A 65,550-nucleotide genomic window follows, 5' to 3' on the forward strand; every position below is an offset into this window, starting at 1 on the left:
GATCTTTAAATCACAATAAGATTATAACAATGGTTAAATGAGATAGTATATTGGTATCGTGAAACATACAATATGCTCTATATAAGTCTGAGAGTGCAATTCTAAGTTCTAAGAGTGGATTCAACGAAGAATTAATAAGTAGGAATTTACTTGGTAAATTTGGTTCACTTATTGGAAGCTCAGCATATAGATCCATGGTCCCCATTCTAGTTGAGAACATTCTGCTTGTAAGACTCATTAATTGATTCGTGATTGGTCAATTATAATTCTAAAGTTAGACTATGTCTAATTTTATGAATTTTCACTAAACAGGGGTGAAATTGTAAGGAAAAGAGTTTTCTGGGTTTATTTATCTATTAATAGACTTTATATGTCTAATTAATAATTAAATTAAATGACAATATTATTTAATAATCTATTTTAGTTATTAAATAATTAGTTTTGGCATTTAAAAGGTTAGAATTGGAAAATTGGCATTTTTGAGAAAATAGAGATAAAATTTGATAAAATTGCAAAATTAAGTGAGGCCCATTACAACACCTAGGCCGGCCACTTAATTAGCTTTTTCAAATTAATATTTTCATTATTTTAATGCCAAATAATTCTAAACCTAGACCTAGTAGTTGCCTATAAATAGAAAGTGATGGCTCAGTCAAAACACAAGTTTTCAACAAGCCTTTCTGACAGAAATTTCTCTCTTCAGAAAACTGAGCCTTCCTCACTCTCTACCTTGGCCGAAATACCTCTCTCTCTTTTCCCTTCATCTTTTTTGTGACCCTAGTGAAAGAGTAAGTGCCCACACACAGCAAGCAGTAACTCAATCATAGATTGGAAGACTGTGAAAGATCAAATTTGAAGAAGAAGGACATTCAGGCTCAGATCTTGATTATACTCTGCTACAGAAAGGATTCAAGGGTTAGAGATCTGAGTGGAAGGAGACATTAATTCCGCTGCATCAATGTAAGGTTTTCTTAACTTTATATGTGATTATTTATCGTTTTAGAAAGTTCATATTTAGGATGTTAATAAACATACTTGTGAGTAGATCTAAGATCCTGGTAAAATAATTCCCAACAATTATAAGTGTATAACCATAGATATAAAGAATATCTTTGTTGAAGAGAAGAACTCAAATAGCAGAAGCGTACTTTAATCCATAGATAGTGATGATCTTAATCTATCTTGTAGAGATAATTTTTGTGGTGATTTTAGGTAATGATCTTCCAAGAAAACAAGATTTAGGGTTTTCTAATTTTCTCTCTTGATGGGGGAAGATGAGAATAGAAATTGGCACTTTGTTTCTTGGGGACCACTACCAATTTATAATCTCATAGCTAGGTTATTAATTTTAAGTATTTCTAATTTAGTCTCTCAATAAATTAGAAATATCGCTTAGGGTATCTACACATTTAGCCGATGATACTTTAATACCCAATGACCCAAATGATCACTTCATTTGGGTCAAACTTTATATAGCAATACACACAAATACATATGAGCCCACATTAGAGATTTTAATCCAACAAAAGCTTGTTATGAGACAACCAATAATGTAATATGGCTGTGAAATTTTGTCACTTGGTTGCAGGTTGTGTAAGGAATTAAAAGACCGCTAAAGATATATTATGACAATCTATTAGAAATTCTATACTCAGATGACAATAGAAGCTTATCAAAGTCTAAACACATAGACATTAAGTTTCTAGACGTTGTTAAAAGAGAGATTTCATAGTAAGATAGTGTCTATTGAGTAAAGGAACAAACTTATTGTTAGCAGATCCACTAACTAAAGTTTTGACACCCAAGGTCTTTTCATGAGCACATTGCTTACAGGGGTTATTTTATTTGATGATGTGTATTTTTTAGTGGGAGTTTATTTTCTATATTAAGTACTTTGTTGATTGACAATAAAGTTGATAGTTTTATTATCTTTATTGCTTTGAATGTGTTATCTTTCAATTGTGGCTTGACATAAATTTTGAAAGACTACGGATTGATCTCACCAAGGAATAAAAGACCAATTAGAAATAGGCTTGATTAAGATCACACTGCATGTAATTTCTAGTTACACATCCATTATTGATCTATGTCATTAAACATATTTGATATGGTGATTATTGATGAGTCTAGTTACGATAAATGTAACGAAGGCCACTTTGGTCTCATATTGGTATAGGAGATGGACCAGATTGTCTAAAGGAGATGTTTTGAGAATAATTAGCAAGTTTATGCGCACATAAAATTACCAAATGTACGTAATTGTCATTGGAATTTTTTAACAAGTGAGAGATTGTTGGGTTATTTTGAATAATCTAATGTGGTTACAAATTAAGATAATTTATTTGAGTTAATATTTTAAATTGAGTGAAATAAGTGGTCTAATTAAATGAGCCCAATAAACATCTTATTTGGTATGAACTTTGTAATGTGTAATACTCAATAGTAAACTTAATTAGAGTTTATGGAGCTCTAATTAGTTTCCTATATAAAGAACATTAGGGTTTGATCTCCAATATTAATCTCAACCACTCTTCTTCCTCATTTCCATCAATTGAGTGAAAACCCATAGAGAGAATATTAGTTTGTAGAAGAGCATATACCCATCGTCTTATCTTATATCTAATATCATGGAATCAGTTATGTTTTCCATCTTATTGATTCATATAGAGTAACTTTGATAATCTGACATGAGTCTAAAATTTACGTGTATTTTAGATTTATTTTCTAACAAGTAAAAGCAAGAACCAAAGATGATAGTACAAACTCTCTATACGAAAACAACCTTGAGTGTAAAATAATGAGGAGATTACCAAAATATGAACAAAATCTTATACTTTTGTACAAAAATTTATTTTTTCTCATCAGTAATAACTAAGAGAAGAAATAATCGAAATATAGTTTTGGGGAATCGCAATCAAATAGAATTTTCTAGCAAGTAATATAGAAAATGGTGTCTTTAAATGAACTTCTAGGTTAGCCACTCACAGTGTTTTGCGATCACCATTTTGAAATTCAAATAATCTACACCCCATGACTAATGTAAGAGGTCTTTAATGGGTGTAATAAATTGGATTATTGGAGAGGACTTGAGTTGAGAGTTACCAAAACCATCTTCCAACAACTAAAACTTCCCTAATTTTGAATTTCAAAATTCATTATAGTAATAATCTCTCTTTATTACACAACATTGAATACTTACTCCATATATTACAATTTTTAGCTTCAATGTACACATTTATTTGTCAAACCCTCAATAATTTTTTATTTAAATCCTCATTATATTTGTAAATGCTTCATCAAAGTACTTGCCAAATATTCAGAATTAAATATAGCAAATTAATATATTATGTTTTTTTTCCATAATCAAATATATTCCATCAGTGCATATATTGATCTCGATCGATCTTTGTTCATAATAGCTATATATATTAAGAATATAAACTAATACAAAAACTAATGATTAATTGTTATCATACTTAAAAAAATGCAAATTAATAAACTCAATAACATCATACTAATTAATCCCTAATAGAAAATAAATAAATAAATAAATAAATGGCCTTTCCATTATTAGAGAACAGCTCGCCGGGCTGCATTTCCCAACCGGCCTCTTCTCACGTTAGCACGGCGTTTCTTGTAGACCAAGCCACCAAACACACCCACTCCAGCTGCCGCCAACACTCCTATCGCTATCCCCGCCTTCTGTCCACCGCTTAACCCTCCTGCCCCTGATACTGGAGACGGCGGCGGTGGAGGAGGAGCCGATGACGGAACTCCTCTTGCTGGTGGCCCGGGCGGTGCAGAAGGTGGTGGAGTAGATGGTGGCGGAGATGGTGGTGGAGTAGATGGTGGTGGAGTAGATGGTGGCGACGATGGTGGTGGGGTAGGTGGCGATGATGGTGGTGGTGGCGACGATGGTGGTGGCGTAGGTGGCGATGATGGTGGCGACGATGGTGGTGGAGTAGATGGTGGTGACGATGGTGGTGGCGTAGGTGGCGATGATGGTGGCGACGATGGTGGTGGCGTAGATGGTGGCGGCGATGGTGGCGTAGATGGTGGTGGCGTAAATGGTGGTGGTGGCGGCGGAGATGGTGGAGGTGCTGTATGAACTGGTAAGGTTAGTAGTACTGAAAAGTTAACAAAGAGAAACAAGGTTAGTAGTAAGGGCCTCATGACTTATTGTATATGACAGTTGAGACAATGCCTATGTACACAAAATATTATTATGATTTCAAGGCTCACTAATGAGGCTCACTCAATAAAATTAAAAGTCTATATATATTGTTTCAAAAAAAAGTCTATATATATTATGTGTATCGATATATGTTTATAGAAATATTAGACGGAGATATCTATAGTTGGTAAAATAAAAGTATTAGATGAATAATCAAGAAAGTACATAGTATTAAACGCTATGGATATGGACATTTATTACCTATATATGATGTGAATATTTAAATGAATTATTAAGTACTTGAAAATTTCACAATAGAAAAGAAACTAATGATTATTGCAGATTGGAATGATAATAAAACATTAAGAAGCCGGCACCGGCTTCATACTAATTATCTTATTCTTATGGTTATTATATAATTTTTATACATGTCATTGTATAAAAAATGTTCCTTTATACTCTACATAAGAGAAAATTCTCTTCTATTGCTCACTATTTTTTTCCAATATTAATTATACTCTTGGAAACAATAGATTAGTAAGTACACTAATTTTTCTACTCTGATTTATATTATATTATAATTAATTCATTAATTATTACAAATTATATATTTACAATGTATTTTTTGATATGCATGTGTCATATTTATTCATATAATATGGTGGTGCAGAACACATTTGTTTAATGGTGCTCACTGCTCTATGCTTTTTTCTTCTTTCTTTTATGCTTTTCATATTTCCTGTCCAAGAATGTGAAGAGAAATTATTTATTCAATTTCAAAGGCATACAATGTTTATTATGTAATTAATGAATCTAATTGTCTCATTTCATAAATAAATGAATCTAGTTAATTGTCTTATTTTGAATTGCACAAGGTATATGCTTCCCCTCTTTGCTCAAAGTCTATTTTTGACATGTCAAAGGTTTTTATATGGGGCTCCAAAATGATTATTGAGAATATAAGATATCAAAATCTTTCTTTTTTAGAAACTGAGTATAATTGCATGAGTTACTATATTCTATTTTTTAAAAAAAATACTTTACCAATTTTTTTTTTTAATTTTACCTTAAATTTTTACATAACATCATACATCATCAATTACTTAATTTTTTCTCTATTAATAAAAATATTTAGCTAAGAGGTAAAGCTTAGCTTAATATGGAGATGCACTATTCATGAGCTAAAATATTGAAGTATTATAGCTCATCTATTCATCTATTATTGGAAGGGTGTTTTCAAAAGTTTTGAGTATATTTTAATTTTGTAGCTATTATACATATTTATTGGAAGTGCTGAGTATATTCCCCTAATAAAAAGATGAAAACAAACATCTACATTTATATCTATAATCTAGATATATATCAATTAATTATTGATTAAGGATTGTAAAATGATAAGGGGTAGTTTAAGTTGTTAAACACTACAAAAGGTAGTATGACGTAGTCGTTATTAGTATATTTTAATATTGGATTCTACTTATTTTAATTTAATAAATAATATAAAAAAAACAATAGTTAATCATAAGATACTATATTTGTGTGGTGTTGGAAAACTTAGAGCATCTCCCATAAAAGATGTAAAAGTTGTACTATGTTTGGCACAAAAAATGACATTATAGTATATTTGCATCAATTTTTAACATTATACTCAAATGCAAAAGAAAAATTTACAAAATAGACCAAAATTTTGAAAAAAAAAAATAAAATAAAATACAAAAACACTTCAACACCAAAAAAAAAAAAAAATCATTTTACTCTTTCAACTTTTTATTTATAAAAATACATCTTTAGTAAAAATAATAAACTGTTTTTTTAGTTGTTTTATAATTTATTTATAGTAGCATTAAAGTTATCATGAGGTTATTTTTCTAGTTGTTTCATAGTTTATTTAAAGTTGATTTATAATTGTCATGAGGTTAATTTTTGATTATTTTAGTTGTTTTTTACTTTTTGTTAAGTAAAATATATTTTTATAAATTAAAATTTTTATGTGGTAAAATTATAAATAAAAAACAGTATTTTTTAGAATTTTAATATTGTTAATAAAATATAAAAGAAAATAACTTTTTTATTAATTTTATTGTATAAAGTAATAAAAAAAATAATATACCTAGAGTATTTATGGTTTGTATGATAACAAATATTGTTATAATAAATTTACATTACCTTTTAACACGTTATTGGAATACAATTTTTTGATAAATCAGCTGTAGTTTAATTTTGCATGACTAATTTACTTTTCTATTGAAGATGCTCTTAAGGTTGCAAAATAAAAATGCTCCATAGAATTATTCTTGAATTGGAATCCAAAAAAAGTGAATATTTTTTAAAAACATATTCTACAAAATTATTTTCATTTTATAACTTTGTAATTGAGACTCAAAATTTAAAAAAAATAATTTCCAAAAATTTTTTAAACAATATTTTTTCTTAATCAATATTTTATACACCCCAACCCAAACCTTAGACCTGAACTCCGACCCCCACCCCACTTAAATAAAATGAAAAAACTTAAAATAAAAATGAAAATTATAAAACACACTTTTGTTTTTTATTTTTAAAATTAAAAAACAAAAATATTTATAAAACACATATTTATTTTTTAAAAACACAAATTTTACTTTTATTTATATGATTAAAAAAATAAAAAATAAAAAAATTACCAAACGCGACATAAATTAATTTGTTTTTCAAAAAATCAATTGTTATATCTGCTACAAATCATTCCATATGGCTTCAACTTTCAGTACTTCTTCAATCCCATAGAAGAAAGTCCCTATAAAGATATATATTATTGCTTGATAATTTATAAATTAAGCTTTCATTTTTTTAACAACAAAACTAATAATAATAATAAAAAAACACTTCATGCTCGCAATCATATAAAATTAGAGTGAGGGATCCTAAAGATCCACTTTTGTGTGTTTGACTTCCCATAGGCAAAAATACAAAGACTAACCACAAGAATCAAAGATCTGCTCTTCCGGGATATCTAGGGAACGGAATAACATCTCTAATGTTGTCAATGCCTGTCGCAAACAGAATCATCCTCTCAAAGCCGAGACCGAAACCACTGTGTTTCACTGTGCCAAAGCGACGCAAGTCAAGGTACCATTCATATGGCTCAGTAGGGAGCCCCATCTCTTGGATCCTGCAACAATTCATGGAATGTGTCACCATCAAACTTGATCTACTTGGTTTAAGACGAAAAAGATCCACATACTGTTCCTCTTTCCATCAGAGAGATAATCCCAACACGAAAAGGTTGCAATAATTTTGAAACTAAAAATGTGAAAGACAACTTCTCGTACCTGCTTTGAATAACATCATAACGCTCCTCTCTCTGGCTGCCGCCTATCAATTCTCCCACCTGAAAATTTAAAGACACGAATTAACTGATATACAGGACAGACACTAACTTAACAAAATGCCTAAACAATGTTCTTGCGGAGCTTTATATAGAGCAAGGAAAAAAACAGCCTACCTTTGGCACAAGAACATCCATAGCAGCAACTGTTTTACAATCATCATTCAACCTCATGTAAAATGCTTTTATTCCTTTTGGGTAATTATAAACAATAACAGGCTTCTTGAACATAACTTCTGTCAAGTATCTGCAAAATCAGGTACCAGGAAATCAACTACCTCAACAAATAATTAATGAAACAAAAGGAAAATAGTTGTAATAAAATTTGCATACCTTTCATGTTCAGATGCCAAATCAATTCCCCACTCTACCTTGTTCTCAAACTGCTTACCATTCTTCACAGCCTCTTCTAAAAGCTCTACTGCTTTTGTATATGTTATCCGTTCAAATGGGGTTGAAGCAACCATTTTTAATCGAGTGATGCAACCTTTATCAAATTTGTCAGCCATAAACTCCATATCATCACAGCAATTGTCAAGTAACCACTGGCAAAGAAATCTCACATATGCCTCTGCGCAGTTCATATCATCCTACACATACATATATGGAAACTTTTAAGTCTTACTTAGCAGTGTGCTATGTTTCACATAGACAAAACTGCATAGACAGCATAGATCATCTTATACACACATCATATGAAATTATCCATAGCCACTAATATACAAAACAGTTTTGAACACAAGCTAAAGGAATACGAAAGAAAGAATAAGCAATGTCAAAGAGCTAGGACAAATAACCTAAGTAAAAGAAGCTATTGCTAAGAAGAGGCAAAGCATGCTCAAAAAAAACTACAAGGCAGATACAATATGTCCATTGCTTTGTACAAGAAGTTGTTAGATGCGGATGTATGTGATGGTTCTGAAAAAGCAACAAGAATTAATAATACCGTGTTTCTATAATCAAGACAACCAAATCAACATTTTCCCACAATTCAACCCATGTATAACTCAATTTCTAAAGAGGTAGCTACATGAAAATATTACAAGGTAATGAGAGAAAACTGACCACGAAATAATATATTAGCTCTAACTGAAAATTGCATTCCAGACAGGAAAAAAAATTGCATACTAAGTTTCACATACCTGAAGATCAGAAAATGCTAATTCAGGCTCCACCATCCAAAACTCTGCCAAATGCCTCGTGGTGTGAGAATGCTCAGCCCGAAAAGTAGGTCCAAACGTATAAACGCTACTGAGAGCACATGCAAATGACTCAACTTGTAATTGACCAGATACAGTCAGAAAAGCTTGACGGGCAAAGAAATCTTGTGTATAATCAATCTTTCCATCTTTTTTGGGAATACCCGGCTTAAGCTTAGATCTCTCCTCCAATTTCGCATAATCTTCCTTGGCTTTCTTCAGTAGAACCACAGAAGCACCAATCTCCTGCTTACTTGCTTTAGCAGCTTTCAGCTGGGAGACAGCATCTCCTTTCTCCTTGACAACAAGCCTGGCGGCTTCTAAGTCGGACTCCGATGGGGGAGGATTCTTAATAAGCTCCTTCTCCAATCTTTCAGCTTCATTAATCAAAGTAGTAACTTGAAACATCTCACCAGCACCCTCACAGTCACTGGTGGTTATAATTGGTGTGTGCACATAAAGAAAACTATGCTTTTGAAAAAATGTATGGGTGGCAAATGCAAGGGCATTTCTTATACGGGCAATTGCAGAAATCTGGAAATATGTACCAAAGATTAAAATTCCAGTCGAAACACAATGCAAAATAATTACTTTAATTGAATTCAACAACAGAATTAGTCCATTTTTCTTTCTATCATAAACCAATGAGAATTTTTGTTTAAATCATTTCACATAAACAAGAATTGATTTACCATAATTTAAGTAAGTAGGAAAATGTACATACCGTATTGGTCCTGGGACGAAGATGAACAAAGTCCCTCAAAAACTCAAGCGTGAGTCTTGTCTTAGGTAATGGGTACTTGGCCGGGTCGACTGGACCCACGTGAACTACCTTCTCGACCCGGAGCTCCACTTTCTGCTTAGTCCCAGCCGGAGGAAGTTTCAAAACGCCATCCACAGACACGCAAGTTCCAGTTGACACGAGCTGGCCAAGGTCAGCCTTGTCCGCCTCCACAATAACCTGGAGATTCCCTGGGCAAGACCCATCGTTTAGCTCCAAGAAGGCAAATGCGTCCTTGTCCGCCTTTCGACCGGTCTTGACCCACCCACCTATTCGTACACGTTGCCCAGCAAGTCCGGATCCGCCATCGGATCGGGAAATAATGGAACGAATTAAAACTCGGTCAGAGAACTCAGCTTTCAAATCTTCGTAGCTGGGGACTCCGTCGTTCATGGTTGACTGAGCGAGCTGTGACGATAGCGTCGTTGTATCGTCTGCCATTGTTGAGCTGAGCTCTGTATTGCTCTCACGCAGACAATGAAGAAGAAAAGGTTTAGCTTTAGTTTTAGTTTTAGATGATAAAAAGATTGAGAGTAAAAAGCCCTAGGGAAAACTTGGGGGAAAAGAAAAATAAAGCCCTAGGAATAGTTTAGCCTTTGGTCCCTAAATTTTGTTTTGCTTTTGCAAATTTGTCCCCAATCTTAATTTTTTTGATAGCCCTTAAGAGCATCTCAGAATATAATATTTTATTTTTGCTGTCATCAACATCATTTTTAGTCATTTGTTACTAAAAAGTGCTTCAATGCTTAATAACTCTAAAATTGGTATCGTCCCACACACTATAATTTAATATATCATTTATTTTAATGATAAAAAGGAATATTTACGGCGAAACCTTTTTAATATTTGCAATTGTTACACATATGATCCTAATAAAAAGTAGTGGCAAAAATACATTATCTTACGATTTTGTTGCAATCGTACCCTTTTTAGTTGTTAAGTGCCAATTAAGTCTATTAAGAGCTCAGAAATACATGACGACATATTTATTTAGCTTATTTAATACGTGGTCTAATAATATGTCACCACATGTTTTTGAGTTGATACTTAATGGCTAAAAAAGGGTACGACTGCAACAAAATTATAAGATAAGGTACTTTTGCTGTCACTTTTTTTATTAAGGTCGTATGTGTAACAATTGTAAATGTTAAGGAACCTATTTTTGGAGTATAGTCAGGAAGTCAAAAATAGGTTCATGACATACTTCAACCATTGGAGTATTGGTGGAGCCTTCATCTTAATTAAAATCAAATAACTCATATGTCTCTCTTTCATCCTCGATAGTCATGTTGTGCAATATGATACATGAATACATAATATTTTTAAGAGCATCTCTTTGCTAGAATCGAGTCGGACCTCGTATAATGGCATAACGAGATTGAACTGCTCTAAATGCCCGCTCAACATCTTTGCGTACATCTTCTTGACATTGGACAAATAATGTTCTCTTCTCTCCTTGAGATAATGGCATAGTTTTAAGAAACGTACCCCATTCTGGGTAGATATTAATATTATCTGCTAGATTATACCCCTTATTGTACTGTGTGCCATTTATCATAAACTCAGCTCTTAGACATTGCTCCTGTAAGATGTTAGTGAATAATGGTGATTGATTTAAAATATTGAGATCATTATTGGATCCCAGAACACCAAAAAATGCATGTCAAATCCAAAGATCTTGTGACGTGACTGCTTCAAGCATAATTGTCGGTGAACCGTGATCACCTCGTGTGAATTGCCCTTTCCATGCAACTGGGCAACTTTTCCATTTCTAGTGCATACAATCAATGCTTCCCAAGATGCCTGAAAAACCACGCCTTTCTCCCATTTGAAGTAAGCGGCGAATGTCACCGGCATTGGGTCGTCTCAAATATTCTACCCCAAAAATTTCATTCACTCCACGAATGAAATGGAGTAGACATTCAATAGTAGTGCTTTCACCAATTCAAACATATCATTAATGTAATCGGTTGGTGCTCTGTATGCCAACATTCACATAGCAGCGATACACTTCTGTAGTGGTGAAAGCCCTTTTCTATCGATTGTCATATGCTGTCATATGATGATGACAAAAGCCCTTTTCTACCGATTGTCATATGTTGTCATATGATGATGACAACATATGACAATCACTTAGTACAGGCAAATGTGCAACAACCTTATAACAACACAACAACAACAACAACAAACAAGCAACAACTATTTGCACCAAGAATGGGATCAGTTCAAGATGATGCTATTTTGGTCAACATTATGGCTTTAACATCATAGTCAACCATACAGCAACAAGAAAATAACAAAAAAAAACTCTTGAAGAAGATGAATATATGTAAATTAGCTGTTAAAATATAGCTGTTAAAATATAATCGTTAAAATATAACCGTTAAAATATAGCTGTTCAAATAGAGCCATTAAAATACAGTCGTTAAAATATAGCTATTAAAATGGAGTCATTAAAATATAACCGTTAAAATATAGCCGTTAAAATATAGTTGTTAAATATAGCTGTTAAAATAAAGCCGTGAAAATATAGTTGTTCAAATAGAGTCGTTAAAATATAGCCGTTAAAATATAGCCAAGTTAAAATATAGCCGTTAACAGTCAAAATATGATTGTTGAAATGGAATAGTTTAAATAAAGGATAATTCATTTAATAAAAATATAGTTGTTACAATTAGATAAGAACAATACATAAGAATTACAAATTTAAAATAATTCATAACAATTAGATAAAAATACACAGGAGTTGTAACTTTAAAATATTAGTCTTAATATGAGCTACCAAATTTTTATGATCTTTCTTTTGCTCGAGAGTCATATTTGATGTGTCAAAGAATAAATAATTAATGTTTTTTTCCATTACTTTTTTTTTCTTGTACCACCACAAATTTCTCCAATGCATTTACTTTCTGTTGATAAAATCATAAAATGTAGCAAGTTCCTCATCTTGCTTTCCCTTTCCCTTTCTCTTTGCTGCTTTTTGACTAATAGGGCACTCTTCATGAATTTCGTAATCACTTATGTCTACATTGAATGATGAAGTATATGTCGAAAATATTTTACCAGGATCTAGATTTACTACCATGTATGTTTCATTAACAACCTAATATGAATTCTAAAACAATGAAATAAACACATATAAAGTTTAGAAAACCTTACATTGGGTGCAGTGGAATATAATGACTACTTCCGTTCAGATCTCTAGCCCTTGATTCCTTTCTGTAGCAGAGCATCACCAAGATCTGAACCTGGATCTCTTTCTCTCCTTCCTTTGATGCTGAATCTCCTTCTTGTTGTTTGGAATCTCCTATAGTCTTACACACTATGATTGAGATACCACTTGATGTGTGTGGGCACTACTCTATCACTCAAGGATTTCGAAATTGAAGAAGAAAAGAAGAGGGAAGGTGGTTCAGCTATAGAGAAAAGAATCGGAGGCTCAAATTTCATCTGACAAAGTTAACAAAAGTTAAGTGTGAATGAGAGTCATCACTATCTATTTATAGGTAACCACTTAGGTTTAAGTTAGAATTATTTGGCATTAAAATAATGAAAAAATAAATGATAAAAACCTATAAGAGTGGCCGGCCATGGGCTTTGGATAATGGGCCTCACTTATGCAATTTTGCTGTTTTATCATTTCTGCATCTCATTTTCTCAAAAACGCCAATTTTCGAATTCAACCATTTAAATGCCAATTCTAATTATTTAATAACTAAAAATTAATTATTAAATAATATTGTCATTTAATATATTTATTAATTAGACATATAAAGTCTCTTAATTAATAAATAAACTTAGAATCTCTTTTCTTTACAATTTCGCCCTTGCGTAGCGAAAATTCACAAAGTAGACATAGTCTAACTTTAGAATTATAATTCATTAATTAAAATCAATTAACTGAGTCTTACAAGCAGTATGGTCTCAACTAGTATGGGGACCATGGGCTTATATTTCCGAGCTTCCATTAAGTCGAACCGAATTTACCAAGTAAATTCCCTAACTTATTAATTCCTTATTGAATCCACACTTAGCACTTGGAATTGCACTCTCAGTCATATAGAACGCTCTATATGTTCCACGATATAGATACGTCATTAGTTATCCATTGTTATAATCCTAATTTGATCAATGACCCTCTAATAGATGATCTACATTGAATAGGCACTAAGTTACCGTTACACCTTCAATATATTTTATCCTTAAAACACTTAGCTCCGTATAAATGATATTTCAGCGAAGTGAAATGAGATCTCCACCATTTATCTTTGTTTAGCCAAGCTCGAAGGATATCATCGTTTCACTTCTAAATTCCTATAGAAGTTATAGACTCCATATTTATGTTAGCGCTCCCACTCAATTATACTATCATGTTCCCAAAATGTACGTATCACCCTGACCCAAAAGTAGGCTTAACTAACAAATCAAAGAACATGTATAATACTCTTGAGATCGAACCTAACCATATCAGGATTAAGATTATTTGATCTAGCATCAACGGGTGATACTGAATTGAATAGATATTACGGTAAATTTTAATATATCTAATCAAAGTTCAATATCGGTCCCTTCCGATGTATACTCCATACATCCGATACTGGTAAACTTTGCCAATGTCCTGGAAAGGACATAACACTTACCCAAGGTGTAAGAATACATATCGCTGATTATCATGCCAGTCTAAATCCAGTGTTCTGACAAATCAGAGAATAAACTTTTTGAACATATAATCAAGATTATATTCCACTGTGCTGACAACACTATAATCATTAACAAATTCATATGTTCTGGACTTAAATAGAATTCATACATTATATATAATCATGAAATAAATCATGTGAACCATGCAACATAAAATGTTATTTATGATCTTTATTAATAAGTAAATCTGATTATATTGAAATGTGTTTTATTTAGGACACAAAACCCAACAGTATATGCCCTTAATCTTGACACATTTGCTCTCTTAACACCTTCTGATTTGTACATTGTATTCCATTTCAACTCATCTTCTAACAATCTCCAACACTCTACAAGTTAAAATTTTGAATTGTTATTTTCAGATTTGTACATCTGATGTGCATTTTTTTCCCACTAAACTGAAGTAATACATTTTGTGAAGATTAAGTGAACTTCAGCCATAAGTAAGAAAAAAAAATGACTAGTAAAGGTGTCGTTTGATAACACTTTTGTTTTTTAATTTTTTAATCATAAAATGAAAGTAAAATTTTGTTTTTAAAAAAATTATTTTTAAAAAACAAAAAATGCGTTCTATAACTACTTTTGTTTTTCAATTTTAAAAACAGAAAACAAAAGTGTGTTCTGTAAAATTTATTTTCATTTTTATTTTTTGATTTTATTTAAGTCGGTCAAGATCCGGGATTGGATTCAGGTTCGGGTCAGAAGTCGGGTTCAGCGCCAAGGCCGTGAGGAGGGGATTTGGGTCTGGGTCTGGTTGTAATCCAAAGGATTGATTAAGAAAAAAAACTGTATAAAAAAATTTTGAAAGTGATTTTTTTTTAAAAAAAAAAAAATTTGATTTCTAATTATAAAATTGAAAAGTAAAAACAGTTTTATAGAACATGTTTTTTAAAAATATTTTCACTTTTTCACTTTTAAAAACAGAAAACTGATTAAAAAAGTGTTACCAAAATGTAAGTCTTTTTGAAATATTCTTTCTACAATCTCAGTCACATCTTCTTACAACTGATTCCTCTTTCCAAAGCTCATTCATTTTTCATACAAGTTTCGAATCAGCTACCATGAGTTCTTGCATAAAGACAAATGTATGTAGCATCTTAATACATTAATTAATAATCCAATATAATTTAATACATCATATTATGACATATTTTTGTCAATATTTAGGTGCATCAATAACTCCATATATTTCCTTCCTTATCATCTGCATGAGCTCCAAAACCTGCAAGAAAATTTATGATCAAAGAAGAAAAAGATGTTGCAAAACTAAATTCAAAATGAATATAAAAAAAATTTAATTTTCTATTTAATGTTTGAATGTTATATAAGACTATGAAAAGATCAAACTGAACATTCCCTAAAAATTAATAATTATTAAGCTGAACACTTCATATTGATGTGTAAAACCAAAGAAGAACAAGGTTGAAAATTTCTTACCTCGGGATAGCACTGCAAAACAGATGAATAATGATTCAATGTCTTGTATGTCTTTTGAAGTAGACCTAAAAGCATGTCTACTTGATCTCCTAAAAGATCTACCTATAAAAATAGCAAGATATGTTAAATTGAATTCATGTGGAGACTGCAGTAATAAATATAACTAAAGCCAAATAAAATTGAAGATTTTCATCTATAAAAGAGTTAGTAACCTCAATTTCAGCCTTATGGAGATTTTGACATCTTGTAGTGAAAGCCTTCTTGTAAAGTGATTCTTTCTCTCTTAGGGATGAAACTGTATCAACAAGTGGATCCAGATGATGATTAATCTGTTCCAATCTGTGTAGAGTTCTTAATCAATAAACTATTCTTATTTGTTCATAGTTAGTAAATCTTATATTATTTAACTGAAGTTTGATAGCAAAGCATTAGAAAACATATACAAGTACCCACCTTAAAATGTTTACCTCAAACTTTTTCCTTATTCTGTTTTGAAACTCCTCCATCATGTCTTGGAAGAATCCAAGGATAGGTAAGACTGCAAATTTCTCAAATGGGTCTTCTTCTTCTTGATCAATAGAGGATTCATCGTCTCGTAGATGATTAGAGCCTTCTAAACTAACAGAAAGTAAGCTTAAACTAGAAACCATCTTACCTAGTGTTTCCTTATTTTTGGCTAACTGATGTAAACTCTTCACTAGCTTTCTATTCACTGAACTGAACTTGTTTTTTCTTCCAAAATTTTCACTCTCCAAACCAATGTCTGGGTTGTTTTTCTTTATTTCAGAATGTATACTTCGCGTCAAATTCTCTTCCTCTTCAAGACAATGTAATAACAAATCCACCTTACTAGATATATTTTCATGTGAAGTAAGTTGTTTACACTTTCTTAACTTGTCCTCACAGAATATGCATTTGGAGAGTTTGTCCTCATTACAAGAATCAACTTGTTTTGAAAGAGAAAAAGCATCTTTCATTGCTTCTATAATGACAAACTGATGTATTTCTTCCCTAAGGAGACTTTGTGTGTTGTGTGAGTCTAATTCCATCTTCCATTGCTTGATTGTTTCTCTAATAAAATCCATACAAACATCTTCCTGTATAGAACTTTCAACAAGTTTTACCTGTTCAAATTTATGTAAAGCTGAATGGACACTATGAAAAATACTTTTGGTGGTCTCATCAGAGACAATATCATATATCTCTTCTCTAACAAGGATTTCAGAGTCATAGCATTCTATGGTTTTGTTCATTTCCTTTAACATTTCTCTGAAGATGAGTGTCTGTATATCACGATCCAACTTTTCAATAAATGCTGATTCTTTCAAACAGATGTTTTCAGACCTCACATTGTTTAATTCAACTAACTTTAAGTTGAAGGAAGAAATACAATCCTCAATCACTTTGTTAAAGATGATGAAATGCATTTCTTCTCTGATTTGAGAATCGACGTTGTTGGTTTCGATTTTCACATTCCAATAATTTGTCATTTCTGCAACAAGATCTTTAGATAAATCCTCCCATATCAGGCTCTGAAAGTCATAGATATATAACTTTGTGTTGAACTCCTTCAACAAGCCTTTAAGAAGAATAATATATGTCTCTTCAATTATGTTGGTTTTCAAGCTCAATTCCTCTAGTTGTAACTCTCTTCTCCCCATCTGATTTGGTAGTTTATCAATATCATTTGTATTAAAGTTTAAAAACCTCTTTCTTGAAAGACTCTTTTCCCCATTTATGTCTCTATGATCATTGAAATATTTTCCCATGTCAGCACTCCAATCTATAAAATTTTCTAGCTTCTCAATGATTTCTTGGACTCTTTTGTTGAGGGTAACTGGTTCGGTGCCCTTCTTGCAAGATGAATATGCTTTTTCTCTCATAAGTTCTCTCTTCAATAGATTCAATTCTTCTGCCTCTGCACTCTTTTTTCGTATGATGGACTCGTGATTCTTTATCATCTTAGCAACATAGTGATTTCCATCCTCCTCAATAGCCTCTCGAAAATTCTCGCTCTCCACTGTGTCAAAATTTTCAAAAATGGAGGACTTGGAAGGCTTTCCATGTTGAACCAAGAAAGACTCAAGTTCATTTCTCAAACGTGTAACTTCAATCAACATAACAGACCAATGTTCACCTCCGAAATTGAATTTATTGGGGAGCTGATTCTCTTGACTCAACAATGCCAAATCAGAGGTCTCCTGAAAATCCTGCATGATACCTTTAAGTAAGATAAAAACAGTGTCTTTTTCAATACCCCATCTCCATTGTTGCTCTATTGGAACCTCAGATAAGGTAATAGCATTCCTCATCTTTCCGAAAGCCAAATCTAAAGTCTCCTTCAACATGTCTATGTCAGAACCCATCTGCTCAACCTTCTCATTGTCAATAGATTCATCAAGCTCGTTGCATTGGTCAGGCTCAAGCTTTTGTCTGATATTCCAAACCTGCTGATCAACAGAATTCTTTAACTCACAAAACTCGCCTTCTCTATCTTCAACTCCCTCTGACTTAGTCTTTTCAAGCTTGAGTTTCGCACGCAAAGAGACCAACTCCTTTTCTTTTACCTCCAAGGCCTGCCTTAGCTTCAACTCACTATCTAATCTCTCAGTGAGCTCTCTATCTTTCTCCCGAATCGCCATCTCTGATTCGCTTAGACGACCTCTGAGTCGGTCCCTAATCTCAGCCAAACCAGCAAGCACATCTTCTTCACTATTGCTCTCGAGGATAAAAATGTCTGGCTCTTCTTGCACAAACTTGATGCACCCTTCTAATTGCATCACAGCCAATTCATAGAACTTGGATATCTCATTCAACCGTTCTATCACACCTTCTTTCGACTTAACTCTCTTGTGAGCTTTGTTCATTGCGCGGTGAACAATTCTCATCATGGTTGAATCTGTTATGGAGACTCTGAATCTACCCGCCATTCCACCAAAAAACTCATCCATTTGTTCAGTAAAAGGAATCATAATGGGCTTAGTTCAATCCAAAGGATCATGTAAAGGAAAAGGAAAAAAGTAATGAAATTTGATGCTATTGTCTATATGGGCATTTGTGAGAGGAATACATCAAAGATTAGAAAAGAAAATGTATTGGCGTTTGGGGTGCACGTGCATGCAAAAAAATGTTGGAATAAGATCAGTTCTATAAACAAGGTATACTGACCATTTCTTACAAGATTGTTGATTAATTATATGGTCCTCCTTAACTTTAAGGAATAGATGTACCATTTTCCTATTAATTTGGTTGATATAGTCAATGTAGACTTGGACATGAAATTAGTTGCTCTAATTATATTTCATTTTCATATAATTTACACAAATTAAATAGTACTAAATTATACTGGAAGATTATAAGATAAGCGTAAAGTCTTATTTAATGATTTTTTTATTTTTAATTTTTTAAAAAAACTAACACTACTTTATAATGAGTGGAATATTCATTGTATTAAATTATTACACCAAATCCCAGATTTCTTCAAAATTAGAGAGTCAATTGAGATGTGGTGTTTAACCTTCAAGACCACACCCAGCGGCGGCGCGTGCGTGGCAACCACGTCAACTCACACGTGCGAGTTGGGCACGGGTTCGTAGCCAGTCAACCATTTCACCGAACACCATATCAACACTCTCCTTGGGCTCCCCAACAAGCTGGTGCCACATCCCTGGGTGAATCCGAATCGTCTTATCCTTGCTGGCGGCGCGTCGATACAGTTCCTCCACGCACGCCGGATCGCAAACCACGTCTTCTCCGCCGTGGACGATCAGCAACGGCACCTCCACCTCCTCGAACCTCCCCTGTAGCTCCCTGCAAACCCTAAGAAGCTCCAGCGCCGTCGCTGCCCTCGGCCTCGCCGTAGGTCGCCGCGGACTCGCAAGAGCCAGCCGCCGCTTCCACTCCTCCTTGAAAGACACGTCCGGAATCGACCCGCGCGTGGGAACAATACGCCACGTTGGGATGACGGCGGCGACGAGGAAGAGCAGGTGCTCTAACGGCCACGGCGGTTTGAACTTGGCGCTTATACCGCACATGGCGCCGTTAAGTATGACCCCGTCCCAGGATCCTGGACGACGGAGAGAAATGAGAAGAGCGATGGCGCCGCCGAGTGACTCGGCGTAGAGGAAAGCCGGAAGTGAAGGGGAGTGGCGGGATCGGAACTCGTCGAAGAAGTCGATGCAATCGTCGACTACGGGGTTGATGTCTGGAATGTGAGCGATGAGACCATCAGAGAATCCGTGGCCCTGGTGATCGATGGCACAAACGGCAAAGCCAGCCTTGGCGAAGAATATGGAAGTGAGCTGAACGAACCAGCTGGACTCGCCGGTGAAGCCATGGACGACAGCGAGAACTCCAGTGATGGGTGTAGGGGGGAGTGGGGTCCACCACTGTGTGAAGAGCTTGAGGCCACGAGAGTTGGTAATGTAGTGTGAATCGTGGGCCACGGAGTGGTGAGCGTAGAAGTCTTCAGGCGTGGATGAGCCAAAAGGGCTGGTGTCGTTGGCCTCTGATATGGGGTGCGACATCTTCGATGATTTCTAGGGGATTGTGATTGTTTATTTCGGATGAAAGTGAAGAGCTTAGTAAAGAGGGCCGTTGGGGTGAATTAAATGCGTGTCGTTGTCGTTAATTATGAGCCACGTCGCATTTTCAATCTGTGCAATCCCTGCATGCATTGATTGAATTCGGTAGAGTTGGTTGGCACAGGCAGACCAACCCTCTAATTGAAACTTCTATTATCCAAAAACAAAAAGGGAAATGCTAAAATACTTATTAATGGAATTAAGTATCTAAGTATCGAGTTTCATATCGCTAGCCAATTAAAAGACAACAAGAAATTGCTAGGCGGCATAGGTGACTAATAATAATGGTCAACAAAACATTGCTCTCTTTGTCTTAACGAAAACATTGTTAATTTGCATAATTTGACGAGTAAAACTGGAAAATAAAACAAAAATGTTGTTGTTTAAGAAAGAAAAATGAACATAAGCAAAATGGATATATCACAGTGCATGGATACTATAATATTATTGTACAGTTGGGGCAGTTTGAGCAGCACGTCTCTGTTTTACTACAAATGATGGATAAGAAAAAACAAAACGTCGTATGATACATACAGAAACTAGAATCCAGAGCTTTCAAGAATTACAAGTCATTATCTGATTATCTGACTCAATTCTCCTAACTTCTATTCTTATTTTCCTAGTGTGTATACATAGAGGCTACATCACACTTGAAATGTTCCCCGTTTTCAATCTTTCTTTTTAACAGTCCACAAATTGCATACTGAATTAGCAGCAACCGAATTCCTCGCAACAAGCTGAAACAGGGAAACTTTCATAACAGATTAAAAAGAAGAAAAAAACACAATATAATGTGAAATCTTTGACCTTAATACAAATGATATCATATAAAACTATACCCCCCTTAAAGATGTTTAACATATAGAATAAGAGAATCTGGGTTGGTAATGTTGGTCATCAAGACACTTGGAGTGATTTCTGTAGATTGTTGTATGGCAATAATGGTCTTGGATCATGGAGTTTGTTAGTGAACATGTTTGAAAAATGTACATAAGAATGGACTATGCAGAGGGAGGAGTTCATGGAGATTTTGCATTGACTTCTGCATTGGCCAAGAAAAAAAAACCAAAAAAGAGTGGAGCATTTGCTGTTTAGAGAGTTGGTGATCTCTCAAATACCAACCACTTTTTATGGTAATGTTCTTGTTGTTTCTTTAATAAACACAGAGAGATTTCATGAACTTCATTATCTTTCTTGCTGGTTTGTTGACTTGTTCTAATATTTTCCGTATAGGCTAGTGGTTCCTATCAATCTAAAAGACAACTTCCGCATCACAGAGATGATCAAGAATGATACATGCTTCCAAAAAATTTAGTATATTACACATCACCATGTAATCATAGAAAAGAAACATGACAGTAACACAATTGATTCAGAAAACTGCACATTCCTTCAACAAAAATCACCAGTCATAGGTGTAAGTGTAACACAAATTAACTGTTTTGATACATAAAATTGACCTAAAAATCATTATAACAAAACAAACTCAAACCTCATGTTATTTTTTATTAAGCAAAAATAAAAATAAAATAACTGAAGTTATTTGGTACTGTAAGATGAAAATGCAGCTTCTACATTTCTAGCCAATGAATAAAGAGACAGAAACCATGGTACCATGAAATTAGAACTTTACCAAAGTGTCAAACTGATACAATTAGAAAGTAGAAACAACAAGAAAGAATACATGAAAGTCACAATTTGGCATGTTCACACAGCAGAAATGAAAGTTAAAATGGATGTTATCAAGTACAGATTGCCGTAAAGATGATTCAATTCAAAAAATTAGAACTACTTCGTTGTAATGTTTTGCATGCACACAAAATTTTACAGTTAGATCATCAAGAGGGCATCAGTTGCTTGAGAATTCCTGCTCCATGATTCCTACAATCCAGATTCTACCAAAACTAGATTACTAGCTCCCTACCACATATACCATAGCATCATTGATGTCGGATAAATAACTAGTAGTAAGGAATACTCAAGTCCCTCACTCAATTCATTTCTTATTTTAGGCTTATAGCCTTAATAAACCTAACAAAATGACCAAGTAGACAATTGCAAATTATTTTCCTAAACTCGTACTTTATCTATTCTATCTCTACACCAATCTACTCTGTCAACAGAACAAAATCTTCAAAGAAGACTGAATGCTACTCCAAGCAATCTTTAGCACGTCCACAAACTTTATAACCACGTAGACAACCTCTTACCATCAAGCAATTTCATTAATGTGTTGATTTGCTAGGCCTTATAGTTTTAGCTAAACAAAAGCTCCATAAACATTCTCCTCCAAAATATATCTTTTTAATCCAACAAAAGAATCCTATATCTTTGGGTTATAGTGATCTTTGTTCCATGACCCAAATTGAACGAGGAAATCAGTTCTAAATCTTAAATGGTAATTTATCCAATTCATGGCTTGTTTACAGCTAACAGTTTCCAATCACCTGTTTAATTCTTTCTCCCAGAATATCTCAACTCAACACAGGAAAACAGTTGACTTAAAAGCCTTTAGAATTGTCATTTCTCATTGGCAGTGTCAGCTTAATCCATGGAGTAAAATTCAACATAACTCCACATCTCAAGCCACAAATAATGTAAAACCCATATTAATCCAAGTAAAGAATTGCAGCGAAACTGCTAAAACAAAAGATTTAAGAGACAAAACGAAAAACTTAATTTTGGTCAACGAAACGATCACTCGGCATATAAATCAACAATATAAATTCACAATCTAAATCACACATAAACAAAACCCAAATGCAAAAGACCAATTTGAACGTCAGAAAAATAGAGATAGAACAAGTTGTATATACCTCCACAGCAGCAGCAACCGCACGTTAAAGAAAGCAGAACCATTTTACAAATATGAATAAACCGACTTTGACTTTGACCCTCCGAATTTTGACAGTTATCGGCCATTTTTCCATTAACGGAAGCTCCGGCTTCAGCATCCAACAGGTTCTGTTGTAGGGCAGCGGAAGCTCTCTTTTCAGCTCTCATTTGACTGGTTTTCCTGTCGAGATTTCTGACATAAGGGAACTTGAATGAGTCCCTCAGCTTTGTTGAAGGCCATAGATGCATCTCCGCTTTAGCTGAGTTTGAATTTCAAGATGGCACTCGAGGAAAAAGGCAGTAGAAACGTTTAGTATAAATCAAAAATTACTTGCAAAAATAAATTGTTATAGAAAAAGAAAACCAATTCAGTTCAATTTCTATTGAGGAGACCTTCGGTCGAAACTACCTGTAGCGGTAAGTACGTGCGTGTGGGACCGGTGTACAGGGGTGTTTCAATTGGGAGGAGCATTACTAATAATTTACTATTGGACATGTTCCCGTTCGCAGTTTGAGTAGTGCGGGTTGTAATTTTTTTTTCAAACCTAATGGTATATGCGGTTTTTATAATTTCTAAAAGTGTGAGATTTTAAAATTGTAAAAACTGCACTGCAAAAATACAGTATGATTTAAATAATTTACACTATTATTATTATCAAATTATAATGAAAATTTAAAAATTAATCTACTAAAATTTTAATAAAACAAAAAAAATATTTTATTAAAATTTTAATGTCTTAATATATATATATTAATCATTAAGTTATTATATTGATTTATTTTTAAAAAATAATATATATTATATATATATATTTATTTTTCTAATGAAAAAGAATAAAAATCATACTGTAAAAATTTGTAACTTTATAATATATAATATGGTACGGTTTGAACCGCAATTATTAAATTCGAAATTGCAAATAACACTATACCGGGTAAATCACAGCCGCACTGCAAAAGATTTCAAACAGCATTTTTATATGATGTGATGCGGTGCGCGGGCAATTTGTACAGTGTAGGCGGTTGGATGAGCACCCTTAATTTGTACCACCACCTAGGGGTGTTCGCGGTGCGGGTTGTGCGGTTTTTAACCATTTTTTCAAACCAACCCGCACATGCGGTTTTTCTAATTTTCCAAACCGCACCCGCACCGCGATATTAAAAAACCGCAAAAACCGCACCGCAAAAAATGATGCGGTGCGGTGCGGTTTTTGCGGTTTATGCGGTTTGAACTATCACAATTTTTTTTTTGAAATAATCATAAAATAATTAAACTATCATTAATATAATTATTCTAAAACACTTAAGAAAATACAACAAACTTGAGACTAATAAAAGTTATAACAACAACAATAAATCAATAATCTTTTTAAAGTTTCAACAACACACTTAAATCAAAATAACAAACTTGAAACTAATTAAGTTCTAACAACAATATAAATGTACAACTAACATACTTACATCAATAGATTAAAAATAAAACAAACACAAACTTCCAACTCCAAATTTTAATACACATGTATGGACTTGGGTTTGTTGCTAAGAAGAGAGGTTTGTGAAGAGTTATGAATTTTGCCCTAAGATTTATAGGCTTGGGTTGGGCTCATATGTATGGGCTTAATAAAATAAATATAAAAATTGAAATTTTAAAAGATGCGGTGCGGTGCGGTTTGAATCGCGGTTTAATAATTCAAAACCGCAAACCGCACCGCACCGCGCGGTTTGGGAAAAATTCAAACCGCAACCGCACCGCGAAGAATTTCAAACCGCATTTTTTTTGCGGTGTGGTGCGGTGCGGGCGGTTTGAGCGGTTTGAGCGGTTTGATGTACACCCCTACCACCACCTATACTTAATTACATTAGAGCATCTCCAACGGAGGTTGCCCATGTAGTGCTCTTTGACACATGTGTATTTTGGTCAACATTTTAAATTAATTTTGTGATCATTATTGTCCAAAGAGAAATGTTACCAGTGCCTAACACGCTCCTTGGTGTCATGTAATTAAGTATCAGGTCTCATAAAATAACTTTTAGGAAATATCACAAATTAATTGTAGTTGTAGGGCATAACATCTAAAAAGTGATGGGCGCCACCAATATCCAATTACAATGCTCTTGTCTAAAATGAGCAATGGTCATGTGGTATTATTTAATTTTTTTAAAAAAATTACTTTATTACTAATCAATTTTTTAAAAGAATATACATAATTATAAAATTTAAATAAAAAGTAGTACGTGGGACTAGGGTTGTCCAGAAATGATCCAATCTAATGACAAACCGACCGATCCAATGTCAACCGATGGCCAAAATTGAATATCCAATCATGATTGGATTGGATCGGATGATATTTTTGAAAATCCAATATTGGATCGGTCAGTTCTTGGATGACATGTAAATCCAATGAATCCAACCGACCGATCCAATCCAATATTCATCCAATATCATCTAATATTAAAATAAAAAAAATATATATTATAAATTTATAATATTAAATATATTATATTTTGAAAACCAAAATAAAACATCACATTCACGGGATTCAGACCCCTCTCTCCATATATCATATAATTTATATTTATTTTTACATATATAAAAAAATATTTAAAAAAAAAAACAAAACCCTAGATACCCCTCTCTCTGTCGTATTCTCTCTCACAGCTCACCCATCTTTGAAGCCGCCTGCAGCCCATTTTCCAGAGAGTGGACGACGACGACAGTGATTCTCTGCCCAGCCATTTGACGACAACGCAAACGACAACACCTTCTCCCCTACTCGCTGACGACGACAGTCATCTCCTCTCTAAGTCGCCGATGGCATCTTCACCAACGACGGAAGCGACACAGCTCCTCCCTCTCCAACGAAGCCACATCATCTTCTTCCTCGCAAATGGCAGCAAGCAACTCAGGTCTTTTAAGTTTCTCTTCTTTTTTTTTTTGAAAAAATTCATCATCTTTAATAATTGTAATCCATAGCGATTACATGATTAAAATCTAGAGTAACATCAGTACTCTTGATAACACGATCAGCAACTAAATAGGATGCTTGAGCTAAGAAATGAGCAACACTATTTGCAGAACGTCTAATAAAATTGACATAAACATCTCGCAATTCATTTAACAACATCTTATAATCAGAAATAATACTCCCAAAGTATGAAACCACAGGAATAGAGCTACGTAACGCTTGCACCACAGTAAGACTATCAGTTTCAATGACAACCTTCCTTCAATATTTTCGTTTAACCCAACTCAGTGCCTCCTTAACACCCAAAGCTTCCACTATTTCGGGTTGCAACACCCCTGACCGACAGTAGGTAAAAGCTTCCACCAATGCGCTAGTTTCATCCCTAATCACCCCTGCAAAGCTATAAGTTACAGTTCCTGAAAAAATGGCAGCATCTACATTAATCTTCAAGGTGTTTTCAGCTGGTTTGGCCCAAGTTTCAGCACCATCGACATCAGTAAGGAATGCAGCCGTAGGATTAAGTGTGGAATCTTGAGCCCGAGTTCAATCTGCGAATAAAGCTTGAGCTAAGTGAGCAACACTCAAAACATTAGGGGACTTATCAGACCACACTAGCTCATTTCGATGTTTCCAAATTGCCCAACATGTCATTGCGATCAACCTTCTTTTCTCCCCATCCGCCTGCTGTAGAACCGTAGCAAACCAGTTGGCAAAAGAACCAACTGCCGTCAAATTAACACCAGCAACCAACTGTTGCCAACACGCTTTGGCAAAAGAGCAATCCACCAAGCAATGGTAGATGGTTTCATCAGTTACTTTGCACACAGGGCAGATGGTATCAATAGGCACATGTCTAGAACAAAGTCTGGACTTCGTAGGCAGACAAGTCTTTCACTTTCGGAGGAACATTTAGCTTCCAAAGAGTATTCCAAAAGACGGAATTATCATCCTGTGCACCCAACTCTTTGCTCAATTGTAAGAACTTATAAACCGATTTTACTGAGAAATGGCCCGAGCTCTCCCAACTCCAATACCAAACATCACATAAACGACTTAAAGACAAGGAAATACTAAGAATTAAGTTAGCATCCCTTTCATTAAATATATCATGCACCAAGTCAACATCCCAAGCCAACATATCAGTTTCCATAAGTGCTTTAACATTTTGATCAATAAGAGCAGGATTATTCGAAGTTACTCTTGGATTATCTTCATTCGGTAGCCACAGATCGAACACTATATTAATTCGAGAACCATCACTAACTCTGCATCTCGCCCCTTTTCGAATGATCTCTTGAGTTTCATAAATACTTCGCCACACGAAACTTGGATTGCTCCCTAACTCAGCATTTAAGAAGGTACCATTACGGTAGTACCTAGCTTTAAAAATCTTGCTGACAAGTGACTCCAGACGACTAAACAATCTCTATCCTTGTTTACAAAGCAAACTCAAGTTAAAGTCATGCAAGTTGCGAAATCCCATACCACCTTTAGACTTATTGTTGGGTTTTATGCCCTAAATAAAACTCATTTCAATATAATCAGATTTACTTATTAATAAAGATCAGAAATAACATTTTATGCTGCATGGTTCACATGATTTATTTCATGATTATATGTATATAATGTATGAATTCTTTTTAAGTCCAGGACATATGAATTTGTTAAGATTATAGTGTTGTCAACACAGTGGAATTTAATCTTAATTATATGTTCAAAAGTTTATTCCCTGATTTGTCAGAACACTGGATTTAGACTGACATGGTATAATCAGCGATAGGTATTCTTACACCTTGGAAAAGTGTTATGTCCTTTCCAGGACATTGGCAAAGTTTACCAGCATCGGATGTATGGAGTATACATCGGAAGGGACCGATATTGAACTTTGATTAGATATATATTAAAACTTACAGTAATATCTATTCAATTCAATATCACCTGTTGATCCTAGATCAAATGATCTTAATCCTGATATGATTAGGTTCAATCTCAAGAGTGTTATCCGTGTTCTTTGATTTGTTAGTTAAGCCTACTTTTGGGTCAGGGTGATACGTACATTTTGGGAACACAGTAGTGCAATTGAGTGGGAGCGCTAACATAAATATGGAATCTATAGCTTCTATTTGGCAAATAGAAGTAAAGGATGATTTCCTTCGAGCTTAACCAAACGAAGATAAATGGTGGAGATCTCATTTCACTTAGCTGAAATATCATTTATACAGGGTTAAGTGTTTTAAGGATAAAATACATTGTAGGGTGTTACGGTAATTTAATCCCTTTACAGTGTAAATCATCTATATAGAGGATCATTGATCACATTAGGGTTATAAACAATGGATAACTAATGACGTGTCTATATCATGGAACATATAGAGCGTTCTATATGACTGAGAGTGCAATTCCAAGTTCTAAGTGTGGATTCAATGAGGAATTAATAAGTTAGGGAATTTACTTGGTAAATTCGGTTCAACTTATTGGAAGCTCGGTTATATAGACCCATGGTCCCCATACTAGTTGAGACCATATTGCTTGTAAGACTCAGTTAATTGATTTTAATTAATCAATTATAATTCTAAAAGTTAAACTATGTCTACTTTATGAATTCTCACTAAGTAAGGATGAAATCGTAAATAAAAAGGTTTCTAGGTTTAATTATTAATTAAGAGACTTTGTATGTCTAATTAATAATTATTTTAAATGACAATATTATTTAATAATCTATTTTAGTTATTAAATAATTAGTTTTGGCATTTAAATGATTAGAATTGGACAAATGGCATTTTTGGAGAAATAGAAATAAAATTGAGGAAACTGCAAAATCCAAGTGAGGCCCATTTCACCCTATGGCCCCAATTATTATTTTCAATTTTAATTGCCATGTAATTGCTAATCAAAGCCTAGCAATAATAGGAAAGTGGTGGAACACACTAAATAAGGTAGTTAATCAATTACACAGTAAAAGAGGAAACTGCTTATTTAGAAAGTTGTTCTCTCCCTTTTCCCTATATAAAGCAACCCTTGTTCTCTTCTCTTGCATGTCTTTGAATGCTTGAAAAGCCACGAAAATAAGAGAGAAAAATAGAGAGAAAATTCGAAATCCTTGTGAGATGAGTAGTGCCCACACATATCAAGTGGTACCTCAATCATAGTATGTAAGACTATGGAAATTCTGCATCAAAGAAGGAGAAAAGAAGATCCAGGTTCAGATCTTGGTGATGCTCTGCTACAGAAAGGAATCAAGGGCTAGAGATCTGAACGGAAGGAGTCATATTATTCCGCTGCACCCACTGTAAGGTTTTCTAACTTTATATGTGTTTATTTTCATTGTTTTAGAATTCATATTAGGTTGTTAATCTAACATACATGATAGTAAATAGATCCTGGTAAAATAATTTCCAACACTTATGTACTGTCAATCTATCCCACTTTTTCCAATGGATTCCTTTGTTGTTCTTCGACGATCGCCACCAAAACTTACACATCAATTGCTCCATCTCATTGCAAGTTTCCACAGGTAGCAAAAACACATTCATTGCATAACTAGGAAGAGATTGAGCCACAGTTTTTATTAGCAACTCCTTCCTTGCTCTAGAAAGCAATCTTCCTTCCCAACCTTGAATCCTTTTACGCATTTTATCCTTCAAGAAACCCAAGTAAGGATGTTTTATTACGACCCACAATATTTGGCAAACCCAGATATGTGTTATCATCACCTGCCTCATTCACTCCCAACATAGAACATAGATGTTGCCTCACCTCATTGACAATATTAGCGCTGAAAAATATAGAGGACTTCTGTAGATTGACTTGTTGTCCTGAGGCCTTTTGAAAGATATTTAACATTTCTATCATGTTAATAGCACTATCCGCAGAGGCTTTACAGAACATATAACAGTCATCAGCAAAGAACATGTGAGATAACACAGGAGCCCCTCGAGCAACCTTACACCCCAAATCTTCCCTAATCGTTCATAGTCTCTTATCAAAGCCGAGAATCCTTTTGTACACAGAAGGAAAAGATAGGGTGAAAGGGGATCACCTTGTCGAAGACCTCTTGTAGGAATTATAGGCCCAATTTTATGAACTCTCGATGTGATTGTGTAGGAGACAGAACTAACACATTGCGTTAACAACTTCACCACATGCTCATCAAATCCCAATCTCCTCAACATAGCCTGTAAAAAGCCCTACTCCACTCGATCATAAGCCTTGCTCATGTCCAACTTAAGTGCCATAAACCCCTCCCTCCCCATTTGCTTCCTTTTCAAATAATGCATCACCTCGAAAGAGATTAAGATATTATCAGTTATCAGTCTTCCGGGTAAGAAGGCGCTTTGAGTTTCAGAAATAACACTAGGAAGAACAACTTTCAACCGATTGGCCAGCACCTTAGAAACAAACTTATAAGCCACATTACACAAAGCAATTGGTCTTAGATCACTCATGCTTTCGGGTTTAGACTTCTTCGGGATATGCACAATATTCGTTTCTTTTAAATGATTAAAAAATTTACCAAAAGTAAAGAAGTGTTGAACTAACCGAATGATATCCTTACTAATGATATCCTAGAACTTCTGATAAAACCCAGGATTAAAGCCATTAGGACCAGGAGATTTATCAGGATGCATTTGAAAGAGTGCTTTCCGAACCTTCTCAGCGTCAACCGGAATAGTAAGAGACTCATTCATAGCAGTTAACACCCGATTATGCACACAAGCCGTGAACCTACCCCAATCAATCTCCGAAGCTGTGAACAACTCTCTAAAATAATCTTCAACGACACCCGGTAAGGCATTTTCCTAATCCACCCAAATCCCACTTCTATTTTTAAGAGACAAAATCTGATTGTTGATCCGCCTAGTACTCGCACAAGCATGAAAGTACTTAGTGTTTTGGTGACTAGATTGCAGCCATAATTCTTTGGATCTCTGCTTCCAGAAGACCTCCTTCTGGGCGAGGACTTCGAACAAACGATTTTGAGCCTCCTTGTACCTGTTTACCGATTCAACATCTCTTTTATTTTTCAAAAGCTTTAGGATTTTATGACAACTATTTTTTCGCTACTTGAAATTACCAGTGATACCCCTCCCCCATTCGGCTAAAGCAGTACTACAACATTTGATTTTTGAGCTCAAAGAATTCGACTCATGAACATCCCAATTATCATACACAATTTGGCGACACATAGGATCACGCACCCAAGCATTTTTAAACTGAAATTTCTTTAAACTAACCACTTTCTAAATAAATTAAGATTCAACAAAATAGGACAATGATCAGAAGCAAAAATTTCTAAATTTTTTAACTTTGCATCCGGAAAAAGATCATTCCAACCATGCCTGATGAGAGCTCTATCCAAATGGACTTCAGTCCATGCCTCTGTACCCCTCCCTTTCTCCCAAGTGAAAGGATAGCCCACCAACTCCATATCAATAAGACTGCAATCTGAAACCACATCTTGAAATCCCTGAATTAAAGAGCTTGGATAAGGTCAACCGCCTCTCTTGTTACTATGATGAAGGACATTATTCAAATATCCCATTAAACTCCAAGGAAGAGTCGATTCCCCCACAAGCTGCCGAATAAGTCTCCAAGAATTCCCACACAAACTCCTCTGAGGTTCACCATAGAAGCCAGTCGCACGAAACAAAGGGTATCCGTCAAGCTTCAACTCCAAATCAATGTGATTATTACTAAACCTAAGAAGTTTGCCACCATCTTGATTTTTCCACAACATTGCAAGACCCCTACTATGTCCACGGGCCTCAACAACAAAACTTCCATCATAGCCCAATAAAGCTCTAACACAATCAACCTTGTCTTTCTTGCAAATTGTCTCACAAAAAAAAAATTAAATTAGGTCTCTTTTGAAAAACTATTTCTTCAAGGAATTGAACAACCTGGGGGTTTCCAAGCCTACGACAATTCCAACTTAACAAACTCATAACTCGCAAAAATCACACACCACTCAACAACAAAAATCACATACCAGACATGTCAAAACGACAAGACAACGACATTAGTAATGTAAATAAATAATAATAACTAATTAAAAATATTTCTATAAATATATATAATATATAGGGACAAGATTTTGTCCCGTGATGTACTTTCACGGAATGTAATCCGTGATGTACGACAGTCGTTAGATGGGAGAGTTATTTGATCTGAGGGCTGGGGTTGATCTAGGGGTAATTAGGATTAAAAAATGGTAACGAAACTCATCTAATGTACCACAGAATACATTCCGTAAAAGTATATCACGGGACAAAATCGTGTCTCATAATATATATATATATTCTCTCACTCAAACTTTTTTTTTTATTTAAGTGTTTATATATTACAATACTGTTTTACCTGGGACTCGAACCGAGGACCTCCAACACACACTCACGACCCAGCTATGGCCACTTGATTTTTCCAATTTCGTTTATCAAAGGCGAACACAATTATATTGGCACGTGCGAAACTGTTCATCATCGTCATTTATAAAATCCCTGTAATTTTCACTACTAAAAATAAACCAAAGCCCTAAAACTGAACTCCCATCGTTTTTATTCTTCTCAGGCGACGACTTCTTCTCAGGCGACGGGGTTGATGTCTTCTCTTCACTGGTGCTCGGATCCAAAAGCTCTCAAAACGAAAATTGTTATACCGAAATTAAATACAGTAAAATTGGAACGAATTACCGATAGAATAATCTGGCTGAGTCACGGACAATGTCGCTATCTTTAAGACGTTTCGCGGCTCTGCCCGAAGTGTGCACGGCAGTCTAGCAACCACGGCGTCCCCAGGATAAAACAGCCTCTGTATAAGTACGATACGTTCTGCACCGAACTGTATCGCTCTGTAACACCCTACTGTTTGCTCTCAGAAAAATCGTAAAGAAAGAAAAGATTTTTTTTTAATATTGAAAAGATGTATTCTTACGTTGTTCTGATACGACTTATATAGAAGTCGATCCAAGAAAAAACGGTAAGAAAACGGTAATATTATCGTTCGTGGGAGGAGTTGGATCGTGGGAGGAAAAGGCGGATCATTGACTGATCGCATTTTACCTCTTCTGATCACGTGTTAAAATTAATTAATAAATAAATAAATAAAAATAAATCTTTATTTAATTAAATAATTTTTCTTCAAAAAATAAAGTGACACCTCACCCGCCAACCCAACCCAACCCGGCCCGGATCGGTCGGTCGGACGGACGGCGGCGGCGGCGCGCGCGCGCGTGTGGTGGTCCAGTGTGTGAGTCCTCACCCATGCGCGCAAAACTGGGTACCCCTTGGGGCCCAAACCCATATCTCAAACTTGCACTAGATCTACACTTAAAATGTAGTGTTTCTATCCCATGTGGGACTCCTACTCACACACTTCACTTTTCTATTTTTACATATTTCATACAAAGTTCCAACAATCCCCCACTTGAAATTTTTAAAAATATTTTCTCGAGCAACCTCAACAACTATAAGACAGTGCTTCAGCAAAGATATCTTTCGATTTGAATCTTGCATAGTGAATACGATTTAGATTTTACTAGAGTGACTCGAAGTCTTAAACTCTATCTCTAACGTCGTACCACGCACCGATCTTTCAAGGGTGTATTCAAATAAGCCTGTGCGTTAATGGCCATGCACGTCTATCCCAGTATAGTGAACGCTCTAGAAATTTTGCCTCAAATTTCATAGGAAGCGGCCCCACTCCCACATTCACATAGGTGAGTCTATCAAGAGTACTCCTGTAGCTCGGTACTCCACTCCACATAGAGTATAGATCTCATTAAGAGTTTCTATTAACTCATCCTCTTATCGCTTCAGGACTTCATGCTTCTCGTATAACTATAGCATGATCAACACATATCAACTCATAATTTGTTATTACCCGTTGAACCTAATTCTTGGGATCTCCAGTCATTAGGTTGGGTTACCATTATGAGTGACTCATTTTTCTAAGGGCAATAGTCCCATTCCTTTCGAAGTTTTATAGACTTTCTCTCTAGCTAGTCCTTTCGTCAAAGGATCTGCTAAATTGTCATCAGTGCGTACATGATCCACTCTAACAGCTCCTGTTGAGAGGAACTCTCTAACAGTGCTGTGCTTACGACGGATTTGTCATTTCTTACCGTTATAATAACGGTTCTGGACTTTTGCAATAGCCGCGGTACTATTGCAATGGATCAACACAGCTGGTATCGGTTTTTCCCATAAAGGGATCTCAGCTAGCAGGCTTCTAAGCCAACCTGCTTCTTCACTAGCAGAGGCTAGTGCTATCATTTCAGACTCCATGGTGGACTGTGCTAAAATAGTCTGTTTCTTTGACTTCCAAGAAACAGCGCCACCAGCTATGCTAAAAATATAGCCACTTGTAGCTTTGGAGTCATCTGACAAAGTGTTCCAGTCTGCATCACTGTATCCTTCAAGGACAGCTGGAAACCTTTGATAGTGTAATCCAAGGTTCATGGTTCTCTTAAGGTATCTCATTACCCTCTCAATAGCATGCCAATGCTCTATACTAGGCCTACTGGTAAACCTGCATAATAATCCCACGACATAGGCAATGTCGGGTCTCGTACAATCAGTGGCATATCAAAGACTGCCAATGATGCTCGCATAATCAGATTGTCTCACACCGTCACCAGTGTTATTGAATAGCTTTACACTTGGATCATATGGTGTGCAAGCAGGTTTACAGTCAAAGTAATTATATTTCTTAAGAATCTTCTCAATGTAATGAGATTGATCCAAAGAAATTCCCTATTCAGACCTAGTAATCTTAATACCAATAATTACATCAGCTTCTCCGAGGTCCTTCATATCAAAGTTAGCACACAATAATGATTTCACAGCATTAATAGCATGGATATTTGAACCAAATATAAGCAAATCATCCACATATAGGCAAATAATTGTGCAAATGTCATTATGAGATTTATAGTAAATACATTTGTCACTTTCATTCACTTTGAAACCATCTGAGATAACTAAATTGTCAAACTTCTCATGCCATTGCTTAGGTGCCTGCTTAAGACCATACAAAGATTTATCTAACTTGCAAACCTTATGTTCCTGGCCTGGGATCACGAACCCTTCAGGTTGATCCATGTAAATTTCTTCTTCTAATTCACCATTAAGGAACGCTGTTCTAACATCCATTTGGTGCACAACTAAATTGTGTATAGCAGCCAGAGAAATTAAAACTCTAATGGATGTTATTCTAGTGACAGGTGAAAAGGTGTCAAAGAAATCTACATTCTCTCTTTGTCTAAAACCCTTTGCTACTAAGCGAGCTTTGTATTTGTCAACAGTTCCATCAGGTTTCAATTTCTTTTTCAGAATCCAGTTACAACCTATAGTTTTGCACCCAGGTGGTAAGTTTGTATAATGCCAGGTTTTATTCTTAATAAGTGAGTCCATTTCATCATCAACGGCCTCGCCACAGGTCAGCATCTATGGAAGACAAAGCTTCTTGGAGGTTGGCAGGATCCTCCTCTAAGGTGTAAGCACAAAAATCTGAACCAAAAGTTTTTTCTACTCTAGCTCTCTTGCTTCTTCTAGGTTCTATTTCATTACTCTCAGTGTGTTCATTATCCCTAATGGTAGGAACATTGCTAGTAGATGTACCCCCACTATTTCTTAATTTAAAAGGAAATCTATGTCCATAAAATTCAACATCATTAGATTCCACTATAACGTGTGCATTCAGATCATAGAATCTATATGCTTTGCTATTCACCGCATATCCAATAAATACACATTCATAGGCTCTACTAGCTAGTTTTATTCTCTTAGGATCAGGAATCCTAACATAAGCTAAACAACCCCAGGTTCTAAAATAAGACACATTTGGTTGCCTATTTTTCAAGATCTCATAAGGTGAAATTTACTCTTAGTTTTAGGAACTCTATTCAGAACATAACAAACAGTTAATAAAATTTCACCCCACCAGTGAGATGCAGCACCAGAATTCAACAAAATAGCCACAACTAATTCAGTAAATGTTCTATTTTTTTTTTCAGCTTTACCGTTCATTTCAGGTGAATATGGTGCAGTCCTTTCGTGTATCATACCATGTGAATTATAAAATTCAATAAACGAGTTTGATTCATATTCAGTTCCTCTATCACTACGAAGCATTTTTATTTTCTTATTATATTGATTCTCAATTTCAGCTACGAATAATTTAAACATGTCAAGTGCATCATTTTTATTTTTCATCAAGTACACATAAGTAAAGTCAGAACAATCATCTATGAAAGTAATAAAATAACGTTTACCATTTCTGGTTAGCGTTCCATCAAGTTCACATATATCAGAATGTATCAAATCTAAAGGTTCAGTTTCTTTAGTAACTGATTTATGTGGTGTCTTAGTTATTTTTGCTTGACTACAAAAGATACATTTTTCAAAATCCTTTTCTGACATTTTCGGGATTAAGCCAATATTACTCATATTCTTAATGATACGTTTATTAACATGACAAAGTCTAGAATGCCAAACATTAAAATCACACAGCATGTAAGCAGAAGAAGATACTTTATTAAATTCAACATTTAATTTAAACATTCCATCAGTAGCATAACCCTTCCCCACAAAAGTACCATTCTTAGTGATGGTGTACAAATCAGCCCCAATTGTTTGAGCAAACCCAACCTTATTAAGCAAAAAACCAGAAACCAGATTCTTTCTCATCTCGGGAGTGTGCATTACATCTTTCAGCAATAAGGTTCTTCCCGAGGTAAACTTTAGCTCCACGTTTCCAGTTCCAGCAACAATAGTGGTGTGGGAATCTCCTAACAACACTTTCTTATCATCAGCAGCAGTGTATGTCTTAAACATAGCACGATCATAGCAAACATGGCGAGAGGCGCCAGTGTCTACCCACCATCCTTCTGACCCACCAATCATATTGATCTCAGAGATCATAGTTGTAAAAGCTTCTTCAGTCAAGTTAGCCTGCGGAGCAGAGCTAGGCTTGTTCCGACACTTTCGTGCTATATGACCCGGCTTGTTACAGTTGTAACACAAAAACTGTGCGGGGTCATTCTGTTTATGTGGAGGTGGCTGCCTTCCATGTTGGTTCCTATTATGGTTCCAACTCTGATTATTGTTACGAGGAGGGTTGTTGCGGTTAGAATTGGAATTCGAGTTGCGGTTCTGATTCTTAAAATTTTTGCCATTAGGCTTCAGAACCGCTGGTGTGGATTTCTTAGTGTTGTTGTTTGAAACAACAAGCACTTCATCTTTCTGGTCTTGTTTTCTTGCTTCCTCCTCTATACGAAGGCGGGTGATCGAACTTTCTAAGGAAAATTCCTTAGTCTTATGCCTGAGAGTACTTTTGAAATCCTTCCAGGAAGGGGGTAACTTATCAATTAATACAGCAACTTGAAACTGTTCATCTAAAGTCATACCTTCTGAGATGATCTCATGTGCAATTTTCTGAAGCTCGTGAGATTGGGCTTCCACAGGTTTATCGTCCACCATTTGATACTTGAGGTAGCGACTGACAGCATACTTTTTAGTTCCAGCTTCTTCAGTATCGTATTTCTTTTGCAGAGCATCCCATATTTCGTTTGCTGATTTATCTGAATTATAATAGTCATACAGATCGTCAGATAAACCGTTAAGAATAAAATTCTTACAGAGGAAGTCATTTTCGACCCAGGAGTCCAAATCCTTTTGTTGCTTCTCGCGTTCAGCCTCTTTGTCCTTGTCGGTAGAAGCTTCAGAGACGACTGGCTTCAGAGCAGTGAGAACGAAAGCAACTTTCTTCATCGTCAGGTAGAACAACATCTTCTGTTTCCATCGCTTAAAATGTAATCCCTCAAAACGGAAAGGCTTGTTAATATCGTTAGAAGCAGAACCAGAAAATTCATCGGTAGCAGCCATAGCAGAACTGAACGTCTTAAAATTGTTATACCGAAATTAAATACAGTAAAATTAGAACGAATTACCGATAGAATAATCTGGCTGAGTTGCGGACAATGTCGCTCTCTTTAAGACGTTTCGCGGCTCTGCCCGAAGTGTGCACGGCAGTCTAGCAACCACGGCGTCCCCAGGATAAAACAGCCTCTGTATAAGTACGATACGTTCTGCACCGAACTGTATCGCTCTGTAACACCCTACTGTTTGCTCTCAGAAAAATCGTAAAGAAAGAAAAGATTTTTTTTTTTAATATTGAAAAGATGTATTCTTACGTTGTTCTGATACGACTTATATAGAAGTCGATCCAAGAAAAAACGGTAAGAAAACGGTAATATTATCGTTCGTGGGAGGAGTTGGATCGTGGGAGGAAAATGCGGATCATTGTCTGATCGCGTTTTACCTCTTCTGATCACGTGTTAAAATTAATTAATAAATAAATAAATAAAAATAAATCTTTATTTAATTAAATAATTTTTCTTCAAAAAATAAAGTGACACCTCACCCGCCCGCCAACCCGGATCGGTCGGACAGCGGCGGCGGCGCGCGCGTGTGTGGTGGTCCAGTGTGTGAGTCCTCACCCATGCGCGCAAAACTGGGTAGAAGCAGAACCAGAAAATTCATCGGTAGCAGCCATAGCAGAACTGAACGTCTTAAAATTGTTATACCGAAATTAAATACAGTAAAATTGGAACGAATTACCGATAGAATAATCTGACTGAGTCGCGGACAATGTCGTTCTCTTTAAGACGTTTCGCGGCTCTGCCCGAAGTGTGCACGGCAGTCTAGCAACCACGGCGTCCCCAGGATAAAACAGTCTCTGTATAAGTACGATACGTTCTGCACCGAACTGTATCGCTCTGTAACACCCTACTGTTTGCTCTCAGAAAAATCGTAAAGAAAGAAAAGATTTTTTTTTTAATATTGAAAAGATGTATTCTTACGTTGTTCTGATACAACTTATATAGAAGTCGATCCAAGAAAAAACGGTAAGAAAACGGTAATATTATCGTTCGTGGGAGGAGTTGGATCGTGGGAGGAAAAGGCGGATCATTGACTGATCGCGTTTTAATAAATAAAAATAAATCTTTATTTAATTAAATAATTTTTCTTTAAAAAATAAAGTGACACCTCACCCGCCCGCCAACCCGGATCGATCAGACGGCGGCGGCGCGCGTGTGTGGTGGTCCAGTGTGTGAGTCCTCATCCATGCGCGCAAAACTGGGTATCGCTCTGTAACACCCTACTGTTTGCTCTCAGAAAAATCGTAAAGAAAGAAAAGATTTTTTTTTTTAATATTGAAAAGATGTATTCTTACGTTGTTCTGATACGACTTATATAGAAGTCGATCCAAGAAAAAACGGTAAGAAAACGGTAATATTATCGTTCGTGGGAGGAGTTGGATCGTGGGAGGAAAAGGCGGATCATTGACTGATCGCGTTTTAATAAATAAAAATAAATCTTTATTTAATTAAATAATTTTTCTTTAAAAAATAAAGTGACACCTCACCCGCCCGCCAACCCGGATCGATCAGACGGCGGCGGTGCGCGTGTGTGGTGGTCCAGTGTGTGAGTCCTCATCCATGCGCGCAAACCGGGTATCGCTCCGTAACACCCTACCGTTTGCTCTCAGAAAAATCGTAAAGAAAGAAAAGATTTTTTTTTTTAATATTGAAAAGATGTATTCTTACGTTGTTCTGATACGACTTATATAGAAGTCGATCCAAGAAAAAACGGTAAGAAAACGGTAATATTATCGTTCGTGGGAGGAGTTGGATCGTGGGAGGAAAAGGCGGATCATTGACTGATCGCGTTTTAATAAATAAAAATAAATCTTTATTTAATTAAATAATTTTTCTTTAAAAAATAAAGTGACACCTCACCCGCCCGCCAACCCGGATCGATCAGACGGCGGCGGCGCGCGTGTGTGGTGGTCCAGTGTGTGAGTCCTCATCCATGCGCGCAAAACTGGGTATCGCTCTGTAACACCCTACTGTTTGCTCTCAGAAAAATCGTAAAGAAAGAAAAGATTTTTTTTTTTAATATTGAAAAGATGTATTCTTACGTTGTTCTGATACGACTTATATAGAAGTCGATCCAAGAAAAAACGGTAAGAAAACGGTAATATTATCGTTCGTGGGAGGAGTTGGATCGTGGGAGGAAAAGGCGGATCATTGACTGATCGCGTTTTAATAAATAAAAATAAATCTTTATTTAATTAAATAATTTTTCTTTAAAAAATAAAGTGACACCTCACCCGCCCGCCAACCCGGATCGATCAGACGGCGGCGGCGCGCGTGTGTGGTGGTCCAGTGTGTGAGTCCTCATCCATGCGCGCAAACCGGGTATCGCTCTGTAACACCCTACTGTTTGCTCTCAGAAAAATCGTAAAGAAAGAAAAGATTTTTTTTTAATATTGAAAAAGATGTATTCTTACGTTGTTCTGATACGACTTATATAGAAGTCGATCCAAGAAAAAACGGTAATATTATCGTTCGTGGGAGGAGTTGGATCGTGGGAGGAAAAGGCGGATCATTGACTGATCGCGTTTTAATAAATAAAAATAAATCTTTATTTAATTAAATAATTTTTCTTTAAAAAATAAAGTGACACCTCACCCGCCCGCCAACCCGGATCGATCAGACGGCGGCGGCGCGCGTGTGTGGTGGTCCAGTGTGTGAGTCCTCATCCATGCGCGCAAAACTGGGTATCGCTCTGTAACACCCTACTGTTTGCTCTCAGAAAAATCGTAAAGAAAGAAAAGATTTTTTTTTTTAATATTGAAAAGATGTATTCTTACGTTGTTCTGATACGACTTATATAGAAGTCGATCCAAGAAAAAACGGTAAGAAAACGGTAATATTATCGTTCGTGGGAGGAGTTGGATCGTGGGAGGAAAAGGCGGATCATTGACTGATCGCGTTTTAATAAATAAAAATAAATCTTTATTTAATTAAATAATTTTTCTTTAAAAAATAAAGTGACACCTCACCCGCCAACCCGGATCGATCAGACGGCGACGGCGCGTGTGTGGTTGTCCAGTGTGTGAGTCCTCATCCATGCACGCGTGTGTGGTTGTCCACTGGGTACCCCTTGGGGCCCAAACCCATATCTCAAACTTGCACTAGATATACACTTAAAATGTAGTGTTTCTATCCCATGTGGGACTCTACTCACACACTTCACTTTTCTATTTTTACATATTTCATACAAAGTTCCAACAAAAATCAATTTCAATTTAAATTCCTAATTTTCACTTTCTCCACCGTTCGCCGCCCTTCCTTCTCACCTCCGAATACCATCTCCGTTGACTCGCGCACCTCTTTCCCAGCTGCCCAGTCCACTCTTAACTCCGGATCTCCCTCTCCTCTTGTGTTCGTTGCCACTTAAGGTATTACTCTACTGAGCTTTGGGTTTCATGTGTGATACCTTTTTAGTTTTTGGGAAGGAAATAATTAATAGATTTTTGTAATTCCGTTGTAGACTAGTTAAGCCCAAAAAATGTTAGTAACCATTCTCAAATGTTTGTATTAGGAATTTCCAGTTAGTGTGGAAGCAGAGACAACAATATTGTTTTGATTACATGATTTTTCCACTGTGTCTGCTGTGTTATAGAGTATGAAGGTAGATCTAAGCCATTAGGTTAGTTGACACACAATATCTCTGGTTTATTGTTCGGTTGTCCTCTCATGCCATTCTTTTCCATTGAAACCAATAATAAGTGCATAATCTTTATTATTTCTATTACTGCAAACTAGCAAGTGATAAATGCCACTGTGTTTAGCAATTTAGAGCTGTTTAATCTCTAATATTGTCGTTCATGGTTGCTTTTTAGGGTATTTTTAATGAATCAAAGAGATATATGGTGTACCCTTTAATTAGTTCTGCCAAGATATTTGAGTTTATTTCTGTCTTTAGTATTCAACTCATCAATTCTTTAACTTCAGCCAAAGAAACTTCCTGCATCATTGTTTTCGTTCTTGTCTGGCAGTAAATGAAATTTGTACTGGCCTAGTTTTCTTAATTTTTTCTTTTTGTTGAAATCAAAGTAAAGATCTGATTTGTCTGCTGGTTTTCTAATCTTGAATTCACTTCTAATTTTTATTGAGTGGTAAAGGAAGCAAGAGGGGTTTTCTTTGTAAAACTTGAGCTTCTATACATTTTAGTATGCCAACCTTAATAAGTATACTCAAAATTTAAAATCCACTGTATTTTTTTTTTTTTTTGTAATTAAAATTATATTTGTTTGTCCTGTTACTTTTCTTTTATTTCTCTTTATTGTTTTAAATCAGGTTGAAATTTTTCTTGTCACATTTTGAGGCCTTCTGTGTTTTCCTTTCCAAGCATTATTTAAGATTAGAAGTAATCTTACATGAAGATACCATGATCGATAAGTAGTGGGTGTTATTTTTTTTTTATTATATATGCTTATTTCATGAGCATTTAGTGGAGATTTTTTTTTTCGGATAGTAAAGAATGATTCATATAAATATATATAGGTATAACTAGAAGATTGTGCTTTTGTGTTTGAACAAACCTCATCAATACAATTTGGCTAATATGTATATTGATTCTATATTTTTACCATATTTTATATTTGTTTTTAATATTGAATACTTATCATTTTTTTTTTAATTTGCAAAAATATTGGCTGGAATTGGTGATATTAGAATTGAGTGACATTGTCACTTTGGAGTTTGGATTGATAAAGGATTCTATAATATTCATAATTTGTACACTCTTGTTTATGTAACATGTATTATCTTATGTTATAATTTAGGATAGATTTATGTTGCAATTTAGGTTGGATTTATGTTGGACTTATGTTACAATTAGGTTGGATTTATGTTGGATTGTAATATTTTGAACTAATATATTTAGCTCTTTAAGTGAAAAATCAGGTTTTACTCTTAAATTGGATTGGATGGATCCAATCAATCCAATTAATATTGGATTAAAAATATTGGATGGATCCAATCTAGTATAAAATATTGGATCAAAAGTATTGGATGGATCCGATCCAATACAGGGATTCATCCATTAGATGAAACCGATCCAATCCAATGTTTTATTAGATTGGTTCGGTTCGGTTGAGCCTACAGTATTGGATTGGATCGGTTGGAGAAATCTAACATCTAATGTGTAATTGGATTAGATCTAGATGGGTCCAAAAATATTAGATGTGATCAAATGAACAACCCTACATGTATTGAAATTAACATAAAATAGTGTGAGGAAATTTTTTTAAAAAAATATTAAGTAATTTTTAAAAATTATTTAAGTTTATATTTTTTTTTTAATAATGAGGTGTATTTATTATTTTATGGTGCCATGTAAATAATATATTGTGTAATTCCATTTTTGGGAAGGAGTGAAGAGATGTTTATGTAACTGGGTAAATTGTAATCCCATTTATCAAAGCTATCAAAAAGAATGGTTTGAATTTGTACTCTTTTGCTCCCTGTCCCTGTTCTTCCATTCCCTTCTTCTCAATCATTGTTTAAGGTTCGTTCTTCTTCATTCATATTTCTATGCCCTAATTTTCTCGAGGTTCATTATTATTTTGTACAATCTCAATAAATGTTGTTTTGGGTTCATCTGATTTTTGCTTTTTTGGGCTATTTTTGAGAGAGCAATCGATGATTGTTTTAATATGCAAATTTGTTTCATTGATCCATGATTCAAACTCCGAAGAACGAGTTAAATCCATTTCTTTTGCAATTCACTTTACCATAAAGAATCACAATCCTTAAAATCGTCTTTTGAACCAACCAGACCGATCAATTCAGATCAGATCAGATCCACTTCGATAAAGGAAAGGAAGAATGCAATTTTTTGGGGGTTCAGAGATCAGTCCCTCGCCGCCGGTGCCTACAGCTTCCGGCAACAATGCTCATATGATGTACATCTTCAATCGTAATGGTGTCTGCTTACTCTACCGTGAGTGGAATCGCCCTCTCAGAACATTAAACTCTCAGCAAGACCACAAGCTCATGTTTGGTTTGCTTTTCTCCCTCAAGTCATTGACTGCGAAAATGGATCCCACCATGTTCGTCTTTCTCTTCATCTTGACCAGTTTTATTTGAGTTTTTTAAGATTTCAGTATAGGGTTAATGGAATTTGTTTTGGGTGTAGTGCGGAGAGAGGAAACCTTGGGGTACCTCAATTGCCTGGTCAAGGTTGCTCTTTTCACAGCTTCAGGACCAATACATACAAGCTCAGTTTCATGGAAACCCCTTCTGGAATCAAGGTAATATTTATGTTTATCATTCTATTTACGCTATCAATTGGTTAAAAGAAAGAAAGACAATGTATCTTATATTTACTTGCTGATTGATTCTATCATCTATGATGATTTGACCCAAAATTCATCTCTCTTTTGTTGATATGGTTTTTGAATCAAAATCCTCTGTTTGTATAATGTGTGTTGTTGATCAAGTAAAACTAATATTGCTCTCTTTGAAAGAAGTATCTCGTCACACTAGGAATGTCTTCATAATTGATGATGTACTATCATTGCAGTTTATCTTGGTAACTCATCCGAGGACTGGTGACCTTAGGGAATCCTTGAAGTACATTTACAACTTGTATGTAGAATATGTTGTTAAGAGCCCTCTTTATTCTCCTGGATCCCCAATCAGGTAACTTATGTCTTCCACTTATAAGCTTGATGATACTAACTAAGAACACATACACACTTGCCATCTCGATATATTTGTTTTCTACACTGACATGATTTTATTTCTCCAATATCTTGTTAAAATTACTAGCAATCAACTACACTTATACAATAATAGATATGCTTGTATTTGTTGGCTGTCTTACTCCATTTTATAGGCTTGTTAAATTGTCGTCTACTCATGTTTTGTTACTTGAATAAATCTAACAAAAAAAGTTTTTTTTTTAGATTTGACAATGCCTCAAGGTTATTTTAATTTTTATTTTAAAATTAAGAACGCCATTGTATTTGCATTCTTACTCTTGTAAGTATTTTATAGGAACGAGCTATTCAACACATCGCTTGATCAGTATGTAAGGAGCATTGCTTAGAGGTCGAAGGTAAATAACCAACCAACTATTGGAACCTAAAGATACATCATTATTGCTTCTGTCTCATACAAACAAGTTTCTAAATGTAGTTTAGACCCGTTTCTGGCATCACCACTCTGGCAATGGTTTCCATGTACTTGTTTGCTTTGAATATAGTATGTGCCTAACCGATCTAAAATAGTGTTATGTTTATCCTCGTTTGTTGGAATATGGTCACATGCATTTGCTTTGTTATTAAGGAAAGGCAGAGGACTCACAATATTTTGGCTTTAGATTAGTGATTGAAACTAATCACTATTGGTTACATTTGTGTCTATGAAAAGCATTCTAAATTTTGTTTCTCACCATCTATTATTATTTGCTTTGAGTACATAATTTATTCTAATTGTCTATCTATACCTCCAAAAAAAAGTTAAAACTATTTTTTTAAGTAATTTATCCCTATGTATGCATGATCTTAGCTGAAGAGATGCTTATTATATTTTTTAAAGAAAATGGACTAGAATATAACTTTGGTATTATAATACCTAACTAATGTTTGGAGGGAGAAAAAAATGAATTAAATAGATAAATAAGGATTAAAAACTCAAAGCCCCAGCTCAATAAATCGAACAAAATTTAAGCCCAAAAAGCAGAAGGGATAACCTAAAAACCTATAAGAAGTTTAATGGTAAAGACAAAATTGCAGGGAAAGCTAACATACCTGGCTGGTATCATTGGAAACAGTATTGAGGACGATACCGTACCAAGATAGGTCGAGGATGGCACCGTACCGAGATAGGTCAAAGACGACATCGTACTGAGTAGGGGTGTTCATTAAAATGTTCACGCTGCATCACATTGCATAAAAAAATATGGTTTGAAATTCTTTGCGATGTGGTTGCGGTTTGTATTTTTTTCAAACCGCACACGGTACGATGCGGTTTGCGGTTTCGAATTTAATAATTGCGGTTCAAATTCAACTGCAGTATATATTACAAAGTTACCAATTTTTATAATATATAATTTTTATTCCTTTTTCATATAAGAACAAATACATGCAATATATGTATATATTATATATTTTTTAAAAAAACAATTCAATATAATAACTTATTGATTAGTATATATGTTATGATGTTAAAATTTTAATAATATTTTCTTTTTCGTATTGTTAAAACTTTATAAATTAATTTTTAAATTTTTGTTATGATGTTTATTAATGATGATAGTATAAACCGTTTAAATTGTATCGCACCGCACCACACTGTACTTTTGCAGTGTGATTTTTGTAGTTTTTAGATCTTGTGGTACGGTTGCGATTTGAGAAATTACATAAACCGCATATGTAGTTTGGTTTGAAAAAAAGTCACAATCTGCACCACCTACACTGCGAATACTCCTAGTACTGAGATAGGCCAAGGGCGGCACCATTCTAAGAGGCTAAGGATATACTTAGGTTAATACACGCCGAGGTAAAATAGAGAAAATATCAAGAGTAAATCATATCTCGATTCCGCAGATAGCAAAATCAAGACAGATAAGACAAAATAAAGTTTAAGAAAATGTAATTATACAATTAAAAAACTAATTTTAAGAGAATTAAGACAGCTCATGAGAACACGTATCACACAAGTTTAAGGAATGACAGCACAACTATGCATGCAAAGAACATACTATGTAAAAAGGCAATCACGTAGAAGAGAGAGATATTATGAACTTGAAAAAAAAAGAACCCACTAAAAAAAATATTAATTGGATAATTTGATCAAAAGAAAAAATTTACCATTTTTTGGTCAAAACAACTAATAATATAGAAATATATGTAGGGCAAGTAATTAGTATGATAGTGTAGTGTGTTTGGTGTAAGAGTTTCACTTAGTGGGTTTTAGTTGAGATGGGTTTAAAGATTAAGAAAATTTCTAATCAAATTATTTAAAGAGTTTGAGATTACTCCAAAATAAATTTAAAAGTACTTAATCATAAATCATCCACTCAAATTATACGAAACATTAGTTTAATTTTACATTCTCATTCACAAAAACTCAAACCCTACCCCAAATGTTTAATAAATTATAGATTTATAAGTATTACAAAACTTGTATGGTGACTATCACATAACTTGTTAAAAAGTGAGGATGCATGTGTGTTAATAGGGTTCAAAAATTATATCTGAGGACAGTACGTTAATGGGGTCCAAGAATTACAATAAAAATATTATAATGACGTGATACTAAATTTTAATAAAGTAGATGATCCCAATTTTAATAATAAATATGATTGTTAAAAACTCTATCATATCATTGTAATTTTTGGTACATATTTTCAGTAACCTTATTCCTTAAATATAAATTCTTCACACTACTATAATTTTGTTAAAAAAATCAAATTAACTAAACAAATATGAAAATTCTTTTTCAATTATTATATGAAAATATGCGTGGAGCACATACATATTTCCTAGTATATACATTTTAACTATAAAGGTTTACATTGTGTAATAATAGTAATAATGTACAGATTACTTGAGTTGAGAATTAACAAAACAAATTCAAACCGAAAGCATTTTGAAAATGAAAAAATAAATAAATAATTATACTATTAGTGGGGCTGAAATCAACATGGCCACCAAAACTCCAAACAACATTTCCAGATGTGATCTTAAATATATCTCTCACCAATGGAAAAGGTTCTGAAATCAAAGTTCAAAACTATTTAGTAAGCCTAAAACAAATTTCAGAACAAATTAAGAAATTTTGGGAAACTAATGGAATGTATTTACTTACAAACTTCTTCTTCTTCTTCTTATTTTTCTTTTCAATCCTTGAAACAAGCTCGTCTTGCCGAGCAAGAGCATCTTCAAGTGCCTACACCAACCAAAAACAAACAAAAATAAGGATTAAGTTATTAGGAGCTTTGTAATGTGTAAGATTAATTAGTTTACAAAGAAAACTAAATTAACTGAGTTTATAATAACATAATTGTTAGCGCGAGTTCTACATTAATAACATCTTAAAATTAAATACCATACTTAAATTAGGTTTGGCCTAAAGTTAATTTAGGTTCTAAGAAAAATAATTTGTTTGGGCTTTTTTATAAGAATAAATGATATTTTTTAAAAATTATTAAAAAAATATATATTTATTAAAAGGTTTTGTTTTTTTTTTCTTTCATTTGGGCCCTGAGACAAGTGGCCCTAGACACGTGCCTAGTCTGTCTTAGCTTAGGGCCGACCCTGCCTAAGATGCATGAGCTACTTCTCTTATTGCCAATTGATTTTGAGATAGAATCTCATGCACCGTATCAAATTCTAACATGGTATCAGAGCTAAACTAAATTTTAACTAGTATTCAATCCAAAAAGATAGCCAAAGGAACCGCTTGTGATTAGGGGTCAAACGAGCCACTTGTAATCGAGCCATGCAAGATTGGTGATGTTAGAGAGTCACACATTGATAATGTGTTGAAACTAAATGCCATACATAAAAACATGTGCTACTCCTCTCATAGTCATTGCTAATTAATTTTGAGACGGAATCCATACACCTTATCAAATACTATTACAACATTTCTCAGCATGGATGAAAAAGCCTTCTTCCAACAACATATATATGGATGCAAATTAATGAGTACTAATAAAATAGGTAGGTACATATATGTAGGCATACCTTATGAGCTAGTGATAACTCTTGTTCTAGGTCATTGACCCGTTTGACAGCTGCAGCCAGCATTTCCTCTTTCTCAGGAGGCATGGATACTGGTTTCATATTAAGAACACTAACTTTTTCTTCAAGTTCAGCCATGCGCTTCATCATGGCCATATACTCAGTGTTCGAGATGGCCTCGACAGCCACCGGTACGTCCAACTTATGGTGTTTGATCATTGTCATCTCATTGTAGTAAATAGGGCTGCCATAGACAGCCATTTCAATAATTTTCTTTGGCATGTTTCGTGTTAGTCGGATCATTGTGACAATTCCCATCACCATGGCCAAGATTCCAGAAAATAACAAATTGTTTGATCCTTCAGTAGTTTTGCAACCATCATTCATGCACAAAGTACTTGTATCTTTCAAAGAGAAGCATTTTTTAATGTTACAAAAGATTTGAAATTATATAGCCAAAGCAAAAATATAAGTATCTTTAGACAATTCTTTTGAGGTAATAATTCATATTGAGAAGGTTAACTAAACCTTTATTTTGGATGAATCTATCTCTTTTAGTGGCTTTAGTCCATGATGCATCCACATTCTTGTCAACCATTGGGGTAAAGTTGTCATTTTTGCAGGCTTGGGTTGTTAAAGCACCCTGTAATTTTTGGTTTTAATGAGGACATAGAATAAAAAGAAAGGCATAACTACAATATTTTCAAAATATGAATTTTATGAAAGTCAAAGATTTGATTTATATAAAATTTCCACCCAAAGTTTACTATCAAGATTAAATAACCCACGCCATAGTTTACATTATGGCGTCGGTTATGTTTGATTCTATAACATCGCCTGGATCAGTGTTATTAGCGAATTTCGTTAAAACTGACGCTAAAAGACTTAAAAATTTGTCTCTAAAGTCCAAATTTGTACTAGTGTCTTATAAATCTAAAAGATTTGAAGATATTATTAAAAGTGTAGAGAAGTTACTTCAGAAATAGAACAAGGTATCGGAGACTCCCTTGAAGTGTCTAGAGCTGTTTCTGAGTTGAAAGAATGACATCTCTTCGTATTTTTTGAAACCAAATAGAGAATATAATAGTCATTAGACAATGAAGGATATATATAAACAAATAGTTAATATATATTATAAGGATATAATATATGAAGTGAAAAAACTTATGTCAAGACCAAGTATATTTGAGCTTGCCTTCTCTTTCTTAGAGACATTTTTCTCCTCGTAGTCATTTAATGCTCTTCTTGTGCATTTTTTTACTTCACCATTTTGCACCATCTGTTTCATCAAATAACAAATTCTTAATTAGGAGTCTTAATTAAATTATATTTTTCTCATGTTCCATGTCAATAGTTGTTGTTTTTCATTGATCTTGTTTGATATATATACAAATTAGTAATCTCACATATTAGATGACTCAATTAGAAGATCTTTCTAATATTCCTTGATTTGTCTTTAAATTTAGGTTTGCATGAACTTCATGTCTGATTTTTCTTATTACATTAAAAAAGGTGCAGTGTAATATTTTTGTGTTGTAGTATAAAAGTAGGATTCAATGTGATTGTTTTAGGATTACATTGATCAATTTTTTGGCATGACAAAAAATAATAAATCTAAAAGTATTTTTATAATTAATATATATTGATAAATTAATATGATATTAACTAGTTAAATTTGGACCACCTCTAGAGAGTGTATGACATGACACAAAAATAATAAATTTAAAAGTTGTTAACTATTATATGTATTTTTAGGGATTTTTTCATTTTTACACTTTAAAATATATATATATATTTTTTGTATTTTTATGAAATTCTACTCAGAAATCCATATAGCAACTAACGAAGCAATCTAAATCGCAACCAAAATTCGTACAACAACCCACATAGAAACTACCGGAATAATCCAAATCGTAAATTTAAAAAATAGTATATGGAGTAATTTCCCTTAACCTTAAGTATTTCTAGGTCGTTCCACGGACCCTTATCAGAGCGCATGCAACCACCATTGTCTCCACAAGTGCAAGTACCACCCAAAAACTCTGGCAATTCACTGGTTTAAATTGCAAAATAATAATGTGAGAACGATAGATTTGAATAATAGACACCAAATAATACAATAGCCAATTAAAATTAGAATTAGCATGAAAAAAAATAGCAAAACTAAAAGGAAGATGATGAGAAAGAAATATGAAAATAACATCATTTATTCCCTACTGAAAAGAACTTACTTAGCATCAATTATTTCAAGCAACTTGCTCTGGTACTTGTTACCAAGAACCTAGTGCAAATAAAACTTTATTTTTAGCTTCAACAATATTAAATTAAGATTATCATAACTAGTTTAAGAAGGGTTCATAATATATAGGATTTCACTTACATGAATTTTTGAAGTGGTCTTTGGATCTATGAATGATTTAACAGTGCTCCACAATAACCTAAATCCAGAACCAGCATTAATGATGAACATGCGGTTCAGGGTCTGTGGAAAAACAAGAAAATTAAAGAAAAAAAAAACATTAGCATCTTAAAAAGAAAAAAAGAGAGGAAGCAATATAATCAAATAAAAAAGTAAATGCATGGTTATACAAATTTCCCATTATCCCAAATATAGTATTAAATTTGACACAACACTTACTATATACCAAATTCCCAACACATTTTGCCATAAGAGCACATTTTTAGCTAGTTGAACTATATATTAGCTTTACATTATTTACTTGCATCTCTATTAGAAAGGAATTTTTTATTTTTTATTTTTATGGAGAAAGATTTTAACCCTTTATTTTCTTTTAGCTTTTAGCATATATAAAAATTATAAAGCACCTAGCTATACGCAGTCAGCAAAAAATGTTCTCAACTTTTGGCTTGATTGTTGCGGATTGCAAAATTCTACTCTCTACATTACATAATGTTTAGTTACTGTTTATCAGACGATCAACGAATCGGGTAGCACATTATATTGTTAGGAACTCCCGTTTCAATACTGGTTGTAGCATTTCTGTTTTTTTCATGTTTCAGAAGACTTAAAAAATCTTATGTATTCAGAATACTAATTATTTCGATGAAGTTGATATTTCATTTCAAAAAAATAAAAAAACTATAAAGCACCTAATAAGAATGTTCCAAAGTTACCTCAGGATAATTGTCGCCATCAATCTTCTGAAGGCGCTGGATTAGATCCCTTGCAGCTTTGTTAAAATTTTTAAGCCCCTTAAAAAATGCACATGTCAATTAGTAATTATTATTAACCAAACAATCTATCAAACATAAAATTAAATCAAATATTTTACCACTCCTTGAACATCCAAAATGGTAGTACTTTGATCAATGTGCTTCTTTGCTGCTATAGAACATGCAGGGAATTTAACAACAAAGGTTCTTTCAAATTCTCTGACATGGTAATTCACATAACGGTCCATTGTTGTGACTTGCATAAGCTTGTTTGAATCAATTTGGCCAAGTCTTTCAATGTAAACAGGTCTTCCTTCCTTATCCACTCCATGATGTCCTTGTGGATAGTAAGTTAGAACTTCATCTATTTCCTTAAACTCAAATTCCTTTGACAAAAAATAAAACCCGAAATTAAAATCAAAATCAAAATGGCATTTAAGAATCAATCTTTTATACTATTTAGACCTTGTATTTTGGAAAAGTTACTAATTGGACACTCTATTTTGTTAAATGAAAAAATAGACCCTGAATTTTCCAAAATGGTAAAAATAGGACCCTGAGCTCAATTTTCAACAATTTTATTGTTTAATATAACCAACTTTAAAACGATTTCTAACACGAACAAATACAGAAAATGTAACTAGTTTTGTCATAACATCTCTAGATCAGATTATTATTAAGTTTTATTTTGACAAAAAATCAGTTCAGGGTCCTATTTGTACAATTTTAAAAAATACGGAGTCCATATTATCATTTTACAAAACAGAAAAAGGTAATTTTTACAAATTACAGAGTCCGAAAGGATATATACCTCCATAATTGTATCAGCACCAAATTCCTTCCTCCATTGCAGCATATCAGCCCACATTTGCTTTGCCTTCTCAATATCAAATTTCCTTGCCCTCAAAAATCTACACCATATCATATTTATGAATGAAGGATTAGAGATTATTATAATTAGAGAGAAATGAATGTATATATATATGATGATGATGATGACCTTAGCATCATGTAGTGATCATCATGCTTTGAAGGTAATAGCTCTTCCAAGATTAGTGCTTGTCGAAAAGCATCAACAGCCTGCAACTCCTCAGGATTAAAGTCATTATCCTCAAAGGTTACAGACATAACCTTGCTACTGTTCCTTCTTCCTTTCTTTGTCAATGAATTCCTAAATTTGGTGGAAGCATTAATTGCCTTCTTCTTGAAAGATCCAATAAGTTTTGTCTTCTTCTCATCCTCATGACAATTTCCTTCAACTCCTCCTCCTGTAGATTATTTATATATCATTCATGAAATCATCAGTACATTATGTCTAATGCCTTTCTCAAGTGGTGAAAAATTCTTAGGCTTTTATCTAAAACTATATGTTATTACAGAAAATTGGTTCAATAACTTTTCTATACTAAATGGTTTGAAAGAAAAATTTCATAATGACAATCTATCAAGTTAGAACTTTTATCATCATCATCACATATACCTGGCTTAGGTGGTCCAGACATAGTATCACACATGATTGTAATGGTCTTCCAATGTTGATTAATAGATTTTGTGAAAGCTAGCCGAAAGGGCAGGAAACAATATCTCAAGCACTCATCAAATAAAATAAATAAATATACAAATAAAGCTCAAACTTGAACCCTCAAAAGGATACACTTTCACCTAAAATCATACAAAAAAAAAAAAGTTAGAAAATAAAAAACAATGCAAACATGTATACAATTGCGTAGTCAAAATACAATAATTAAAAAGTAAGACCAAGAAATGTATCAAATAATAACTATGTGTAGTCAACCACCTAGTTTGTATTTTATTTTTTTTGTTATGTTTCTGAGTACTTTTGTAGACTTTGATCCTCCATATTCAATTTAAAAGAGAGAAAGAGAGGTAAGATGGCTATATATTCTCCGAATTAATCTGTGAAATTGAGGACAATGATGGTGACATAATAACTAATTTTAGAGACTTAAAAAATTAAAGCTAAAACTAATTATAACATATATTATTATTAGACAAAATCAAATGTGATGATCTTGTTAGTTGTTTCATTGTTGTTGCAAGGTTCATACTATTGCTGGTTAACTATGAATTTGCTAATTTTTGTATTGTTTTAGAAAGTTAATGAAGAAAAAAAGTGTATTGGGAATAGTCACAACCACATTAAAGGTTAAAAAACAAGTTTTCTTATTTTTATTTTTTCTGCAATTATATGATTCAATCCAATTCGCATGATCCAATTCAATCCAATCCGCAAAATGCGGATATCCGTACTTGTGCGGATTGAATTGGATTGAAAAATCTAAAATCCGCACTTGTGCGGATTAGATGTTGTTTGATCTCAAAAAGTAACCGATTCAATTCAATATCCACACTTAATTATATATATTTTAAAAAATTATAATATATAATATATACAAATTTTCTAGTAATATTAAAAAGACACAAACTTCTAATTTCTTAATCTTTTTAGTAATATATTGAGTTAGTGTATTTTATTTGTTTTATAATTAAAAATACCAAAAAAATTATTCTTATTCACATAGACACATACACATAAATTTAAATATATATATATAACTTATTTATTTTAATAATGAATACATATATATATTTTAGTGTAAATTTAAAATGAGTACAGATATTGACATATATGTATATTGGTTTGATTTATATATAAATGGAGATGAAAATAAATTATTATTGAAGATTAAGAAATAATAGTCTTTTTTTTTAATTTTTTTTTCTATGAAATTAATGTTAAATAATTTATCATTAAAAAAAATAACCAATTCAATCCGCACTATTGCGGATTAGATTGGATTTAAACTGTTATGCGGATCGGATTAAATCCAAAATATAAAATCCACACTTAATGCGAATTGAATGTTATTTGACCAAAAAATACGGATTGAATCGAATGAACACTCCTACTGCTTAATTTTTCTTGGAATATGTTAACTTATATCATTGAGCTGCTATATGCTAATTATGAAAGAGTTATATAATATATTGGAAATATATGGCATAAATATTTATTTTATTTGTCTTGTTGTTAATAAGTAATTAATTTTAAAAAAGGCAGCATTAAATTCAAAATTTTATTTTTTTAAATTTCCATTGGTACCCACTAACTTTTTTAGTACTTTGGACACGTGTACAACCCAAATTATTCATTTTTTTTCATTCTAACCTAATAATATTAAAAAAAAATGAAAAAAAATTATATCTCATTTTTTTTTGAAGTAACTGTAACTAACTGAAAAGGGAAAGAAACGTCCAAAGTTACAGCTACACAACCAAGTGGAGAAAACTAGACTCTCCAAATCAAATCTTTATCAAGTCGTAATGCATTCCTTGCATTTTGATGAGCTTCATAGTTTATATTCCTAGAGATATGGTAAAGAGATGCATTTGGGAATTGGGATAGAGATTCTCAAATTGACTCAACAAGACTGGAAAGAGCTGAATTGTTCTCCCAATTATTTTTAACTTTTGAGACCAATTGAGAGCAATCAGATTCAATGAGGTTGAGTGGAAGGTTGATTGCAGAGCACCATCTCAAGGCTTCTAGGAGGGCTTGAGCTTCGGCAAAGAGAGGTGTAGAAAAGCCTACGTTAGTCTAGTTTTGCTAGTTCTTGATAGCTGCACCCAAATCTGTTTGGAGCTTCTTTAAATCAAGGGTTGCACCTACACTTAACTAGTAGTTTCCATGTTAGAGGGCATGGGTTAAGGGAGAACTGACTGGAAAATGGATCTGGTCTGAGTTGTTGCCCTCTAACATGCTAGACTTTGGATTGAGATTTTGAGCCCCCTGGTAATCCTGTGACAAACTAAGAACATAGTCATCCACATCAATGAGGTTGTTGGAATTGTGATTGAAAAGAGCATTATTTCTCTAGTTCCAAATCTGCCAAGACAAACTGATAAGCAAGGCAAAATTCTATTTGTTAAGATGCTCAAGACCTCTTAAATAATATTTTTTGATGTTACACTTATGATTGTTAGTGTTGAATTGGTGGAGTGAAGATTTCCTCCAAATAGACTTAGCCCTAGGACAATCTAAAAGAGCATGGATAACCATCTCAACTTTGCACTTGCAGTAGGAACAAAAGGGTTGCTAAGGATTTTTTTGTTAAACAAGTTCAGGGCACACGAGAGGACATGGTTAAAGGCTTTCCAAGTGAAGTGTTTGATTTTTGGGGGAGTTTTGGTGTTCTAGACTTTTTTCCACCAGTGTTTAAAATAGTCAGGATTGGAAGATGAGGGAAAGGTTGAACTGGAGTTGAAATTGGCAAGGTGATAGGCTGAATTGACAGTGAAGATACCAAAGTGATGGTGCCCCTAGATGAGGTTGTCATGCAAGGAGGAGTCAATGGGAACCTGAAGTATTGCATTAACCTGATATTTGGGCAGATAGTGTTGAAGTCTAGCTATATTCCAATTATTATCTGTTATAGTGAGATTTCTTTCACCTAGAAACTCGAGACCAGACTCCTATTTAGAGGACACGTATATTCAGATTTCCAATGAAAGTTGAATTGTCCATGAGAGACTTCTCGAAGTTTAAACCTCGCCCAGGATAAAACCAGCGAGATACTGCGAGTACGACCTAAGTCGGATCACATAACTTTAACTCGCATTATACAGGATGGATCCAATTCGCATGTGTCAGGACATATGCGAGTATCCTCTCTATACTTCTGCGAAAGCATAGAGATCAACTCTCTATGATGTGATTTGGTCCCAACGACCCAATAGCCTTGATAAACCGATATAGACTCGCATGTCTAGGTTCTATCAGCTCGACATGCGATGTCTACAAGAGGCGATTACCTAAGGGCGCAGACGTTCCAAACGTACTGATGACCCTGTGAGCTCAACAACAGAACATGAACAGTCAACTCGCAGATGCGGAAGACGCATACGTTGATGGACTTAGTAACTGTCGTTCATTTATTAATATTAACGTTGCTTGGGTTTAGTTATTGCAATTCAATATGTAAATAATGGATTAACAATGAATGTGATCCTTGTGTAACCGATTGGACACCTGCTTTGTATATAAAGTGGTGATCCACCATGAAATGGCACCTACGAATCCATTGCTACAGTGGACTAAGCAGATCATAATCTGACTGAACCACTATAATTCTCTGTCTTATTGTTATTTTCCAGCCTTCGTTGATTATTTCTCATTCCCAGTCGAGTACTCGCCATTCTAGGTTGAATACTCGCACTTGTCTTTACACATAAACTTCTTCTTGCTATTAACAATATAATATAATTTGGTGTTGCGAAATTCACTCGACAACATTTGGCGTCGTCTGTGGGAAACGACTAAGATTTTATTCATTTCAAAGAAAAATATCATCATGGCTGGAAATCACACAAACGGAGGAGCTAACAACGGGTCCATCAACATTGGGATGATGAACGTACCATTATCTAGAACTGGAATGCCACTTGTGGACGTCATTAACGGCGGAGTAGGGAGAAGCAATATCAGACCTCTCAACCTATTACCAGAAACGAGTGACCCTCAAGTCGGGGACACATCCACACCACCAGCAACCATGCATTTTCCCCCTGTCACTCCGGCAGTGGTATCCGAGGGAATCATCCAACTCACCACTGATCAATATACTGCGATTCAGGATCAACTGCGTGCTACAGGCCGAAGTAGATGGACAAAACCGAGCCCGACGCCCTCCTCGAGTTCCTGCTATGCGCACCGATAACCCTCAGGTAACAACTTCTAGACGTCATACTAACCGTGTACGCAGGGAACGGAGAACGAACCCAGAAGGTTTGGACCTGAACCATCCAACGTCGAGGGATCAATCCGCAAGGTATCCAAACCAAAGCACACAAGTTGATGAAGATCCTGAACGGCATAATCCTCGCAGTCGACCATCAAGAGACAACGACGCAGAATCAGCCTCTTCGTCATCGCATTGTCGTACTCCAAGTAGATACACAAGGTCCGGCTCTGTACAGACGCAACAGGGAGGACATTACCAGGTACATCGGGGTGATCTGCGTGATCACCTCAACGCAGTTTTTAGGGCACGCTCTCGCGCCCCGCGTAATACTGAGACACTCCGTGATCCCCATGCGGACGATCAGGGTGCCAACACTTATAATAACCCGCCTACCGCGCCAATCGCGACCACTGGGATCAATGTCCCAATAAATCTCGCCGCAGTAGTTGCGACTCCCGCAGTCGTAGCAGCCCCGGCTCCTGCGACTGGAGGGATTGACCAGAGCATGCTTCTGCAGGCTTTGAAAATGCTCGAGCAGCAACGGAAGCCCATATACAAGTTGCATGGTACCTCGCCCTTCACTACAGAAGTGTGACAAGCTCAACTTCTAAAGGGGTTTCGTACCACAGCTCGCAAGAATCCCTCAAATATAAAGGTACTTCTAACCAAATAGATTATCTTGAAAAATTCAATACTATAATGGAAGTGGATCAGGTACCACAGCTCGCAAAGTGCCGCATTCTTGCGGCAACACTCGAGGAAAATGCCCACGATTGGTTTACCCAATTACCTGAGGTGTCGATATCGACGTGGGAAATCTTCGTCGACTTATTCCTCACACATTTCCAGGCCACAATGACGTATAGGCCACCTTATACGACTTTGGCCAACATCAAACAAGAACCTGGTGAGTCTTTACAAGACTATTTTAAACGCTTTAATGCAGAAGTAACAAAAGTCGAGAAGGCTCCCGAGTCTTCGCTTGTTTGCATGTTGATAACAGGTATCTTGCCGAGGACCGACTTTTGGAAGGAGTTACAAGCTCGAAGGCCCGAATCCTTAGTCGAATTCTTCCCCATGGCCGAACCCCACAAGAGAATCGAGAATTCTCTGGCGGAGTTAGAGAAGGGAAAAGACAAACGCCGGTCACCAATACCGCGTTCACGATCTCGCAGTCCCCGAGGGAAGAACTCTAGGGGCCGAAGCCCAAGGAGACGCAGCCCGCGGAGACAGCGAAGTCCGAAGTTGGCCAAGTCTCCTCCAAAGAAGGAATCCTCGTCGAAAAGGAAAGGTGGACCTCGTTTCGTCAACTATACTGAACTCGCAGTCTCCCGAGACCATATCTACGCAATCGAAGAAAGAAACGGAGTCTTCAAGAAGCCGCCCCCTGATACAGGAGAGACCCCAAAAAATTCTGTAAGTACCACAAGGACATTGGTCATACTACCTTAGAATGTTGGGTCTTGCAGGATGAAATCGATGAGCTAATTCGGAGAGGGAAGTTCGATAAGTATAAGAAGAACGAGGAAAGTCATCCCCAAGCGGATGACAAAGGAGAAAACCAGAATGCGAGTGGCTCCAGAACACCTCGCAACATCCTAACTATCATTGGAGGACCACATATCGCAGGGGACTCTCGTAAGTCACAAGAGCGATATGCCAGAGAAGCTAAAAAATAGCCGTTCACCAATGTCAACAATCTTAGTGAGCGGCCCGAGAAACTTTTCAAGAAGGAATGCGATGACATCACCTTTATGGAGAGTGATGCGAGATGGGTCCATCACCCGCATTCCGATGCACTAGTCATAATCGCCAATATTGGCGGGGATAATGTCCATCGTATACTCGTCGACAATGGGAGTTCAGTGAATCTGTTGAATTTCCAAGCATTCAAACAAATGGGGTTGTAGGAGAAGGATCTGCGACCCGTGACGTCGAGCATCTATGGTTTTACAGGCGACGTCATAACAATAAAAGGAATGATCAAACTCCCAATCACTTTGGGAACTGCCCCAGTGACAGCCAAGTCAATGGCGGACTTCGCAGTAATCGACCAGTACTCAGCGTATAACGCCGTAATTGGTCGACCGATCCTGAAGGAGATGAAGATCATAACCTCGATCTATCATCTGACAATGAAGTTCCCTACTCCCGCTGGAGTAGGTTCTGTGCAGGGAGTCCAAGCAGATTCGCGGGAATGCTACAACACAGTAGTTAAACTCGTAGAGAAAAGGACAGTAAATGTTATCTACCTTTTGGAGGCACCACCTCCTCGCCAGGAGATCCTCAGAATCGAGGAGGTGCCGCACATAGATGAACCAGACTTGGATCCAAGAATCCTCGATCACACCGCCGCAGCCCAAGCCGCGGAAGACACTATTGAGGTACCTATAGATCCTGTAGATAATAATAAAGTTTTGAAAATTGGTTCTAAATTAAATTTTCAGCTGCGAGAATAATTAACGACCTTTTTAAAGCAAAATCTTGATGTTTTTGCTTGGAAACACTCAGATATGGTCGGGATATCTCCGCAAGTCATGTGTCATCGCTTGAACATTGACCCCGAGGTGCGACGTGTCCGACAAAAGCGCCGCAAAATGGACCCCGCGAGGTACCAAGCGCTAAAAGAAGAAGTCGACCGCCTCCTTGCCTGCGGCTTTATACGGGAGTCGTTTTACCCCAACTGGTTAGCGAACCCCGTACTCGTGCCTAAGCCTAATGGCTCATGGCGCACATGTGTTGACTTTACAGATCTAAACAAAGCCTGTCCCAAAGACAGCTTTCCCATTCCTAGCATTGACCAGCTTGTTGATGCCACTACAGGTCACGAACTCTTGAGTTTCATGGACGCATACTCGGGATATAATCAAATCCCGATGTATGAACCAGACCAGGAACATACCTCGTTCATTACTGATCGAGGACTATACTGTTACAAAGTAATGCCTTTTGGTCTAATAAACGCAGGTGCGACTTATCAAAGGCTAGTGAACATGATGTTCGCAGATCTCATTGGAAAAACCATGGAGGTATATGTTGACGATATGCTCGTAAAATCTCAACATGCGAAGGATCATATTGCCCACTTACAGACCATGTTTGATATATTACTACGGTACAAGATGCGGCTAAACCCTCTGAAATGTGTCTTTGGAGTTGGCTCTGGGAAATTCCTTGGGTTCATGGTTAATCAGCGAGGAATAGAGGCCAATCCTGCGAAGATCAGGGCATTGGTGGAAATGCCATCACCAACCAAGCCAAAGGAAGTTCAAAGCCTCACAGGTAAAGTCGCAGCTTTAAACCGCTTTATATCCAGATCTTCTGATAAGTGCAAGGAGTTTTTTCAGATTTTGAAAGGCAACAAAAAGTTCCATTGGACCGAAAAGTGCGAGCAGGCCTTTCAAACTTTAAAAACACACTTGGGGCAACCTCCGATCTTGTCAAAGCCAATGACCGGTGAAGTCATGTCCATCTATTTAGCAGTGTCAGAATATGCGATTAGTTCGGTACTAGTACGCGAGGACCAAGGACGTCAATACCTGGTGTATTATGTCAGTAAGCGATTACTGGATGCCGAGACGCGTTATCCCCAAATGGAGAAGTTGGCATTTGCCTTGATAACATCGTCAAGAAAATTGCGACCTTATTTCCAGGCTCACAGTATTGAAGTTTTGACGAACTACCCCTTGAGGCAAGTTCTGGCAAAACCAGAAGCATCGGGGAGATTGTTGAAGTGGGCGATGGAGTTGAGTCAGTTCGACATCAAGTATAAACCAAGAACTGCGATCAAGGGGCAAGCCTTGGCAGATTTTATACTTGAATTCCCCAGCACCGAGGTTGCACTCATAGAAGATAGAAGCAACATTGCTATAGCGAACAGAGAGATGTGGACATTGTACGTCGATGGAGCCTCAAATAGCGAAGGCTCTGGTAGTGGGATCTTGTTAATCAGTCCCAATAATTTTAAGGTACACACTGCTTTACGTTTTGAATTTTTTGCATCTAACAATGAAGCCGAGTATGAAGCATTAATCGCAGGATTGAAACTCGCTCTCGAAATGAAAGTCGAGTACCTTCAGGCTTTTAGCGACTCGCAAATCGTGGTATGCCAGGTGAATGGAGAATATCTGGCAAGAGGCGGGAGATTGGTTAAATATTTAGTCATTGCATGCGAACTAATGCAGAAATTCAAAAAAGTAACTGTGTCTCGAGTACCGCGTGCTAAAAATTCACATGTAGACGCACTGGCCCGTTTGGCCTCAACTAGAGAAGCCGAATTGCTCGATGTAATTCTGGTAGATGTATTGGCTCACCCAACTATAAATTAAAAAGAGATCATGGAAATAGATACCGTTCAGGAGATCACCTGGATGACTCCTATCGTCGCATATCTGGAAAAGGGGCTCTAGCCTGATGACAAAATAGAAGCAAGAAAGCTGCGACAGCGAGCCGCCCGTTATGTAATATATGACCAAAGGTTGTATCGCAGAAGTTTTAGTCAACCTCTACTCAAATGCATCAGCGGGGAAGATTGTGGTTATATACTTCGCGAGATACACGGGGGGATTTGTGGCAATCATACCGGAGGTAACTCCCTTGCATTAAAAATCATGCGACAAGGGTATTACTGGCCAACATTGCTACAAGATGCTCTCGCATTTGCGAAGAAGTGTGACAGGTGCCAGCGAATAGCCACATATACCCACCAACCTCCAAGTGACCTCCATTCTATCACAAGTCCATGGCCCTTTGCAGTATGGGGAATTGACTTAATCGGCGAGTTACCTAAAGGGAAAGGTGGAGTCAAATATGCGGTAGTCGCAGTAGATTACTTCACGAAATGGGCCGAAGCCAAAGCACTCGCAACCATCACAGCAACAAAATTGCGCGAGTTTGTCTATACCTCCATAATTTGTCGCTTTGGTATTCCATACAAACTCATCTCAGACAATGGAAGACAATTTGATTGTAAAGAGATGCGACAACTATGCGACGATTTGGGAATCAAAAAGGCATTCTCCGCGGTTGCTTACCCGCAAAGCAATGGACAGACTGAAGCTGTTAACAAAATAATAAAACACACCATTAAAGGGAAACTAGAAGATCGCAAAAGGGCTTGGCCAGACGAGTTACCGCAAGTCCTATACCCCACATCGGAGAATGGGTATTGAGATTACCACATCCTCTGTGGGAATAATCGCAGGATTGGTAAAAGGAAGGTGCGCCCTTTGGGTCGGTTTAGGTCGCTGAAACGCAAGTCGCAGCAGGTTTAACCTCGTAAAGGTAGTGAAGTCTAATTTGGTAACCCTCGAAATCAGATCCTCGCACGCGAAAGGCTCGTTCAGCTGGGCGCCATCGACCGAGTCTGTCCCACTCCCTTCCGCCTCTTCTTCATCCTCGCCTGATTCGCGAGCTGGGGTCGTCCAGTCATCGTCCATCTCCTCGACCTCGACGTCAGGAGCATGCCTCGAATGAATAAGGTAGTCGCGAGCCGACACCGTAGACTCGTTGTCTCGAATATCGATGGTCCCAGGTTCGACGAGTTCCTGCACCATTCTTTCGATGTCTGCAGAAGACATCGGGCCTAGCTCTATTGGTGCGACCTCCTCTTCTGAAATCGAAGCTGGGAGAAAACTGTCTTCCTCTTGGTCATCATCGCCATCAAATGCATGGCCTCCCGAGCCGAGCAGTTGGCTATCCGACAGGTCGCTCATCTGAAAGATAGAAGATCTTTTCAGCGTGATGAATGTGTGAAAACAAAAATAAGTGATCTCACCCACATTAAAACTATAAAGTCGCACTTGATAGAATGGTCAGCATCCTTACGAATGCTGACCACCCCATCCATATGCGAGTAGAGATGCGAATAAGTCACGCATCCTGGGCCAAGCGATATACCTCCAGAAACGGTTGGGAGAAACTCAGTTACTCAAGGGGCATGCGCTCTCAAGCATGACCCTGAAATTACTGAGTTACTCTTACCGTCCCGAGACTACCTATCAGCCAAGGAGTACGCTCATTTGAATATTAACGCATGTCGCAAATGGCTGGGTGTATCACAGTATCTCAAGGGGCATATAACCGCGTATATGACCATTAGAATACTGTGACACACCCACCATTTGGAAAAGCGATTAATACTCTCGCAATTCAACTCACAGCATATAAAATCCTAAAAGATCTAGCCAATAATCAGAAGTAAATAAGTTCTGTCAGTGTGCGAGTTTTCAAACTGTTCATCTGAATTCCCGCGAGTATTCAAAGTATGAAACAGTGCCTATTTAAATATTTCTTACACAGTATGCGGTTATTCCAATTTACAGGTCATTTTTCATAAGATTACCCAGTTTTTTACCCAAAAAACGTAACCTCATACATATCCCTTACAAACTTACATTCCTAAAGAACCTCAAAATACCAAAACCCAGAAAAACATTCTTTCTCAAACACAGAAAACAAAAAATACAATGGAACTCAAAACTAACCTTTAGTTTTGGCAAGTTGTTCCTGCGATTGCTCTCGAATCACTTCTGAGATTGAGGATATTTTAGAAAAGAACGATAGAAATCTGGGCAAAAGATGAAAATGGTTTTGAAGTCTCTGTAAGGGAGGGAAGAAGGAAGTTAAGAAACAAGAGGGAAAAATGGAGGATTTGATTCGTATCAAAGGGTTTAAATACCCATATCCCTCATTAATTGGGATCACGACACGTGGCATCCAGAATGCCTAAGGTCGCCCAATCCAACGGCCAACGATGGCCACGCCTACACAAAAACCGAGGAGTTTTTGTGACGTGGCACCATAAATGCAATAAAAAGTAATAATTACAACCGTCATTTTTCGAAACCCTCGATGGGACAACCAGAAGGTCACCTCCTCGTGACAACCCTTCACCTGTCTCTCGAGTAATAGTTTCCCTCTGTGACCGCACCTGTCACATCGCGAAACTAGGGGCATGTGTTATAGTGAGATTTCTCTCACCTAGAAACTCGAGACCAGACTCCTATTTAGAGGACACGTATATTCAGATTTCCAATGAAAGTTGAATTGTCCATGAGAGACTTCTCGAAGTTTAAACCTCGCCCAGGATAAAACCAGCGAGATACTGCGAGTACGACCTAAGTCGGATCACATAACTTTAACTCGCATTATACAGGATGGATCCAATTCGCATGTGTCAGGACATATGCGAGTATCCTCTCTATACTTCTGCGAAAGCATAGAGATCAACTCTCTATGATGTGATTTGGTCCCAACGACCCAATAGCCTTGATAAACCGATATAGACTTGCATGTCTAGGTTCTATCAGCTCGACATGCGATGTCTACAAGAGGCGATTACCTAAGGGCGCAGACGTTCCAAACGTACTGATGACCCTGTGAGCTCAACAACGGAACATGAACAGTCAACTCGCAGATGCGGAAGACGCATACGTTGATGGACTTAGTAACTGTCGTTCATTTATTAATATTAACTTTGCTTGGGTTTAGTTATTGCAATTCAATATGTAAATAATGGATTAACAATGAATGTGATCCTTGTGTAACCGATTGGACACCTGCTTTGTATATAAAGTGGTGATCCACCATGAAATGGCACCTACGAATCCCTTGCTACAGTGGACTAAGCAGATCATAATCTGACTGAACCACTATAATTCTCTGTCTTATTGTTATTTTCCAGCCTTCGTTGATTATTTCTCATTCCCAGTCGAGTACTCACCATTCTAGGTTGAATACTCGCACTTGTCTTTACACATAAACTTCTTCTTGTTATTAACAATATAATATAATTTGGTGTTGCGAAATTCACTCGACAACATTATCATTGCCAATGAAAAAGGAAACATGATGATCATCAGGATTAAAGCTATGCAAAAAAGTAAGGGATTACAAACCTGGAACCCAGTTGTGGTCAAGAAAAGAGATGGACCTGCCATTTTTTTACTTTCCAAACAAGGCC

At 35.7% G+C, this 65,550-nt stretch overlaps 6 protein-coding genes and 1 pseudogene across 11 annotated transcripts; 1 reads left to right on the forward strand and 6 right to left on the reverse strand.

The window, feature by feature from the left end:
* Positions 1 to 6,937: 6,937 nt before the first annotated feature.
* On the reverse strand, positions 6,938 to 10,152 carry LOC115706732 (asparagine--tRNA ligase, cytoplasmic 1). Its single transcript, XM_030634454.2, has 6 exons — positions 9,465 to 10,152; positions 8,684 to 9,274; positions 7,875 to 8,131; positions 7,659 to 7,788; positions 7,486 to 7,544; positions 6,938 to 7,325 (listed from the first exon to the last, which is right to left on the reverse strand). The coding sequence occupies exons 1-6, from the start codon at positions 9,960 to 9,962 to the stop codon at positions 7,142 to 7,144; spliced, it is 1,719 nt and encodes a 572-aa protein (XP_030490314.1). The 5' UTR covers positions 9,963 to 10,152; the 3' UTR covers positions 6,938 to 7,141.
* Positions 10,153 to 10,731: 579 nt separating this feature from the next.
* LOC133029306 (uncharacterized) lies at positions 10,732 to 11,821 on the reverse strand (annotated as a pseudogene).
* A 3,345-nt stretch (positions 11,822 to 15,166) lies between these two features.
* On the reverse strand, positions 15,167 to 18,794 carry LOC115706727 (WPP domain-associated protein). Its single transcript, XM_030634450.2, has 4 exons — positions 16,113 to 18,794; positions 15,872 to 15,998; positions 15,660 to 15,761; positions 15,167 to 15,444 (listed from the first exon to the last, which is right to left on the reverse strand). Exons 1-4 carry the CDS (start codon positions 18,629 to 18,631, stop codon positions 15,379 to 15,381), a joined length of 2,814 nt encoding a protein of 937 aa, XP_030490310.2. The 5' UTR covers positions 18,632 to 18,794; the 3' UTR covers positions 15,167 to 15,378.
* Positions 18,795 to 18,871: 77 nt separating this feature from the next.
* Positions 18,872 to 20,545, reverse strand: LOC115706749 (caffeoylshikimate esterase). Its single transcript, XM_030634484.2, has one exon. It carries the CDS (start codon positions 20,183 to 20,185, stop codon positions 19,220 to 19,222), a length of 966 nt encoding a protein of 321 aa, XP_030490344.2. The 5' UTR covers positions 20,186 to 20,545; the 3' UTR covers positions 18,872 to 19,219.
* A 55-nt stretch (positions 20,546 to 20,600) lies between these two features.
* On the reverse strand, positions 20,601 to 23,594 carry LOC115706764 (uncharacterized). 2 transcript variants are annotated; one of them, XM_030634503.2, is made up of 2 exons: positions 23,059 to 23,594; positions 20,601 to 20,979 (listed from the first exon to the last, which is right to left on the reverse strand). In XM_030634503.2, the coding sequence occupies exons 1-2, from the start codon at positions 23,324 to 23,326 to the stop codon at positions 20,951 to 20,953; spliced, it is 297 nt and encodes a 98-aa protein (XP_030490363.1). In that variant the 5' UTR covers positions 23,327 to 23,594; the 3' UTR covers positions 20,601 to 20,950. The 2 variants fall into 2 exon arrangements, with proteins under 2 accessions (XP_030490363.1, XP_030490361.1); XM_030634501.2 differs by having other exon boundaries at positions 20,707 to 20,993; positions 23,059 to 23,502.
* Positions 23,595 to 41,159: 17,565 nt separating this feature from the next.
* Positions 41,160 to 46,115, forward strand: LOC115706760 (uncharacterized). Of its 4 annotated transcripts, XM_061108470.1 has the most exons (6): positions 41,160 to 41,349; positions 43,734 to 44,007; positions 44,094 to 44,208; positions 44,481 to 44,599; positions 44,957 to 45,017; positions 45,697 to 46,115. In XM_061108470.1, the coding sequence occupies exons 2-5, from the start codon at positions 43,784 to 43,786 to the stop codon at positions 45,006 to 45,008; spliced, it is 510 nt and encodes a 169-aa protein (XP_060964453.1). In that variant the 5' UTR covers positions 41,160 to 41,349; positions 43,734 to 43,783; the 3' UTR covers positions 45,009 to 45,017; positions 45,697 to 46,115. The 4 variants fall into 4 exon arrangements, with proteins under 4 accessions (XP_060964453.1, XP_030490352.2, XP_030490354.2 ...); XM_030634492.2 differs by lacking the exon at positions 45,697 to 46,115 and having other exon boundaries at positions 44,957 to 45,352; XM_030634494.2 differs by lacking the exons at positions 41,160 to 41,349; positions 45,697 to 46,115 and adding an exon at positions 43,268 to 43,463 and having other exon boundaries at positions 44,957 to 45,352.
* A 1,263-nt stretch (positions 46,116 to 47,378) lies between these two features.
* Positions 47,379 to 53,659, reverse strand: LOC115703883 (phosphatidylinositol/phosphatidylcholine transfer protein SFH3-like). Of its 2 annotated transcripts, XM_061108471.1 has the most exons (15): positions 53,624 to 53,659; positions 53,306 to 53,487; positions 52,826 to 53,093; positions 52,637 to 52,736; positions 51,945 to 52,211; positions 51,787 to 51,864; positions 51,032 to 51,133; positions 50,883 to 50,932; positions 50,605 to 50,704; positions 49,847 to 49,930; positions 49,627 to 49,701; positions 49,180 to 49,294; positions 48,655 to 49,055; positions 47,774 to 47,854; positions 47,379 to 47,679 (listed from the first exon to the last, which is right to left on the reverse strand). In XM_061108471.1, exons 2-15 carry the CDS (start codon positions 53,337 to 53,339, stop codon positions 47,662 to 47,664), a joined length of 1,773 nt encoding a protein of 590 aa, XP_060964454.1. In that variant the 5' UTR covers positions 53,340 to 53,487; positions 53,624 to 53,659; the 3' UTR covers positions 47,379 to 47,661. The 2 variants fall into 2 exon arrangements, with proteins under 2 accessions (XP_060964454.1, XP_030486980.2); XM_030631120.2 differs by lacking the exon at positions 53,624 to 53,659 and having other exon boundaries at positions 53,306 to 53,583.
* Positions 53,660 to 65,550: the final 11,891 nt, after the last annotated feature.

Source organism: Cannabis sativa, chromosome 1 (assembly GCF_029168945.1).
Source record: "Cannabis sativa cultivar Pink pepper isolate KNU-18-1 chromosome 1, ASM2916894v1, whole genome shotgun sequence".
Lineage (NCBI taxonomy): Eukaryota > Viridiplantae > Streptophyta > Magnoliopsida > Rosales > Cannabaceae > Cannabis > Cannabis sativa.

Coding starts and splice junctions, on each gene's coding strand:
- LOC115706760 (XM_061108470.1), top strand. CDS start 43,784: ATGCAATTTTTTGGGGGTTCAGAGATCAGTCCCTCGCCGCCGGTGCCT. Junction 44,008..44,093: donor GCGAAAATGGATCCCACCAT/GTTCGTCTTTCT, acceptor TTTTGGGTGTAG/TGCGGAGAGAGGAAACCTTG. Junction 44,209..44,480: donor AAACCCCTTCTGGAATCAAG/GTAATATTTATG, acceptor CTATCATTGCAG/TTTATCTTGGTAACTCATCC.
- LOC115706749 (XM_030634484.2), bottom strand. CDS start 20,185: ATGTCGCACCCCATATCAGAGGCCAACGACACCAGCCCTTTTGGCTCA.
- LOC115703883 (XM_061108471.1), bottom strand. CDS start 53,339: ATGTGTGATACTATGTCTGGACCACCTAAGCCAG. Junction 50,705..50,882: donor CTTGAAATAATTGATGCTAA/GTAAGTTCTTTT, acceptor AATTTAAACCAG/TGAATTGCCAGAGTTTTTGG. Junction 49,056..49,179: donor TAGATTCATCCAAAATAAAG/GTTTAGTTAACC, acceptor TCTCTTTGAAAG/ATACAAGTACTTTGTGCATG.
- LOC115706764 (XM_030634501.2), bottom strand. CDS start 23,326: ATGCATCTATGGCCTTCAACAAAGCTGAGGGACTCATTCAAGTTCCCT. Junction 20,994..23,058: donor CGGTTGCTGCTGCTGTGGAG/GTATATACAACT, acceptor CTGTTATGAAAG/TTTCCCTGTTTCAGCTTGTT.
- LOC115706732 (XM_030634454.2), bottom strand. CDS start 9,962: ATGGCAGACGATACAACGACGCTATCGTCACAGCTCGCTCAGTCAACC. Junction 9,275..9,464: donor TTCGTCCCAGGACCAATACG/GTATGTACATTT, acceptor ACATATTTCCAG/ATTTCTGCAATTGCCCGTAT. Junction 7,545..7,658: donor TGGATGTTCTTGTGCCAAAG/GTAGGCTGTTTT, acceptor TTAAATTTTCAG/GTGGGAGAATTGATAGGCGG.
- LOC115706727 (XM_030634450.2), bottom strand. CDS start 18,631: ATGATTCCTTTTACTGAACAAATGGATGAGTTTTTTGGTGGAATGGCG. Junction 15,999..16,112: donor TTTGAGGTAAACATTTTAAG/GTGGGTACTTGT, acceptor AACTCTACACAG/ATTGGAACAGATTAATCATC. Junction 15,445..15,659: donor TTTTGCAGTGCTATCCCGAG/GTAAGAAATTTT, acceptor ATTTTCTTGCAG/GTTTTGGAGCTCATGCAGAT.